Genomic DNA, 72089 nt, shown 5'->3' with positions numbered 1-72089 from the left:
AAAGTCTGGAATTACAAAAAGTATTGGTATCAAAATGTACTTTAAGCACCAAAAGTAGTACTCATTATGCAGAATGTCCCATTTCAAAGGTTTTCAAATGTATGAAATGTATAAAAAATATATTTTGAAAATAGCAGATCTACATGCAAGCTCACAATGCGTCGTCGCGTTTCAACGCATTGTGAGCTTGTAGATCTGCTATTTTCAAATGGCCGAAATTTATATAGGGCTGATTAAGTGGTTAATGTATGTTTTGTAATAATAATCAAAATCTACAAAGTAACTAGTAACTAAAGTTTTCAAATAATTGTAGTGGAGTAAAAGTACAATATTTGCCTCTGAGATGTAGTGGAGTAGAAGTAAAAGTATTGAAAATTGGAAATACTCCAGTAAAGTAAAGAATCCCCCAAAATTGTACTTAAGTACAGTACTTGAGTAAATGTACTTAGTTACTTTAGACCACTGGGGAGGAGGAGGAGGAAGGAGCTGAAAAACCCCAAATGGACACATGAATATAATATAGATGTTACATGTCAACCACAAGATGGCGCCAGTGGAAAGCGTATGGATGAGATGGCGCAACGGTAGCTGACATAAATACCGACAGCACACACTACCTTAAAACACATCTGAAATCTGAGGCTTTTTGTACACTATTTGAAATAGTTTTGGGGAGAATGCTGCTAATTGTCCATAAAGTGACTGAAAGATTGCTGCTATTTGTTTCAAAAAGGTTTATACCAAGCTCCCTTGCCAATAACTCAGGGGTCATCGCCATTCTAACTTGTGGTGGGCATTTTTGTTTGTACATATAGTGTTATTTTTTTCTGTATTATTGTGTTGATTTTGAACTGTTTGGTTGCTACTATATATGTCTTTGAATTGAATACCAAGGACCCCAATGGAAACAAGACCGCAAGGACCTTTTTGGAGTATGTATATAAATGTAATTGTGCTGTTTACATTTTATGCCTAATAAAATATTCAATCAATCAATCAATTTGTCTAATTCTTTTTTTTTGCCACAGATGTAAAAAAATGAGTGGACAACAATATTACCAGAAACACATAAAGAGATAGCCCTGAATGACCATTACAGGTCTGTAACTCTGAGAGTGTACAAATGGAACCAAATGGACTGTACATAGGCCTACATGATATAAGACCTGTACATACACACAGTTAGATTTGATCTTTTGACTGGAAGTCCCTTATTCTTCTTGGAAATAAGTAACGGGCAGGAGGCGGGGCTGGAGGTTTCAGAATTGAGGATGTACCTTTCTCATCAGGAGTGACATGGCAGGACAGAATCAGACATGACTTCATTAGAGGATCAGCCAAGGTTAGAACGTTTGGGGATAAAGAAAGAGAGGCCAGGTTGAGAATGAGATGGTTTGGACATGTGAAAAGGAGGGATGAGGGGTACATTGGGAGAAGGAAGACGTAGCTGCCAGGTAAGAGGAGAAGAGGCAGGCGGAAGAGGAGATTCATGGAAGTGAGAGGACATGCAGGTGGCAGGAGTCACAGAGGAAGAGGGCAGAAAACAGATCCAGATGGAAACAGATGATGGGTATTGGCCAAAAGAAGAAGAAAAAAGAAGACTGGGTTTCACAGAATAAAAGAAAAACCGAGACAGGATAAAGAAAAGCAATAAAGAAACGTGGCTAAAAAGTACAGGAGAGACTGTAATGACATCATGCCAAATAGAGACGCTAAGTTGAGTTTTAGTATCACATCCATTCAGCAGTGGTGGAAAAAGTAATCTTTTTTTACTTAAAGTATCAATACTGCAATAATGTAGAAATACTCTGTTACGTATACAAAAGTGAGTAAAAGTACAAAAGTATTGGTATCAAAATGTACTTAAAGAACCAAAAGTAGAAAGTACTCATTATGCAGAATGTCCCATTACACACGTTTTCAAATGTATAGAGTTTATAAAAATCTTTTGAAAATAGCAGATCTACAAGCTCACAATGTGTCGCATCGCGACACATTGTGAGCTTGTAGACCGGCTATATATGGGCGAAATGTATATAGGGCTGAAGTGGGTGGGTAATGTATATTTTGTAATTATAATCAAAATCTACAAAGTAACTAGTAACTGAAGTTTTGCTGTGGAGTAAAAGTACAATATTTGCCTCTGAGATGTAATGGAGTAGACGTAAAAGTACTGAAAACTGGAAATACTCCAGTCAAGTAAAAAAATCCAAAAAAATGTACTTTAGTACAGTACTTGAGTAAATGTACTTAGTTACTTTACACCACTGCCATTCAGAAAAACTAATAACGCACATCCTCCGTTCCTTGGTGCTGAGCCAAGCTGTAAGAACAGAAATATAAGATCAAAGCGTGGCTCGCAACTCACTTGTTGAATGCTCCAAAGGTTTTTTATTTATTTGTGACAATTATACGACGATTCGACACTTCCGGTCTTTTTCAAGCATAAACGAGATCCAGGAAATGATCTTTTTATACAAAAAAGTTAATCCAATGTATTCACTTTTTTTGTATAAAAAGATGTCATTTCAGACTGCTTCTTGTTTATAGGTACTTGAAAAAGACCAGAAGGGTCGAAACATCGTACATATCTGCTGTTTGTCACAAATAAATAAAAGACCTTTGGAGCATTCATTCAACAAGTGAGTTGAGACGAGAGCCTTGTTGTATCACATCCAGCCATGTTGAGCTGCCTCTTTCCACATGGCTTGGCTTGTGTGACTATATATATAGTAGATTTCAACATCTAATCAGTACTAGGTGATGATGGGGGTGGAAGTAACCTCGTGTCACCAGTCTTTCCACCTCGGAGGAAAGCCTGGTATGCGTTACTAAAGACCCATATGATCCGGTCTAGGCCACGCCTACTGAAAAAAAAGAAAAGAAAAGAATCCTCTCTCCGGATTCTGCCCATCCGGTTTTGCGGTGCCGCTTTGTTTTTGTTCCCCAATCCCTATTTAAATGGAATAGAATTTCCCCGTGGGATAATACAGACGCTAAAATAAGCTAAACTATGCCGCATCAAGGATTTATTTAGGACGGACCTATTTTGGGGTGAGTCAGGGTGAGGTCTTTCCGGCTCTGCCCATCCGGCTGATTGATGACGCGGATGACGCGCCTGGTGACGTAGAGTTAGACCGGATCATAGACCCGAAAAGATATGCTGCCCAGGCTAGGGTGGAGTGATAACTCATGTAATGTGCGTGCACACACACACGCACACACGCACGCACGCACGCACACGCGCACACACACACACACACACACACACACACACACACACACACACACACACGCACACACACACACACATCCTTTGTTCCATCTCAAAGGTTATAGAGCGATCAATCCAAGAACAAATCAACAGCTACCTCAGCGAGCGTAAACTGTTGTTTCCAATCAGGCTTCAGAACATCCCACTCCACTGACACATGCCTACTATATTTGACCGACTACATCAAACGTGAGGTAGACTCGGGCAAATACTGTGGCATGGTCATGCTGGACCTCCAAAAGGCGTTTGACACTGTAAACCACGCAATTCTACTTGATAAGCTGAGGGCGATTGGTTTTGATTGCACATCACTAAATTGGATGAGATCTTACTTGGAGGGTAGAGAACAAGTGGTTGACATCAACGGAACCATGTCCTCATCCTTCCCGGTGAGCTGCGGGGTTCCTCAAGGCAGCATTCTAGGGCCGTTACTGTTCCTTCTATACATTAACGACATGAATGCTGCCTGTAACTGCAAACTGTTCCTGTTCGCTGATGACTCGGCACTCCTGATCTCGGGTGAGGACAAGTTGCAAGTTGAGGAAGCTCTCAGCTCTGAACTCTCAAAAATCTGTACCTGGCTGACCGATAACAAACTGTCTCTACACCTTGGGAAAACTGAATCCATCCTATTTGGGACCAGACATTCCCTCAGTAAAATGAAGGTAAATGACTTCAAGGTCAAAGTCGATGACACAATCATCACTAGCAAAGAAGAGATTACCTATTTGGGATGTATTCTTGACAAATACCTGACAGGTGAAAGCATGGCAACAAAGGTGGTCAAAGGAGTAAACCAGAGAACCAGATTTTATGGGCAGAGTTTCCTCTTTTGTCAACCCTCAGGCCCTCAGGACCCTCTCAGGGGCCCTGATACAGCCCCTTTTTGACTATGCTAGCTCCTCTTGGTACTCCAACACCTCAGTGTCACTGCAGACTAAGCTTCAAACCTCCCAAAACAAACTGATCCGACTACTTCTCGGACTGGGGCCCATGACCCACCTCTCTCCCACTCACTTTGCCAGCCTAGGCTGGCTCAGGGTGGAAGACAGGGTTAAACAACTAAAAATGGGTCTGGTCTTCAAAATTGTAAATGCAGATTTGCCCGATATGCCCCCAATACCCGCATATCTGTATAAATACCTCGAAAAAGTTAGTGACACCCACAGCCACGAAACTAGAGGGAGCGTAAACAACAATCTGGTACCACCCACCCATAAAACAAACATGGGCAAATTCTCCTTCTATAGCACAGCCACTAAGGAATGGAATAGTCTAACCCATCCCTCAAAAAATGCAGTTCGCTGGGCTCATTCAAAACAGCCCTTAAAAACCCATCTTTCTGGAGGCCGAAAGAGGAGCTAGTACCAGTTTCCCTGTAGACAGACGACCCCCCCCCCCTCCTCTTTTTGTACATATTTTGTATTTCCTCATGCTTTTTTTTGTATATAATTTTTATTTTTCCATGCTTCCCCCCCCCCCTTTTTTTGTACATATATTTTTTAAATGCTTTTTTTGTACATAGTGGTATTTTTTATGTATTATCTGTATTTTCATGTTGATTTTTGAACTGTTTGGTTGCTACTATATATGTCTATGAAATTAACTCAAGGACCCCAACGGAAACAAGTCCGCAAGGACTTTTTTGGCCGGACCTTTTAGACAAAAGCATTATAAATGTAACTGTGTTGTTTTACATTCTTTTGCCTAATAAAAATTTCAATCAATCAAATCAATCAATACGGGGGAGAGTGATATGGACATGGCCGCACATTCCTGCCGCTGCCGGTAACTCTCACACACACACACACACACACACACACACGGGGGAGAGGGATATGGACATGGCCGCACATTCCTGCAGCTGCCAGTAACTCACTCTCTCGCTCTCTCCCTCTCTCTCTCTGTCTTTCTCTCAGAAAACAACGCACTTCCTTTTTTTTCCTGGAGCAGGAGGCTGTGAAGCCAGATTGGAATAGATCTGAGACTGAGACCATTTTTCTTTTCATTCTTATTTTCTGTGAGATCCGGTGTTATTGATAAAACATTCAGGGCTGTAGTGCCGGTCATCCAGGCCTGACAACAGCCATCCTGAACTTTTCCATCTGAAGAACAGAATGCAGACCGCCATGTTGAACCTAGTCATCAAGTTACACAGAATAGGTATGTACTGATTTAGCTACAGTTTACAGTAATCATTTAGTATAGTAGATAGGCCTATGTACTGTTTAACTATATTAACCCATTAAGACTAACTATATTAACCCATTAAGACCTGAGGCTGATCTCTAAAATGATGTTGTTAAATCAGTGGTGCTGAAACAGGCCCGGATCTAGCCTAATTTGCTCCCTAGGCAAGCTTTCTCTGATGCCTCCCGTGCCCTCAAAATATCAAGCCAGGTGTCCCTGAGATTGACAGGGTCGCGGAGTCAATGTGGCCCCGTCGACCACCTCCAAGCAAAAAACTCAGCATTATAGCCAACACAGAGGCATTCCATCCCTCTGTGTTCTTTTTTAGCTCTTTGAAAATATCACCCATTCTCTTGATCATGATATGATTATCCAATTGGACTTAAAATAGTCATGAAATGGTTTTATTGCTAACGTTTTTGCCAAGTTTAGCTCAGAAACAAGGGTGTGTTTTGATGTAACCAATCAATCACAGTGTCAGCCGACGGTACCGTTCCCTCTGAGCTATAGACCATATTCACACGGCGACCATGTTTCTATGAAGTCAATGAAAGTAGCCACCCCGGGTGGCGGCACTTTCAATGTTAAATTCCAATATGGCCGCCGTGTGAATATGGTCTATGGGATCGCTGCACTCACACTTCTGCACTGATCAGAGCGCAGCTGAGGGGGAGAGAGGGACAGAGAGGGGAGCAAAAAATGCTGCGGCACTTTTGTGTACGGCATTATTTATTTCTCACCTCCAAAGTTTTCAGATACATATTTTAATGTACTGTTTAAGTTTAAAACAAGTAATGCACCATCTGACCGTAATTTCTTGTTAAAGAACGTAGCAGACCAATTATTCCCCATTTCAAATATGATTATTTTGGGGGGGCCCAGTTCAAATATGATTATTTTGGGGGGTCGTGGCCTGAAAAGTTTGGAAACCCCTGATCTTTGTCATCATGCAGTAGGCTATGTTTGCGTATACAGGAAGTAATTAAAAATCTAATTTGATGGATAGAAAAATACATTAAAAAAAAAGTTTTGCGTCGCTTCCACCGACCGATGGAATAAAGTGTACACCAGTGACATTGCACTGACACAAAAATCACTCTCCAGTACAGGATGGAGTTGCAATTTTATGAAGGTCAGTCAAATGATTAAAACTCGATTTCTAATGAACGCCAGCCAGTGGATACATATGACTGTCTGTAACTTTAGTTGTAAGCCCCTTTACTGTGTTGCATTATTATATTTGCTTTGTTGTTTGCAGTCATATCATTGCTTGGGATGATTTAAGCCATTGTTTATATTGTGAGTGAAGAAATGTCTGTTCTATGAAACTGTATAGACTGTGTTGTATAGGCATATCTGCTCAGCTGGACTGCAGCCTTTGAGCAATAGGTGTATGATGGACTGGATTTGATACACCAGTTTGCGAGCTCAAAATGATTAAGATTGGGTTTAAATCATGGCTTGGATGTGTGGCGCGTGCGTGCGTGCTATGTGGCGCGTGCGTGTGTGCGCTCGCTCGCACCAAGGGACCAGCCTGACATATTTACATTGCAGCCGATACGGAACAGAGACGGTTCATATGAATGGCCTGTATGGCGCCATTTTACCCCTGCAGGTGTCAGAAAGAATATTCTCTCATTGTAAGCGGATGGGTTTTTGACGAACTTTAGACTAGATTTTCTTACCTTAATAAACATTGTCATAAATACTATATGCTTCCAGTCGCTAGTTTAAAGTCTCCTTTTAATCATCATGATATGCGTTTTGCTAAATTATGGTCCCATTTATTTTAGAATTGACGATAAAGTAGGCTATGCTCCAGGAGGGGCAGGATGATTTGATTGACAACCTACACAACCAATAGCATTCATTCCCCACCCCCGCTCTTGATTGACAAGCTACCCAACCAATAGCATTCTTTGGGGATTGTTTTCCGGTTCCCTGGTCACATGTCTGGTTGACCCGCCCCCGCTTTGGTCACATGTCTGGTCTCAAGCAATAGCGTTTGATTTTCGACGTGCCCTTTGGTATAAGATGGCGGATTGCACATTCCTGTCAATCCGGCCCAGTTCAATATAGAAAGAAATGACTGACAATAACCACATTTATAGGAACAGAGTCAATTTCATGTGCTTGTCAGGGTGGGGGGTCCCCAGTTCAAATATGATTACGTTGTTGTGGCTATAGGCCTGTCACAATTATTAAATAATTGTCGGATTACAATGATTTCAATTAATTATTTTCAAATGCTTCCACCATACAGCGATAAAACTAATGTGACGCCTCCTCCCCACTTCCGTTTCATCTTTACAGTCGCACAAAGTATCCAGATAAAAATCATCTATGCATATATATAGCATAAATGAAAAAAAAATGCAATGTAAACATATTATAAGATATATTTTCATGAGCGGAAATGACGAACAGATTTTGGGATGTGTAGTTCCAGACTATACTTTTTTCACTTATTTTTCTTTTTTGTATGACAATTAATCGACAAACAAGCATGTCATGATTGTAACAGCCCTAGTAGTGGCATGTTCTGCAACGCTGCAACAACACTAATACAGCAATCTGACAATTGTTTCATTCCAGACCAGTCTATGGAGTCCAGACTGCAGCTGAAGATGAACTCTCCAGACCCAGCCAGCCGTGGTGGAAAAAGTACTCATTAAAAAAATAATAATAATAAGTAAAAGTATCGGCCAGTCTCCATGGTGTCCCCCAAGGCTCAATCTTAGGCCCCGTCCTCTTTATGCTATATATTAATAATATTATCTCTGCTCTAAATGACGGCCATGCCCATCTTTATGCTGACGACATGGTTATATATTGTGTTGCCGACTCAGCCCAGCTTGCCAACAGGAAGCTGCAGCTCGCATTCAATGCTCTCCAGGATGCCCTTGTTGAGCTTAGGCTTGTTCTGAATGCAAGCAAGACTAAGCTCATGGTATTCTCTAGGGCTAAAACCACCAACCTTAACAATCTAACCATAATCTCTATAAGTGGCTCTATAATTGAGAGGGTCTCAGAGTATAAATACCTTGGGATCTGGCTTGATGAGCGTGCTTTCCTGCATCCTGTAAAAAAAACAATTATTGAAGCCACCTTTCTTTCTGTTTTAGATTATGGGGACATTGTTTATAGGATTGCGGCTCCATCAATTTTAAAGCACCTCGACACTGTGTACCACTCTGCCTTAAGATGGGTAACTGGTGACAGTGTACACTCTATGGGAACGCAGGCTTATCCTCTCTCTCTGAGAGGCATGATAAGCACTGGTATCTGTTTATTTTTAAAGCCATTTCAGGAATACTCCCTTATATTTGTGCTATGTTGGAACCGGACCTTAGTACCCACCAGACCTGCTCGATTGACTTCCTGGCGCTCAAGGTTCCATTTGCTCATACAGAGCTCGGCAAGGCAGCATTCTCTGTTATTGCACCATCTGCCTGGAATGAGCTCCAGAAGTCACTAAAAATCTGATCACTGCCTTCCTTGGGCAATAGTTTCCAGCACTTTTGTTCCAGACTGTAACTGTTTTATTTAATTTCCGGCCTATCTGTTTTTAGTTCTTTGAATATGTTGAGTATTTTCTGTCCTCTGATTCTTATTTAAGAATTTTAACCTGCAGACCACCAGGACCTCAGTAAGTTTCATGCTCTCTTTTAGCTAATTCCAGCCAAGTGACTTTTGTTGTAATGTTGGCACTAAACTAGAGATGGACGTTTGGGCATTGCATTGTCAATGTGTACGCATGCATGAGTGCTCTGCGGTTAAACGTAGTAACTTAATAAAAGCACATTTTGCAATAACTATATATACAATATCATTGTAAGGGACTGGCCCAATAAGCGGCTGATAACAGCACAGAGTCAGGAGGTAGATTGCAACCAAAGGTGCTTTTATTCATTCAAAGTGCGCAGACAGGTTAAGGGCATCAGCAGCAAAAGGTGGCATGGTGGTCGGCAGCTCCACCATGTCCTAATACTAAAACTAAAACTGAGTGTGTTTGTTTCTGGCCGCCTTTTATATTCTGCTGAGCCAATCAAGTGTGAGTTAATCAAGTGCGGGTTCAACCATGTTGCAGGTTACCTCAAACATGCAACTAATCTAACCCACACATTCCATTAAACATCTGAATCAATACCCCTGGTAAATACATATAACTTAAGCACCCTATTGCAAAACAATCCTTATCACATTATTAGCAGCTTCCAATATACAACACAAAACCCCCCTCTCTCTTCTACTGTGGTCCAGTCCAAACCCATATATGGTGCTCGGGCACCCTGGGGACTCTTTTGCCCGAACTCCCTGGAACAGACAGACATAAGCAGTATTAAAATCACAATCCAACATCCCATATATATTGCCAAATATTATATTGCACTACAAAATATTGCACATTCCTCTTATAGTATTGCACTGACTATATTGCACTTGCCCATCATGATCCAATATCCTTGTGTGCAAATATAAATAAATCAATAATTACTGTTACAATATATCTGTGCAAAATAAGTGGTGTGCAAAATAGTGCCAATTATAAGTAACGGAGGACCTCTTCGTTACATTTCCCTCCGCCTCTCCAAGCTCCTCAATCTTCATCGATGCGGGAGAGACAGTCAGCCACGACATTGGACTTCCCTGACCGGTAGCGGACAGTAAAGTCATATGGCTGTAGGGAGAGGTACCAACCCGCGATGCGTATGTTTGCATCCTTCATGCGATTCAGCCACTGCAGCGCACGATGGTCAGTCTCTAGGAAGAAGTGTCGTCCCAATAGATAGTATCTGAGGGTGTCAATGGCCCACTTCATCGCCAAACACTCCTTCTCCACTGTCGAATACCTGGTCTCTCTATCCTCCAGCTTACGACTCAGGAATGCCACTGGCTTCATCTCCCCATCCACCTCTGCAGCAGCACCACTCCCAGGCCCACTCCAGAAGCATCTGTCTGCAGGGTGAATGGCTTTTCGAAGTCTGGACTGTGAAGGACTGGATGGGTGCAGATTGCTTCCTTGAGGTCTTTGAATGCTCTGTCACACTCATCAGTCCAGTGCACTTTAGTGGGGAATGAGTCTCTCGTGAGGTCTGTGAGCACTGCTGATCTCTCTGCATAATGGGGAATGAATTTTCTGTACCACCCTACGAGGCCAACAAAACCTCTCACCTTCTTCTTGGTGGTTGGAACAGGGAAGGAACGGATGGCTTCAACTTTGCCAACCTGTGGCCTGATCTTGCCATACCCAATGACAAACCCCAGGTACTGCACTTCTCTCTGGGCAACAGCACACTTTCGAGGGTTGATGGTTAGCCCAGCTGCCCGCAGGACCTGTTGTACATGGCCCACATGCTCCTCCCAGGACTGGCTGAAGATCACTACATCATCCAGGTATGTTGCAGAGAACTCAGACACATCCCTCAGTACATGGTCCATTAGTCTTTGAAATGTGGCAGGTGCTCCATGGAGCCCAAATGGCATAACACGAAACTGGTACATACCAAATGGTGTCTTGAATGCTGTCAGTTCTTTACTGTCTGGTGCCAAGGCCAGCTGCCAGTAACCTTTGCTCAGGTCCAAAGTGGTGATGTACCTCGCTCTGCCGACCCGCTCCAACATGTCATCAATCCGCGGCATTGGATAGGGATCAAAGGCAGATACAGAGTTAAGGTACCTAAAGTCAATACAAAAACGTAATGTACCATCTTTTTTTGGCATCAGAACAATAGGACTGCACCACTCACTGACGGAGACCTCAATTATTCCCCACTCCAACATCGACTGGATCTCGTTCTTCAGTTCGGGGACCAGCCGTTCAGGAATCCTGTAACTCCTCTGACGGACTGGAGCCTCCCCCTTCAGACGAATCTTGTGCTGTACGAGAGAGGTAAAACCTGGTGTCTCCCGGAACAGCTCTGTGTCCAGGAGGGGCTTGATGTCCTCCTGTTGAGTAAGTGACAGATGGGACAAATCCACTGGAGTGGACTCAGCTGCACTGGTGGGCAAAAACTTCTCGTTCACCTCCTCATCTTGGACTGCCCGTGCAAACAGCTGCTGCACTGGCTCTGGTCGAACCTGGAATTCCTTCAACAAGTTCACATGGAAAGTCTGATATTTTTTAATTCGCTCTGGCATATGAAGTTCATAAGTGACATTACCCACTTGTGATTTCATATGGTCCATGCCATTTGGTAAGCAACTTGCTGTCACTGGTAGGAAGCAACAAAAGTACCTGCTGACCAGAGCTGAAGACCCGCTCTCTGGCCTTCTGGTCATACCATGTCTTTTGGTGGTGTTGCGCCACCCTCATGTTCTCCTGTGCCAGTGCCGACATCTGCTCCAGCCTCTCCCTCATTTTGACCACATAGGCCACCACGTTCTCCCCCTCTGGTTCGGACTTTTCCCAATAGTCTTTCAGTAGGTCCAGTGGCCCCCTCACTTGCCTACCATAGAGTAGTTTGAAAGGGGAAAAACCGGTTGACGCTTGTGGCACCTCTCTGTAGGCAAACAGCAGGTATGGCAGCCATTGGTCCCAGTCAGCACCTGTGCTGGAGACAAACCTGCGCAGCATGTTTTCCAGTGTCTGGTTGTATCGTTCCACAAGCCCGTCCGTTTGGGGGTGGTACGGGGTGGTCTTAATACCCTTCACACCTAACAACTGGTAAACTTGCTGCAGCAGTTTAGACAAAGAAAATTGTTCCACAATCTGTCAAAATCTCCTTGGCTATGCCTACTCTGGAGAATAGTTGTAAAAGGCAATTTGACACCTGTCTGGCCTTGATTGACCTAAGGGGAAAAGCTTCAGGGTACCGTGTTGCATAGTCACATACAACCAATATGTAACGATTACCTGATGAGCTCTTCTCTAATGGCCCCACAATATCCATAGCTATTCTCTCAAAAGGTGTTCCAATGATTGGCAGTGGTTGTAATTGAGCACGTGCCACCCCCCTCCCTGAAGTCAGCTGGCATTTCCCACAGGAGCTACAGAACTGATTAATTTGAGTATACATGCCTGGCCAGACAAAGTGACTAACAATCCTACACAGTGTTTTGTGGAATGCCATGTGTCCTGCCCATGGAATTGATTGGCCCCATTCCATTACTTTTTGTCCAAACTGCTGCGGTAGTGCTAAGGCCTCTCCTTTTCTCTGGTAGAGTATTCCACCCTTTATTATATGACAGCCTACCCTGCCCTGCTTAACTCCCTCTATCTCGGTCACCTTCTCAAACCAAGGTTCTAAAGTGGAGTCCTCTCTTTGCAGTCTCCCTACATCTGGTGGGATCTCAACGTCTAAAGGACAGGCTGGTGTTGAAAGCTCTTCTACACCACTTTTCGCTGTGCCTAGCAACTTCTCTCTCCTTCTCTGAGCCTGAGATTTAGGAGGCTTCACTGGGCCTGACTCCAACTCTACCTCAGCGAATGGCAACTCTCTAAAAGCTGTTGCTGCAGACTGAGCTCTTGTGGTCACCACATTACAAGGCTGCACTAGTTCTGTGGCTGGTTTGTCTTCCTCACCTGAGCTCTGTACCTTGCTGGTCTGTACTGGCTGGTGCACCAGGTCTAGGAGAGTAGGAACATCATTACCTAGAATGACTGCATAGGGCAAAGTTGGACCTCCTACTGTCAAATAAACCTGTGCTGTAGGGTACTCGTGCTCATCCCCATGAACACAGCTAATTATGGCCTTCTCCTCACTCCATTTTTCTCTTGGGACAAGGCTGGACAGTACTATTGACTGAAAACTCCCAGTATCAAGTAGGGCTTCCTCCCGCTGACCATTAACCAAAACAGGTACAGTGCTGGCTTTCTCCTGACATGTGACTATGTTGGTTGATCTAGGAGCTGCACTGAACAAAGCTGGTTTATTGTGACTGTTTGCTGGGCAAAAATGCTGGGTGTGGCCTAGACCATTGCATTGATAGCACCTAATGTCTTGCTTTGAGGCTCTAGGTGGAAAACTCCTAGCATTAGCTGAAGGGACATGCCTACCACTAGAACCCCTCCCCAGTGTGTTTGTTTCTGGGCGCCTTTTATACTCAGCTGAGCCAATCAAGTGTGAGTCAATCAAGTGTGGGTTCAACCATGTTGCAGGTTACCTCAAACATGCAACAAATCTAACCCACACATTCCATTAAACATCTGAATCAATACCCCTGGAAAATACATATAACGTAAGCACCCTATTGCATAGCCATGGTTCACATGACGCTTGTATACAAGCGTCATGGTGCCGAGTCCCCCTGGTCTAAAGTTGTGTTCGATTTTTTCACATTGCCATCTCTCACATAAACATAAACGTTCAGATTTCAAATATAAAGTGCTTACCACCGAGCCACGGATGTTACAAGGCGATGCGGACCGCGATGAGTACCCGTATCTCCCGTATTGTTCAATAAAAAGCATTTTAATCCCATCGCCGGCCATTTTCTCCAAATTGTCTCCTATACTTTCAACCATGCGACACTAATGGTTGGGAGGTGTATTGCACTCTGATACATTACAAAACTAAAAAAAACTAAAAAAGAAAATGGCCGGCGATGGGATTAAAATGCTTTTTATTGAACAATACGGGAGATACGGGTACTCATCGCGGTCCACATCGCCTTGTAACATCCGTGGCTCGGTGGTAAGCAATTTATATTTGAAATCTGAACGTTTATGTTTATGTGAGAGATGGCAATGTGAAAAAATCGAACACAACTTTAGACTAGGGGGACTCGGCACCATGACAGTCATGTTTCAGGGCTACCTATTGCAAAACAATCCTTATCACATTATTAGCAGCTTCCAATATACAACACAAAACCCCCCTCTCTCTTCTACTGTGGTCCAGTCCAAACCCATATATGGTGCTCGGGCACCCTGGGGACTCTTTTGCCCGAACACCCTGGAACAGACAGACATAAGAAGTATTAAAATCACAATCCAACATCCCATATACATTGCCAAATATTATATTGCACTAAATAATATTGCACATTCCTCTTATAGTATTGCACTGACTATATTGCACTTGCCCATCATGATCCAATATCCTTGTGTGCAAGTATAAATAAATCAATAAATACTGTTACAATATATCTGTGCAAAATAAGTGGTGTGCAAAATAGTGCCAATTATAAGTAACGGAGGACCTCTTCGTTACAATCATGATCATAAATAATATAATTTACTATAGCATAGTGACACATGTTGAATATATATAACAACAATAACATTGTGTGACTATGAGTAGAAATAATGGGGCAGCTGTCACTACTAGCAGCTCCTGTCATGTCGGCACTTCAAAGCACTGTGGGTCTGGGAACGCATCTGTGTCATTTTAGATTTTAATCACTTTAACCATTATCTTACACTTTGGCTATTCAAAAATAGCAGATATACAAGATCATAGTGCGTCACGCTATGAACTTGTAGAGCTGCTTTTTTTTTTTTTTTTTAGAAAATGATTGCAAATCTCTATATATATATATAAATAATCGGCCTCAAGCCTAAATGGGTTATTGCAATTCTTATAGAACTAATTGTGTTGAATCCAGTCTGAAAACTGCTGATGGTCACTTTGAATAACAACAAGCATGTACTGTGACACTTATATTCTGGTATGAGTAAAAATATAAACAATTCTATTATCCTCCTATAATTTGACAAACCTCTGTAGTGGTGCGTGCATGGTGTAGTGGTGCGTGGTGTAGTGGTGCGTGGTGTAGTGGTGAGGCCAAATTTGGTTCTGCCCGTTTCTCCTCAGTGGCTGGAGCAATTGATCTGAATTTGCACACAGCCATTGACCATTACCATGTGCACCTAACAGCGAAGCCTGTTTTCCGATTACACGAAATCTCAGCTGTTTATTATCATTTTTGTGTTCGCTAGCTCCCGGGTTACCAGATCATGTGTGCATAATCCCCCACGGGTATGGTCTAGTCCTCCTATAATTTGACAAACCTCTGTAGTGCGTGGTGTAGTGGTGAGGCCAAATTTGGTTCTGCACCTTTCTCCTCAGTGGCTGGAGCAATTGATCTGAATTTGCACACAGCCATTGACCATTACCATGTGCACCTAACAGCGAAGCCCGTTGTCCGATTACACGAAATCTCAGCTGTTTATTAGCGCTTTTGTGTTAGCTGGCTCCCGGGTTGCCAGATCATGTGCGCATGTCCCCCCACGGGTATGGTCTACACGTGGGGGGATATGTGCGATATGGTTTGCTTAATTAGTCCTAAACAGATAGTGACACTGACACAACATTTTGTTTAGACAACCCACCCCTGGTCTTGTAATGTAAAGGATGACTGATTTGGTGCTTTCTATCTCAGATACCTGTCCTGCCCTGTCCTCAGTTAAACCAAGATGTTGCTGCTGTGACCAGTGTGGAAAGAAATTCACTTCAGTTTCTACACTCAAGAGACACCAAAGAATGCACACTGGAGAGAAGCCTTACTGCTGTGACCAGTGTGGCAGAAGCTTCACTAGAATGTCACACCTGGTGACGCACAAGACAATTCACACTGGAGAGAAACCTTACAGCTGTGACCAATGTGGGACAAAGTTCAGTTTAATGTCTACTCTAAAAAAAACACAGGAGAATTCACAATGGAGAGAAGCCTTACTGTTGTGACCAGTGTGGAAGAGGCTTCACTCAAATGTCTCACCTTAAGGATCACAAGAGAATTCACACTGGAGAGAAGCCTTACTGCTGTGACCAGTGTGGGAGAGGCTTCACTCAAATGTCTCACCTTAAGAGTCACAAGAGAATGCACACTGGAGAGAAGCCTTACTGCTGTGACCAGTGTGGCAGAGGCTTCACTCAAATGTCTCACCTTAAGAATCACAAGAGAATTCACACTGGAGAGAAGCCTTACTGCTGTGACCAGTGTGGGAGAGGCTTCACTCAAATGTCTCACCTTAAGAATCACAAGAGAATTCACACTGGAGAGAAGCCTTACTGCTGTGACCAGTGTGGCAGAGGCTTCACTCAAATGTCTGACCTTGAGAAACACAAGAGAATTCACACGGGAGAGAAGCCTTATTGCTGTGACCAGTGTGGGAGAGGCTTCACTCAAATGTCTCACCTTAAGAATCACAAGAGAATTCACACTGGAAAGAAGCCTTACTGCTGTGACCAGTGTGGCAGAGGCTTCACTGTAATGTCTAGCCTTGAGACACACAAGAGAATTCACACTGGAGAAAAGCCTTGTTGTTGTGACCAGTGTGGAAAAAGCTTCACTGTAATGTCAAGCCTGGTGACGCACAAGAGAATTCACACTGGAGAGAAGCCTTACTGTTGTGATCAGTGTAAGAGAATTCACACTGGAGTGAAACCATTTGGGTGTGAAATATGTGGGAAGTGTTTCACTCAGTATCAAACATTAAAAACACATAAGCGCAGCCATGCTGGAGAGAGAAGCCTTTCTGCTGTGACCCATCCAGGACCATCTGGAGAGAGAAGCCTTTCTGCTGTGATCCATCCAGGACCATCTCTTTCTAACAAAGGGAACCTGAAGACCACCAGGACCTCAGTAAGTTTAATTCTCGTTGTCTTTCTCTCAGGTCCAGGCTGCAAATAGTTTCACTATTAGACCAGGGATGGGTATCAGTAATGTGAAAATACAATCCAAGGGAGTGTGTATTTCACACACCACAATACACCTTCTAAGTGCGAAGTCTATCGTATTAGTGGTCTCCAGTATATACTAGTTTTAAGTGTGCATGTGCATGTGCACACACACACACACACACACACACACACACACACACACACACACACACACACACACACACACACACACACACACACACACACACACACACACACACACACACGCACAGGGGAGCAGAACAGAAGGCAAATAAATCAACTTGTGGGTCCTTGGCACGAAAAGGCTTTAGAACTACTGATTTAGAAGCATTTCTAGAATTGGCCTCAGGTCAGTTCACCCAAAAATGGCTTAATTTCTATCAATTACACACGCCATGAAGCCTTGAATTCATGGAGATGTTTTTGTCGCATTTCTATTAGCCAATAATTTGATGACCGGGTGGCAGCTCAGAGTCTCCTACCGAATAGACTCCTCTGGTCATCAAATTTTTGGCTTGGGAATGCAACAAAAACTAAAATAAATCCATGAATTCAAGGCTTCATGGGGTATGTAATTGATGGCGAATAAGCCATTATTTTGGGCGAATTACTCCTTTAATGGTTTACTCAACCCGATGGACGTCAACATGTTCCTCTCTCTCACAGGCTCCACTGAGCAGCTCTGAGTCATCTGATGAGTGATGTCCAACTGGCAGGAGGATGAAGCTGTGTGTCTGATGTGTCAACCGTCCCTTATTTGGGAACCATAAAAGACTTGTCCCATATTAATAATAAAATCACACCCAGTGTGAAGTGGGTGGTGTGGTCATCACAGTGGTCATCACAGTGATGGAAGCTCACTTAAAAAAAGTTTTTTTTTTAAGTGCATAGTCCTATTTATAGGTTATCAATTTCATAATGTGTCTCGCTAGCCAATCACAGTGCTGAATAGAGTCAGCCAATAGAGTCAGCCAATCACAGTACAGCTAGGGGTGTACTAATGCTAGGGGTGTACTAATTATGAGCCAATCACAGTACAGCGAAGGGTGTTCTAATGAGGTGTCCCAACCCCACTTATAGAATAGTATTCATTTAGCACTTTTCTAAGCCCCCAAAGTCGCTTTACATAAAGAAAAGTGCTAGATTAAAATGATAAAAGTTTAAGCATGGGTTAGGGAGACATCTTTAACTAGACCTCAAGTGGGAAAAGCTATCCTGAAGGGGTGGGTTTTGAAGGAGAGGAGGGACGGGGCATTTGTTAGATTGTTGGGGAGTGCATTCCAGAGGGAGGGGGCAGCCACAGAGAAAGCCCTATCCCCCCAGGTACTGTACGGTCCTGGGCTTAAGGGACACTGATCTGATCCTTATTTTTTGGAATCAATCAATGACACTCAGTGGTGTAAAGTAACCAAGTACATGTACTCAAGTACTGTACTTAAGTACAATTTTGAGTTATTTTTTTACTTTACTGGAGTATTTCCAATTTTCGGTACTTTTACTTCTACTCCACTACATCTTAGAGGCAAATATTGTGCTTTTACTCCATTACAATTATTTGAAAACTTTAGTTACTTTGCAATTATCAATGATTATATTATAAAACATACATTAACCACTTTAGCCCTATTTTATACCTACGCTATTTGAAAATAGCCGATCTACAAGTTCACAACACATCGCATCGCGACACGTTGTAAGCTTGTACTAGTTACTTTGTAGATTTAGATTATTATTACAAAACATACATTAACCACTTCAGCCCTATATACATTTCGGCCATTTGAAAATAGCCGATCTACAAGCTCACAATGCGTCGCATCGGCTTGTAGATCAAATGATTTTTTAAACATATTTTATACATTTGAAAACTTGTGAAATGGGACATTCTGCACAATGAGTACTTTTTACTTTTGGTCCTTTAAGTACATTTGACTTTTACCCAAGTAAATTTAGAATTCTGGACTATTACTTGTAAACAGAGTATTTTTACATTGCAGTGCTGATACACATTGATACTTTTACTCAAGTAAAAAAAATTGAGTACTTTGCACCAGTGTGATCTGTGTACTTATATTTACCATAGTTACCATAGTTACCATAGTTTGAGCTTTTATTTAGAGCTGCTGAGTTTGGAGTTGGATAATTACCCTGTTTGAGTGAAAGTGGCACTCTGTAACTCTTTTTTTGTATTAATGCATAAAATGTAATCTGTATGGTTGACTCAGAGTATGTGAATACAATTAATAGTTGTGTTTTGTCTCCCTGCTCTACTAGTGAGACATTTAGATCGTGTCAAAGGTCATGTCTCACCTAGACACAGGATCTGACACAAATTTTGACCTGAAGGTCAAGATTAAATTTATCCCCTGAGCAAGCAGGCCGGCTCTATTAGCTTAATGGTTAAAATGTCAGCACTTGCGCAGGAAATTGTTTCTTTTTTTACCATTTTGGACTACTTCCATAGTAGGCTTGGTGTGATAAATTAGTATATAAGGTATCAATCAACTTAATAGCTTTTTTTTCTCCTTGTGTTACTTTTATTATCAACTCCTTTTGTGAAAGATGTTTTAACAGTGTTTTAAATGCACATTCAGCACATCAAACTTAATTATCGTCGCTGTCGGGCAGAAACCTCATCTAATCTCCAAAAAGTTTCAGTTTTCAATTTCGTCCTTTAAAGCAGCACAATGTAGTGTGGGGTATCAGTGGCCACTTTGGACACAAATAACATGGCAGCCAACGTCTTTGACTTCATTACCCAAGAGTCTCTGCAAGCATGCCCGGCGAGGACGCGCTCTTCTTTGACTGGCAGTTCAGCCTTGGTGCCTTGGCAAATGCCAGGATTAAACTCACTGTCTCCCCTATAGTACAGTCAAGCCCCTAGCAGGGACCCCCCTGAGTCTATACAGTACATAGTAATACAGTCAAGCCCCTAGCAGGGACCCCCCTGAGTCTATACAGTACATAGTAATACAGTCAAGCCCCTAGCAGGGACCCCCTGAGTCTATACATAGTAATACAGTAAAGCCCCTAGTAGGGACCCCCTGAGTCTATACATAGTAAAACAGTAAAGCCCCTAGCAGGGACCCCCTGAGTCTATACATAGTATTACAGTAAAGCCCCTAGCAGGGACCCCCCTGAGTCTATACATAGTAATACAGTCAAGCCCCTATAGCAGGGACCCCCCTATACATTTATGGAAGGATGATTGGTATAGCTTAAACATAATGTTATAATTTTGTGGGACATAATATGCTATATAGTTGTTAAAAAATTACATAGTGCTGCTTTAATGCCCTACCTTTTCATACAAGAGCCTTTTAATTGTACACACTTAATACTATATGGCCCCTAACGGGCTCAACGAGGAATTTTATGTCAAGCCATTTGTGTGAGTGTTCTCTTTTATTACTGCATTTATTGGGTGTGTATAGCCTATCTGTCATTTGCATTTATGCGATTTTATTATTCTTCTTTTGTCCCTTATTATTTTGTATGGCATTTGCTGTACCTTATTGTATTTTTTCACTGTAATTGTGGTCGTTACATCTAGGCGTTTTGAGGAGTGATTTTTATTTCTATTTTCCATATTGTCCTTTGACATTTACTATGGCTTTTTAAGCCCAGAATCAAGCCATCCAGGCTCCTGGTGAATCATGACCATAAAACAATCGATTCTGTGAATTTTCAAAAATAATTCTCTCACATAATCAAATGTTTTATTGTCATGATTCAGGTAATCAATCATCTTAACACTCGCATGACTGAGGTTTCATTATCCTCCACCATGCCTGAAAAACGATCATTTTGATCCCCAAATCAGGCTATCCTATTGGCCACTGTCTCCCCTCTGTGTTCCAGACTAGTTCACACTTTCTCCCCCAAACAGTGGGGGGTTCCATTGTCTTCTAAAAAGCTGAGAGTTGAAAATGGGTTGCCAAATTTTGAGAGAGAAATAAGCAGGCAGGTCTATGAAAGTGTTACTGCATGCGTTGTGCCCTGAGAAAACAGTGAGACATGAAGCAGTAGGCTAGTGTGTATTTCTATCTGTCTCCTATATGTCATCATGATTTGTGATTTGTGTATGTGGGGATCTCATTTTTACTTCCATGCAGTGTTGATTTCGTTAACGAAAACGAAACGAAATATGTTCGTCAACGCACATTTTTCAAAGGACGAAGACGAGACGAGACCACCACCCATATGAATAAACAATAACTGGGACTAAATCATTATGCAATTTCGTTGACTAATAAAGACGAGACGAAAATGTAGTTCACTAAATAAAGACTGTACTAAAATCTATGGTCATTTTAGTTCACGAACAAAGACGAGACGAAATATTATATCATATATTTATTATATGATTTTGTCACTCCCTGTCTCCTTTGATGCGCAGCGCAGGGCATGCTGTTCCTCACTCACACACACCCCCTTTTAAAGTTGCAGCCGCGCACGCACACACACACAGAGTCACACCACCGTCAAATGAATGGCAGGAGGATTCAGATTTCAGAGCGAAACTTTACGAAATAAAACGGTAAAATGCTTTGCACGGGGCTCGGGAGAAAGAGAAGAGGTGATATGGACACATTTTCGCTACATCGATGTGGAGAACAAAACACAATGCTTGATTTTATCCGAAGGCAAGCAATGTGGGAAAAACACAACAATTTGAAGAGACACAAGCGTTCACCACAAAGAGATCGAGTTATAAGTTAACAAAAGGTTTGGTGGTGGTTGTTTACAACGTAACATTAAACGTGGTGTTGTGTAATGTTACAACAAAAACACTAATCCGACCCCAAAGTGCCCAAACTAATGCTGACGAACTTACGTTAGCTTCTTAGCATGTAGCGATAAACTTACACCTGCTGTTTGCACTTTCTCCATTTACAGCCCTACACAAACGTTCAGATTTCAAATATAAAGTGCTTACCTCATGGCCAGGGATGTTACAATTATATTCGGGTAACCCATAAGTACCCATATTTTCCGTATTGTCCAATAAAAAACATTTTAATCCGATCGGTGGCCATTTTCTCCGTATTTTCTCCATGCTTTCAACTACGTGACCCTATCGGTTGGGAGGTGTAATTGCACTCTGATACACTATAACTCTATGAGAAAATGATCGCCAATCGGATTAAAATGGATGGCTTGATTCTAGGCTTAAAATAATTGATAGGCTATAAATATTTGAGTGGAACCACAAAATGGCCACCACTGCTTTGCCCTATACTGATAGTCCTCTAACCACCCCACCCTTGACTCCCCAATTGGAGAATTGTTTCTCCATCTGAATGACTGTTGGCGTCATTGCCGTCAACAAATGTTTTTGTCCCAGAGCTACAAGTCCTCAGTGTGGCACTATCCAGTGCAACCTGAGCTTGTAAATCGGGTGGGTGTGTCAGTAGTTACTCATTCACAACAGCTGCTAGTAATTGTGATGCCGTTTGTACTGTATATAATATGCCTATTGCCTGTATTGTATTGAATGTTGTACCTAACAGCTGATATACAGTGTACAGACTCTCCTTCCTCTCCTCAATGTAAATTTCCCCCAAATTAATTAATTGTAATTACTTTAAGGGGCTGTAAACAGGAAATACCTTGTTTGGGCATTTCCTACTTAAAATATGAAGTAGGAAATTAAATGCCTACTTAAAATAGCAATGCAGTGCATACAATCAATTCATAAAAAACACAGTCACGGTATACTAATTAATAATGCACTGAATGTTGCAACCCCAAATATTGGTACATAAAGAAATAGCTCAATAAATAGAAAACAACAATAAAACTTAACAAAACAGCAGTGGTGAGAACTAAGGAAGTGGAAAAAAAACATTAGTACAGTAAAAACAAAAATCAAATAAATCAATCACCACAACAAATCGTTTTAAATACCTTGGATTGTCTGTGTTCTTTCATATCATCCCCCTCTCGGCACATGGGCTCATCACTTCAGGACTCGAGACACATGACCTCAACCGGGGTAGTAACAAAATAATGATTAAAGAGGTGGTGCCATGGTTTTGCACTTTTTCTGTCTTTATGAGGTTGATAGAACTTCATTAAGCCCCCTGGTGGTGTTTTCATGGTATTTTATGTCTTATCTGACTATTTTGAGTTTCTTCCTGGAGGCTGAAACCTTGAGGGTCAAACGTGCCAATAGAAAAACAGCGCTTTAATGACACAGTAGAAATATACCCTCCCCCTCATTATCATAACACAACAGGTGTGGGCATGAGGAGGAGGAGGGACTAGGACAGGAGGCGGAGGGACTGGTTCAGGTGGGAGGTGCTAAGGTGAGAACCAGGTATACTTAATGAACTGGAGGCGTGTCCACATAAAACATAATTTTCATACATAATAAAACAACACTTTCTGTACACTTTTTTGAAAATAATCTTCCTCCTAGCATAACCATAATACCTGATGATCATGTTTAAGGGGGGGGGGGGCTGCTTTAGTATTTTTTTGTACAACGATCAAAACAACATCCATGCGTCATGTTACTCACCCAGGCAGGGGAAACATAAAAACATAAACATGAGACCCAGGTCGCAAAACCTACAGCCATCAACCACCAATAGCCTATGTTTGGTAGACTGCAGGGCCTTTAAATAATCACACTGATTGCCAATGAGGAAGTGACAGTGAAGCTCAACTCTGACTGGCTACACATCTAGCTCTCTTAAATGTACAATTAAATACACAAATTATTATATCGTTGCTGTCGGGCAGAAACCTCTTATCAACTTTGTGTTTTTTTTCGTAAATTAACGCCCAACTTGATCATCCTACAGCATCACACAAATAAAGCATCAAAAGTAGCAGATATGCAAGCTCGAAACTTGGCGCGAAGTGTTAAGCTTGTAGATCTGCTACTTTTGAATTTGAATCCTGAAAAGTAACAGTTTTGGATATAATGAGGTTTCCACCCGACAGAGACGATATTTTACAAAAGCCACCGATTATGTGCCTTTATTTTGAGCCTTAAAAAGGTCAATATTAACTTCACCAAAGTAGTCCAAAGGATGATACATTTGATCTCATGTAAGTCAATTTGACTCTATAGATGGGTTTCCTGTTTGTAAACATGAGAGGATGATGCGCGCGCAGTGGAGGGTTGAGCAGTAGAGGGCGCTATTACCCGCAGCAGCTCTAGTCAAATGTACATCCATAAAAGAAATGGTCTTCACCGGGTTTAATGAAAGTAGATTAAATGATGCAGTTTGTAATATCTTCTTTACTCAATAAAAATGATTTGTCGGAAGTTGGATCTGTTTGTATATAATAGCAGCATTATGCCTATTATGCCTAAAATAGCAGCATTATGCCTATCTAAATCCCGAAAATAACAACAGAGTGAATGGCGCTTCCGGTTCGTTCTACCACCCGCATGCGCAGATTGCGCACTCTGCTCTGTGATGACGTCGCACGGAAACCCATCTATAATGCATGTAAGTTATTTACTACATCTACCACCAGGGGGCACTACTGGATAGCTTATTTTTATGGTCTGTGAACATCAAGTGGCCTGTGGTGAATTGGTGCAAGTCAAGAATGCTAATGACCAAGATTATTATTCAAATGTTTTTATTGAGTTTTCAATCATACATATTATGCAGTACAACAACATCTGCAACAATTATGTAAATAAAATCCCACCCACCCTCACCCGCTGTGACCTGAGCGACTACATACAGACAACATTAGAAAGACTAGCAAACCCATGATAACATGATTTTTGTCTCCGTTTTGTTTTTGTCCCGATGTTGTATTTTGTGTTTTTCACTGTGTCCACATGAAAAAATAGTAGTATAAAAGTATAGTATAAAAAAACATGATAACATAATTTATAACATTAGAAACAATACTTGGCTTCTGCATAATCTGAACTAGGCCTGTGTGGAGAGGGAGTGACATCAGACTTGGTGCTCTATACATCCTACAGTACAATAAAAGTTAAATTGTAAAAAAAATAACTAATAATAACTAATATCTAAAATAGAAAGTGTCATAAAGCACATTTTTAAAAGGTGAAGTGCTTCTACTCTGCTAGCAGCCAGAGCAGAGTGATGTCTCCATCACTGGTTGGTATGGAAACAGACATTCCAGAAATGTGAGAGTTGTATAGAAGGACGTGTGTTGGACAGATGCTTGGGGAGAGAAAAAAGAATGACCAAAGGCGAGCAACACCCCAGAAACACACTGTTTGTGACCATGTGGAGTGGCAAGCGCTGGAGGTGTCTCAAAGCTCAAGAAGAGCTTCTTCCTGACAGCTGTTAGAGCCATAAGGACATGGACAACAGGAAAAGAGAGGAACAAACTAAAAAGAAATAAAAACAAATGATAATGTGATGTGAGAGTGTGGACTGGCCTAAACAAACTCGGGACTCCTGGATCGCTGCTCTCCACTCTCTCCAGCATCAGGGTCTGGAGCTCTGCGGGTTACTAGCTCTGCTGAAAAATAAAAATAAAAGTAAAAAATACAAATAAAAATGTAATGGTTTGTTGGAACTCTGTACTGTATTTATTCCTGTACAGATTACTCAAACCGATATTGCATGTACTGTATACATGGTTTATGCCTTATATAAGGCGTAAATATATATATAATCCAGACGCTAAGCTGCCCCAGGTGCCATGCCATTAGTCCGATAGCCCATATTGGTCAGAAGTACCATTGTTCTGACGGTGCGAAGTATAGTTAAGTCTAACGCTAACTTTAACCTGACCTCACTAACCTCACACTAAGCTAACATTTTCCAGACTATTGGGAAATTGGACTAAAGGGCAGCCCCCTTTTATTTTAAGGCTATCTTACTGCCTTACCATTTGTGTTATTATTTTGTTGATGTTTTCATAACTGCTATGGGGCTTTTTTGTATCTTATGTTGGCATTATTATTGATATTGTTATGTTGGCCTCTCATAAAACAAATACAAATAAAAACTACATTAAAGATTTATATTCAGATATAAATGCATAGGCATGGGGGAAACAGTGATACGTGAAGGTGAACTACAGTTGCACATGCAAGTTGCACACACCTCTGTAACTTACTGAAACAGAGTGCCCTGCTAGACGCTGCCCATTCCAACAAGAAATACAAGTTCCAGCGTTGAATTGTGCAGCGCAGGTTTCTGTTATGGTGTCGTCTCGTGAAAAAAAGAAAGAAAAAGGTTCTGGGTTCGATCCCAGGCACCGCCAACATAGCATATGAGTAGCACGGCTTGGATAACTAAGTTGTGCGGTAAGTAGTGGGGGCTGACGGCAATCCATCTCCCAGAGGTCTAGTCTTCAACAGGGGGTCCAGGAGGTATGAGCGGCCGTCTTGGAAGTTCGATTCCCGGCTCCTCCTGGCTACATGTTGAGCAAGACACTGAACCCCTAACTTCTCCCGATGAGCAGGTTGGTGCCTTTTTCCTCCGCCATCGGTGTGTGTGAATGGATGAATGTGAAGTACATTGTCAAGCGCTTTGGAGAAAATCGCTATATAAGTCTGCAGTCCATAAATGCAGTCCTAAATACACAGTAACATGAATCCAACATGTTAGCATAGATAATGTGTAAACAGGCAAAAAAGCATTTAATTTGCACAAGACTGATGATGTCAAACTGATCTATATGAAGCCATCAAAGCTGTAGCAACACTTGGAGGCAACTCAATAATTATAAAAAAAAAAAAAAAAAAAAAATTGTTATACTTCCAAACTAGTCTCAAATCTCTCAACGATCAAGAAATTGGTGAGACAATCAGCAAAATTAATATGGTAAACTAGCTTTGAAATCTGCTTAACAAGTTGCATGAGGAAAAAAAATCTAATATGCAACAACTATAAAAATGCATATGTAGTGGGGGTCCTGCTTCGGCTCTAGCTCAGCTAAGGGGTCCTTGGCCTGAAAAACGTTGAAGACCCCTGATGATAGACACCTTTTCTCTCGGCCAATACCTGGAATAAGCAACTCCGACCCACAGTACCTACTTAGAAATGCATATTAGAGGAAACACAGTGCCTTGCTAGACACTGCCCATTCCAACAAGAAATACAAGTTCAATCAAGTAAAAACTGTTCATTTACGAGCTTGTATTAAAATCAACAGCTGGTGGAGATCTGTGCTCTGTGGAGCAACCCTCTTAAAAAGACCCTAGAAAATTATAATATGTACTGCTCCTGATTGAAAAGTCTTTGAACAAAAATGCATCTTTGACTTTCTAAAGCTACATCAACAAGTCTCTTAACAGTGTGCATTTCACAACATAGATATCAATATAATGCATCAGAGAGATTTTCTATTTGGACATGAATACATTTCCTGAGCATATAGCTCCCTAAATTGGTGTAAAAGTATAAGGTACTCATACAAAAGAGGCACGAGAATGTATGCATCCATACGATAAAAAAAAGTACAAACATAAAAACGTGTTCTGATATCTAAAATAGAATCTATATACCACATATAAAAGATCCTGAAGTCATACGACTATATGCCTCTGACGGGTCCATCACTTTTTAATAATAATGAACAGGAGAAGACAAGCAAAACCCCAGACTGTTTGTGACCATGTGGACTGGCAAGTGCTGGAGGTGTCTCAAAGCCCGAGACTCAAAGCAGACAGACGGTGAGACCAGGGTTTCCAGATCTGCTTATTATAATTTCCCCGCAAGATTGTATTTGAAAATAGCCGATCTACAAGCTCACAACTGTGAGACGCGTTGTGAGCTTGTAGATCTGCTATTTTCAAATGGCTGATGTATTATGTTAAAGTGCTCATGTGGCCCATAGTCGCTTCTTTTGGGCTGGTTTTCCTAGACCTGGTTGCTTGTTTCTCTCAAAGAATCTGGCAACACTGGGAGAGACCTTTATTGATCCCACGGGAGGAAATTCAGTCACCAGAGGCAGCTCAACAGTTAGAGTTCAGATACAGAGGAAAGTCGAGTATTGTAGGGTACAGCTAGGAGTAGCGACCCGATAACTAAAGATCAACGACGAAGAATCAGAAAAGCACTATCAGCAGTAGACGACAGCATACCCCAAAAGCAGCATCCTGGACTATATGCACAAACGAGCACAGTCACAGTACAATCACCATCACAGTGTCATTACAGAGTAACTGACATCAATGACGTGTCACCACAGTGTACATCAGTACAATAACCACAGCATGCAGTGTCCGTGAAGAATGGAATAAACTGATAACAATAGAACAATACAATATCTATGAAGAATAGAATAAACTGATGACAATAAAACAATACAATATCTATGAAGAATAGAATAAACTGATGACAATAAAACAATACAATATCTATGAAGAATAGAATAAACTGATGACAATAAAACAATACAATATCTATGAAGAATAGAATACACTGATGACAATAAAACAATACAATATAGAATACACTGATAACAATAAAACAATAGAATATCTATGAAGAATAGAATACACTGATGACAATAAAACAATACAATATCTATGAAGAATAGAATAAACGGATATCAATAAAACAATACAATATCTATGAAGAATAGAATAAACTGATAACAAAAAAACATACAATATCTATGAAGAATAGAATAAACTGATAACAATAAAACAATACAATATCTATGAAGAATAGAATAAACTCATAACAATAAAACAATACAATATCCATGAAGATTAGAATAACCGATAACAATAAAACCATACAATATCCATGTGCAAGAATGTCAGTATCAGTACGGTTTTGTCATCAAGAGCTTCTTTCCGGTGGCTGTTACAGCCACAAACAAGGACATGTACGATGGGAAAAGAGAGGAAAAAATGAATATGAATAGATAAAACTAAATAAAAACACTCTGATGAAAAATACAATAATAAAAACGAAAAGTTATATTCTAATAAAAATGCATAAAGGGGAAACAGTGATAAGTGAAGGTAAAAGTCTAGTTGCACATGCCAGGGGTTTTACACCTCTGTATCTTTCTGAAACAGAGTGCCCTAATAGACGCTGCCCATTCCAACAAGAAATACAAGTTCAAGCATGCCTCTAGGTCTAAAAACAATATAAAACTATAAAATCTACTGACCCTAAGAGAAAATTCTTACAAAAACAATTGGCCAATTGACCATTAAATGTCCAATGTCCCATCCATAGGTCTCTTAACAGTAAACTATATATTTCACAGAATATATCTTTATAGTGCATTGTGAATCTCTTAGAGAGTATTTGCCATTTGCACATAAATGCTTTGGAATTCTTGAGCATAGCTCCCTGAGTAAGTGTAACAGTGCAAGGTACATAAAAAGAGCCAAGAGAAAGAAATACACCCTACAATAAAGACTAAAAAACATGCTCTGAAGAACGTACATAGCCTACACATTGCACATTTTGTCACTGGACAAAAACATGCAGTTTGACACAAGTTTGTGAGTGTAGAGTATGTTGATAGAGGGAAGGTGAAAGCATCTGCAGTTGGTGGAATCAAAATAGCTGGAATCCTTTGGTCCGAGCACAAGTTCAGGTTTTATAACCATGTATCCATTTTCACCGGCCGAGGTATAGACAATACTTTGTATACGCTCAAAAGCTCATCCCCCATCACATATACTAGAGTTTGAGTCCATGAAGGTGGAAGACATCTTTAGGCCCGCTTGGTGTTGTTGGGGATCCACTGTAGCTAAAAAAAACACGAGGGAAATAAACAGGTCTTTACTTAACTGGTGGTCAGTCACCTCTCATAACATAATAGTAGTCATCTAGGATCTAGGTGATGTGTGTCTGTTTCTGTCGTCTCTCTTGTGGTTTGAGGCCTTCAGGTTCTGGTCCAAAGGTTGGAATCAGCAGCTTAATTGGTTTCAGGTTAATGGAGCATCTGGTTAGATCTTGGGTCAGCCTCCATCTTCTATCTGATCTTCATCTCCTCATCCTGCACCTCCTGCAGTCGCCTTTGTCTTCATCTTAATGTTTTCATTGTCTGTAAAGCCAGTGGTAAACTATTCCACAGGGTCATCGGGTCATACCTGGCCACTTTGGCAAGTGGCCACCTTCAACGAGACATGTCCCCAGATGATTTCTCTTTTAATATTCATGTTCTGTGTAAGTACTGTCAGTAGTTGTCTTTCATCTCTCTCTTTGCGTCACTCTGAAGATCACTTATATCCCAGCCTTTATTCACCTTTCCTTTCTTCATGATGATGATTAATATTATTATTGTATTATTATATTAGCATTGCATTAATTGTTATTATCATTATTCTTCTATTCATCTATTATTACCCTCTTTCAATTGCATTTCACCGACGGGATCAATAACGATATCTATAATTACAATTTTTATTGCATTTTTTAAAGATTAAGTTGTTTTATATTATGGTGGATGAATTCATAAAACAAGGTGCAGTAGGGTGCAGGTTTTTGGAACCATTGCATCAATTGCACCAAAGAACTGGAACATTGCAAGACATTTTGCTTTGCTGAATCGCTTTGTTACTCAAACTAAACGCAGGGTTTTCAGTCAAAATCCTCTTCCTCTTCTTCACCCTCTCCCTCTTCCTCAGCAGAAGCATCTTGGTATTGTTGGAACTCGGACACCAGGTCGTTCATGTTGCTCTCGGCCTCGGTGAACTCCATCTCATCCATGCCCTCGCCGGTATACCAGTGAAGGTAGGCCTTGCGGCGGAACATGGCCGTGAACTGGTCTGAGAGGCGTTTGAACACCTCCTGGATGGCTGTGCTGTTGCCGATGAAGGTTGAGGACATCTTGAGGCCACGGGGCGGGATGTCACAGACGGCCGTCTTGGCGTTGTTGGGGATCCACTCCACGAAGTAGCTGCTGTTCTTGTTCTGCACTTTGGTCATCTCCGACTCCACCTCCTTCATGGACAATCGTCCACGGAACATGGTAGCGACGGTCAGATAACGCCCGTGGCGCGGATCGCAGGCGGCCATCATGTTCTTGGCATCAAACATCTGCTGGATCAGCATTGGCACGGTAAGCTGCACGTACTGCTGGCTACCTCGGCTGGTGAGCGGAGCAAATCCAAGTAGGAAGAAATGCAGCCTGGGGAAAGGAATCATGTTTACAGCCAGCTTCCTTAGATCGGCGTTGAGCTGACCGGGGAAGCGCAGACAGGTGGTGACTCCGCTCATGGTGGCAGATACCAGGTGGTTGAGGTCTCCGTAGGTGGGTGTGGTGAGTTTAAGGGTGCGGAAGCAGATGTCATACAGGGCTTCGTTGTCAATGCAGAATGACTCGTCTGTGTTCTCTACCAGCTGGTGGACGGACAGTGTTGCATTGTAAGGCTCTACCACCACGTCTGACACCTTAGGCGAAGGCACAATGCTGAAAGTGTTCATGATCCTGTCTGGGTATTCCTCTCGGATCTTGCTGATTAGCAGAGTACCCATCCCTGACCCGGTTCCACCTCCTAGAGAGTGGGTCATCTGGAAACCCTGGAGGCAGTCACAGTTCTCTGCCTCCTTCCTCAACACATCCAGGACAGAATCCACCAGCTCTGCTCCCTCTGTGTAGTGGCCCTTAGCCCAGTTGTTACCAGCACCAGTCTGACCAAAGACAAAGTTGTCTGGTTTGAAAATCTGACCAAAAGGACTAGACCTCACTGTGTCCATGGTGCCTGGTTCCAAGTCCAACAGCACGGACCGAGGAACATACTTGCCACTTGTTGCATGGTTGTAATAGACGTTGATTCTTTCCAGCTGTAGATCGCTGTCCCCGTTGTATGTCCCTGTGGGGTCGACCCCATGTTCGTCACTTATGACCTCCCAAAACTTAGCTCCGATTTGATTGCCACATTGGCCGGCTTGCATACTCACAATTTCCCTCATTGTTCTTGTAGTCCAAAACCTCTGCCTCTATCTATAATGAATTTAACTATGCCCCTATCTATAATGAATTTAACTATATCGCTAAGATAAACAGTATAAAACAAGATACAACAATTTTGATGGCATTCTCACACTACAACCCCTTACATATAGAAGCTGGTCTGACGTCACACACAAAATAAACATAAATAAATGAGTGAATGAATATACAAATTATTGATACAATATTAATCATTACATGCACAGAATCTGTGTGTCCCGCATATCTTGAGAACCGGAGGACTGATCGACTTCAAACCAGACGTGTCTATCGTAGAGGACCCGAGGGAGTGCGCTGCGGAGTGGGAAGTTAGTCCTTCCAGCTGTTTTCGGCCCAACATCTAAAAGAAAACCATGAATGAATGAATGATTTTTTGGGTGATAAAAGGAAAGAGCACATGAGCACTTCCAAACATACAGTAGACACAATATCACTGAGGATAAAAACACAATAAAGGCTTATTTCCATTGTGTTTCTCTAAACAACACAGTCACAACATAAAAGAGACAAATACATATCACAAATGTCACAAGTAGAAGCATCAGGCAGCAGCAGCAGCAGCATTACAGTTTACGGTCAAACAGTCTACGCACCTTCACATAATTGTATTTACCATCTAAAGCAAGGAATGAAAAAGGAGGGCATTACAAACTATAAGAAGCTAAAAATTGTTACCAAGGGCAAAACAAAGAAAGTGTCTCTCCAAAAAAAGTCTCAAAGTCCAAAATGTTTTTTCAAATACTTTGGCACTGGATCTTTAACTATTTTAAAAGTGAGAAGCAGCTTGATGTATAGGGTGCGCTTTTCAACGGACAGCCAATTAAGTCTGTTGAAAAATGTTTGGTCCAAATGAGTATGTGGGTAGACCTCACAAATGACTCTGATCAATTTGCTTTGTGCCGTTTGAAGCTTTTGAGAGAGACCAGTACACCAGCAGGTAGCAGCATAGTCAAAGTGACTCTGTACTGATGCCCCAGCCAGCGTGGGTAGGACTGACTGTCAAGAAAAGAAGCTTTTCTGGCCAAGAACTTAATATGCTGATTTATCTTGGTGAGGTTTTTGTTTGTGCCATATACTCACCAGACAGCCCACTGTCTAAAATGCAACCGAGGTAGTTTATCTTGTCCTTAACTGAATTAGGACGTCACCAATTTTGATGAGCAAACCAGGGGATCTAGCCAATCTAATTGTGGAGACAAAAAGTATGGATTCTGTCTTGCCAGTATGAAGAGATAATTTGTTGTCTGACAGACAAAGGACCCCAATGGAAACAAGCCATAGGCTTTCTTGGGTTTTAAATCCTCTTAGCTGACCTTGTATTGAACTGTACTTTCATGTGCTTTTTCCTGCTAACTGCTAATAAAGTATTCAATCAATCAATCAATCAATCAATCAATCACAGCGAGTCAAAAACGAGTTTAAGCTCATCACTTAACGTCTTCTCTACCACTGATTCATCTTGATGCGATACCATTAGTAATCTGCGTATGAAAATGGTCTCAAGGTGGGTGTAGGCCTGTTATGCAGGAAGATGATATTCACCTGGTACACGAACCCAGGGGTCTAGGTAGTCCCTAACCCGAGGATTCAGGTGACACAGAACCAATCGCTCAAAGAGCGAGAGCAACTGACGTCACATATTTATGTTTATTTTGTGTGTGACGTCAAACCAAAACTTGGTCAGTTATATAAGGTGCTGTAGCACCAAAATGGCATTATATTTATTTTACCTAACCTTGGACTAGTGAAGATAAAGGGATCTAAACACAGTAAGAGACTGCAAGAGACATATAGACAAGATGAGAGAAATTGTGAGTATGCAGGCTGGCCAATGTGGCAATCAAATCGGAGCCAAGTTTTGGGAGGTCATAAGTGACGAACATGGGGTCGACCCCACTGGGACATACAACGGGGACAGCGATCTACAGCTGGAAAGAATCAACGTCTATTACAACCATGCAACAAGTGGCAAGTATGTTCCACGGGCCGTGCTGTTGGACTTGGAACCAGGCACCATGGACACGGTGAGGTCTAGTCCTTTCGGTCAGATTTTCAGACCAGACAACTTTGTCTTTGGTCAGACCGGTGCTGGTAACAACTGGGCTAAAGGCCACTACACGGAGGGAGCAGAGCTGGTGGATTCTGTCCTGGATGTGTTGAGGAAGGAGGCAGAGAACTGTGACTGCCTCCAGGGTTTCCAGATGACCCACTCTCTAGGAGGAGGAACCGGGTCAGGGATGGGTACTCTGCTAATCAGCAAGATCCGAGAGGAATACCCAGACAGGATCATGAACACTTTCAGCATTGTGCCTTCTCCTAAGGTGTCAGACGTGGTGGTAGAGCCTTACAACGCAACACTGTCTGTCCACCAGCTGGTAGAGAACACGGATGAGACGTATTGCATTGACAATGAAGCCCTGTACGACATCTGCTTCCGCACCCTTAAACTCACGACACCCACCTATGGAGACCTCAACCACCTTGTCTCTGCCACCATGAGCGGAGTCACCACCTGCCTGCGCTTCCCCGGTCAGCTCAACGCCGATCTAAGGAAGCTGGCTGTAAACATGATTCCTTTCCCCAGGCTGCATTTCTTCCTACTTGGATTTGCTCCGCTCACCAGCCGAGGCAGCCAGCAGTACGTGCAGCTCACCGTGCCACAGCTGATCCAGCAGATGTTTGATGCCAAGAACATGATGGCCGCCTGCGATCCGCGCCACGGGCGTTATCTGACCGTCGCTACCATGTTCCGTGGACGCATGTCCATGAAGGAGGTGGAGTCGGAAATTACCAAAGTGCAGAACAAGAACAGCAGCTACTTCGTGGAGTGGATCCCCAACAACGCCAAGACGGCCGTCTGTGACATCCCGCCCCGTGGCCTCAAGATGTCCTCCACCTTCATCGGCAACAGCACAGCCATCCAGGAGGTGTTCAAACGCCTCTCAGACCAGTTCACGGCCATGTTCCGCCGCAAGGCCTACCTTCACTGGTATACCGGCGAGGGCATGGATGAGATGGAGTTCACAGAGGCCGAGAGCAACATGAACGACCTGGTTTCCGAGTTCCAACAATACCAAGATGCTTCTGCTGAGGACGAGGGAGAGGGTGGCGAAGAGGAAGAGGATTTTGATTGAAAACCCTGCGTTTAGTTTGAGCAACAAAGCAATTCAGCAAAGCAAAATGTCTTGCAATGTTCCAGTTGATTGGTGCAATTGATGCAATGGTTCCAAAAACCTGCACCCTGTTGCTGCACCTTGTTTTATGAAATAGTGCACCATAAAATAAATACATAATACAATAAAATATACTAAATATAATAATAACGATAATGATAATGATAATGAAAATGATGATAATGATAATGAAAATATATATATAATAATATATATCATTAGAAAGTAAGGTGACAAATGGGTTGAGAGATCTTCAGACAGAGAATGACCTAAAGACAGAAAGATGAAAGACAGCTACATCTGGGAACATGTCTCGTTGAAGGACTTTTTGAAGTGGCCAAAGTATGATGACCCTGTGGAATATCTACCACTGGCTTCACAGACAAGGAAAATATTGCAAGAACAGGTCAACTCCAGAGACGTTGCACCAGCCAGAGTTGCAGGATGAGGAGATGCTCCACTAACCTGAAACCAATTAATTGCTGATTCCAATCTCTGGACTAGAACCTGAAGACCTCAAACCACACGAGAGACGACAGAAACACAGACACATCACCTAGATCAATGGTTTTAATTTGAAAGACCCCCATAACTCTGAGACTGTACAAATGGAAGCAAATGGAGGGTCCGTTTGGTTCCATTTGTACAGGCTCAGAGTTAAAGACCTGTAAGGCTCCATTTAGAACCCCCTCAGGGAACCGCAAGGGTCCCTGGCTGGACCCCACTGCGAGAACCACTGGCCTAGATCACTATTTTTATGTTATGAGTCTACTGACCACCAGTTAAGTGAAGAACAGTTAAATTATTTCCCTTTCATTCTTTTAGCTTCAGTGATGTCAAGCCCAAGTACAGTACGTGCAAATAGGGGAAGGGAATGTCTTCATGTTACTGCGCATGCCTAGCCTCGCCAAACATGTGTAGGCAGCTTCCTAACGTTTCACAGTACAGATGTGTGTTGAACTAATCCTGAGTCTGATTATTGAGAGTTGCACCATTGTATCACAAATGGCGACAAAGAATAGCGCTGTGTAAAAGAAGATAAGAAACGGTCCGTACATTGGTCACAGGTAAAACCAAACCAGTGTCTGGACCAGTAGATGTTGGCAAATGAGATCCAAGATGACAAGAAGGTATGGCCAATGTTATGGCCCAATAACATGTTTCTTTCCGTGATTGGGCCATACAAGGTGTGACCTATGAGTATGTGTATCTGAGTATGAGCCAATATAGTGTACTATATGCATTTTCATTTAAATATTTCATGTATTTTTAATTATTATTATTGTTATTATAATTATTATTATTGTATTTTTCACGAGAGGACAACATAACAATAATAAAGCTAAGATAATGTGATAAGAAGCCCCACATGAATAATTACGATAGCAGCGATAGGGAGGGGTAGCTTAGTCTGGATTATAGAAGGCTATACAGCTTAACCGTGTTTACAGATGTCGATATTGTGTTGATACAATATCGGTTTGAGCAATCTGTACAGGAATAACTACAGTACCAAGTACCAAAACACTAAGTTTTATTTAGTTTATTTTCCTCTCTTCTCCTATTGTCCATGTCCTTGTTTATGGCTCTTTAAGCCGCAGGAAAGAAGCTCTTGATGAAATTACCGTACTGATACTGACTGTGACATTCTTGGATATTGTTTTATTGTTATCATCGTATTCTATTCTCCATGGATACTGTAATGTTTTACTGTTATCAGCATATTCTATTCTCAATGGATACTATTCTTCGTAGATACTGTAATGTTTTACTGTTATCATTGTAGTCTATTCTTCATGGACACTGCATTGTTTTATTGTTATCAGCGTAGCTACAGTATGTTGATGAATTGAATACATATGACCACAATGGAAACAAGTCCCCAGGACTTTTTTGTGTTATCCTTTTAGCCTTAATCTCTGACTATACCACGTCCTGTTTACATTTCTGACTAATAAAGTATTCAATCAATCAATAAACCAGTCTATTCTTCAGAGATATTGTATTGTTATTATTGTATTCCATTCTTCAGAGATATTGTATTGTTATTATTGTATTCCATTCTTCAGAGATATTGTAATGTTATTATTGAATTCCATTCTTCAGAGATATTGTATTGTTATTATTGTATTCCATTCTTCAGAGATATTGTATTGTTATTATTGTATTCCATTCTTCAGAGATATTGTATTGTTATTATTGTATTCCATTCTTCATAGATATTGTATTGTTATTATTGTATTCCATTCTTCATAGATATTGTAATGTTATGATTGAATTCCATTCTTCAGAGATATTGTATTGTTATTATTGTATTCCATTCTTCAGAGATATTGTATTGTTATTATTGTATTCCATTCTTCAGAGATATTGTATTGTTATTATTGTATTCCATTCTTCATAGATATTGTATTGTTATTATTGTATTCCATTCTTCAGAGATATTGTATTGTTATTATTGTATTCCATTCTTCAGAGATATTGTAATGTTATTATTGAATTCCATTCTTCAGAGATATTGTATTGTTATTATTGTATTCCATTCTTCAGAGATATTGTATTGTTATTATTGTATTCCATTCTTCATAGATATTGTATTGTTATTATTGTATTCCATTCTTCATAGATATTGTAATGTTATTATTGTATTCCATTCTTCATAGATATTGTATTGTTATTATTGTATTCCATTCTTCAGAGATATTGTATTGTTATTATTGTATTCCATTCTTCAGAGATATTGTATTGTTATTATTGTATTCCATTCTTCAGAGATATTGTAATGTTATTATTGTATTCCATTCTTCATAGATATTGTATTGTTTTATTGTTATCAGTGTATTCCATTCTTCATAGATTTTGTACGGTTTTATTGCTATCATTGTATTCTATTCTTCATTGTATTGTATTGTTTTATTGTTATCGTTGTCTTCTATTCTTCATAGATATTGTGCGGTTTTATTGTTATCATTGTATTCTATTCTTCATGGACACTGTATGGTACAGTTATTGTACTGATGTATATCACACTGTATTGATTTCAGTTACTCTGTGGCGCTGTAATGACACTGTGATTGTCCTGTGATTGTACAGTGATTGTACAGTGATTGTACAGTGATTGTACTTGTGTGTGCATAGTGCAGGATGCTCCTTTTAGTGTATACTATAGCTTTTTGATAGTATGTACATTGTTGATATACTGTCGTCTACCGTTGATAGTGCTTTTCTGATATTGTTCTTCATTGTTGCCCTTTAGTTATCGGGTCACTACTTCTAGCTGTACCCTACCCATGTGCTGCCTGACTGGATTTCCTCCCGTGGGATCATTAAAGGTCTCTCCGTCTGTCTGCTTTCGCGGGCTTTGAGACACCTCTGGCGCTTGCCAGTCCACATGGTCACAAACAGTCTGGGGTTTTGCCTGACTTTTACAGTCATCATTTATTTACTAAATAGTGATGGCCTCCGTCAGCATGCTCTGGCTGGTAGCAGAGTAGTAGGACTTCAGGATTTTGAAATGTGCAATATGAAGTATGCACTTTTTTTTAGATATCAGAGCATTTGAATGTTTTGTACTTTTTATTGTGGGGTTAATGATAGAAGAATTCCAATCGATTTATGTGCAAATGGCGAATAATCACATAAGATCTGTACGATACACCATACATTATATTGAATTAATTAAGACATTTATTTGGTGATCGAGGGAAAGAGCACATCAGCACGTCCATGGCTGTGAAATGCTGTTAAGAGACTTATTGATGTGGCATTAAATATTTATTTTAGTTGAATTTCAGATTTCAGGTACGGTAAAACAGGGGGCAGTACATTTCGTTTTAGAATTTTCACTTTTATAGTTTTAAGTTGTTTAGACCTAGAGAAATTTTTTGGGTTTTTTTTGCAAATTACTGTTAACTAGAAATCTCCGCCAGCAGTTGCTTTTGAAACAAGCCTGTAAATGAACTGTGTTCTTACTTGATTCAACGCTTGAACTGTTGGAATGGGCAGCGTCTAGCAGGGCACTCTGTTTCAGTAAGATACAGAGGTGTAAAACCCCTGGCATGTGCAACTGTAGTTCACCTTCACTTATCATTGTTTCTCCTATAGGCCTATGCATTTTTATTTAATTTTAATTTTATATGAAAGTTTAATGCATATTTTTATTATTATTTTCACGAGAGGAAAACACAACAATAATAACAATGATAAAGCTAAGACAATAAGAAGAAAAAAAGCCCCAAGAACTGTTGCAATAGCAACATCAACATAACAATGATAATCATAACGCTAAGATTATAAGATAAGAAAAAAAGCCCTGTGAGTGATTACTATAGCAGCAATAGGGAGGGGTAGCTTAGTGTCTACATTATAGAATATGAAATAAGACGACCATGTTTACAGATACCTTGTATATACTGTATACATTGTGCAATATCGGTTTGAGAAATCTGTACAGGAATAAATACAGTACACAGTGCCAATACTTTTTTGTTTTTTGTTTTTATTTTGTTTTATTTTATTTATTTCTGATTTATTTCAGTTTTTTCCCTCTCTTTTCCTATTGTCCATGTCCTTTTTTATGACTCCAACAACTGCCGGAAAGAAGACTGATGACTGATGACAGACAGCTGATGACAATACCGCTCCCTGTCCCCTGTCCTACGCACCTTCATATAGCAACCAGTGATGGAGCCGTCACTCTGCACTGGCTGATAGCAGAGTAGAAGCACTTCACCTTTTTGAAATGTTTTATAAGTTTGTACCTTTTTTATTGTATTCTGTCTGTTGCCACTGTTTTATGCACCTCGTATTTTTAAGCTGACACAGGGAGCTAAGCTCAAGAATTTCCAATGTATTCATTCGTAAATGGCAAATGATCTGTAAGAGACTGTATCTGTATGACACCTTACATCAAGATGCAAGGCATCATGCCTTACATCAAGATCTATGCTGTGAAATGTATGCTGTTCAGAGACTTAACGATGTGGGATTAGAAAGTTAATGGTTTATTATTTTTTGTTCAAAGTTTCACGCAGGGGCGGTAGATTTTATAGTTGTTGTTTTGTCAATCAATTATTTTGAAATTAGTGCTCCACGGAGCACAGATCTCCACCAGTCGTTGCTTTTAAAACCAGCTTGGAAATTAACTGTGTTTTTACGCTTGAACTTGTATTTCTTGTTGGAATGGGCAGCGTCTAGCAGGACACTTTGTTTCAGTAAGATACAGAGGTGTAAAACTCCTGGCATGTGCAACTGTAGTTCACGTTCACTTTTCACCTATATACATTTTTATTAGAATGTTTAATGTATTTTTTTTTCACGAGAGGACAACATACCAATAATAACAATAATAAAGCTAAGATAATAAGATAATTAAAAGCCCCTTGAATAATGTATATATAGCTGCAATAGCAACATCAGCCTAACAACAATAATAATTAAGCTTAAATAATAAGATTACAAAAAGAAAAAGCCATCAGGGATCACTAGCAGCAAGCGTGGGGCGGGGGTAGAGGGCTGCCCGTTCGTCCGAAAGATGTTAGGTTAGTGTAAGGTTAGTGCTACGGTTAGACTAATAATTTGCACCATCGGGCCAATGGTACCAATGGTGCACTAAGGAATATATCCATGTATACAGATACCTTGTTGTATAAATTGTGCAATATCGGTTTGAGCAATCTGTACATGAATAAATACAGTACTGAGTGTCAGTACACCTTTTTATTTGTATTGTTTTATTTAATCTTTTTATTTTCAGCGGAGCTAGCAGCACCGCAGAGCTTCAGACCCTAATGCTGGAGAGGAGGGAGTGAAGAGCAACGATCCAGGAGTCCTGAGTTTGTTTGGACCAGTCCACACTCTCACATCACATTATCATTTGTTCATCATTCCTCTCTTTTCCTATTGTCCTATTGTACAGCTGCCAGGAAGAAGCTCTTCTTCAGCTTTGAGACACCTCCAGAGCTTGCCACTCCACATGGTCACAAACAGCGTGTTTCTGGGGTGTTGCCGTCACTATGCTCTGGCTGCAAGCAGAGTAGAAGCACGTCGCCATTTTGAAATGTGCTTTATGAAGTATGTACTTTCTATTTTAGATATGAGAAAATGTTTACTTTTTTTAAAAACTTTTTTATTTTAGGATGTATTGTTTCGGTTGCCTTCTTTATGCACCTTGTACATTTAAGCTCACTCGGAGCTATGCTCAAAAATTCCAATACGTTTATGTGTAAATGGCAGATGATCTCTAGAACCTTTTCAGTCCGTGACCCCCCAAAATAATCATATTAAAACTCGGGACCCCCCCACCCTGACAAGCACTTGGAATTGTAGATATAAGGCATTACAGTTGAGGCATTTTGTTTGACTCAGATGAATATTGTGAAAATAGCTGATCTTTGCCAGGCTATTTTAGCTATTTTAGCTTGTAGATCAGCTATTTTCTAAATGTTTGCCCAAATTGTCAAATAATAGAGGCAATGTTTGACCAGTTTTTATAGCATAGTTTGGTGATTACTTTTGATGCAGTAATAGTCTTTTTTCTTTCTTTTTTCTAAGTATTAAAAAGGTCACTTAACTGTCATCTGACCCACAGGTTGAGAGTCTAGTAGACTGTATCTGTACGATGCATTAAAGAAGAAGCAGGGATTCTCCAGGCATGTCCAACTGCAGTTTACCTTCGCTCATCACTGTTTTGCACCGTGCCAATATGGATAGCTGGCTTGAGCTTGAACGCTACCTGAGAATGCACAGCGCCACTGACAGTACATACCAAGAATTATGTATGTTGGTTGGAAAAAAACACTGGAATGATGTAATGAAGAGGTTAATTGCCATAGTATGTCACCTTGTCCAAAGAAACCTTGGTTTCCGTGGCTATAATTTCAACCTAGATGAGCCAAATAATGGGAACTTTCTAGGACACAGTGATGAGTGAACAGTGAACACATCAGATGAGCAGATACAACAGAGATTGCTGACCACTACATGGGAAAAACTATACAAAATGAGATAATCACACTCATTGGAGACAAGACAATGCAAGCAATAACAGAGAGAGTAAAACAGTCACATTACTATTCTGTGATAATGGACTGCAGCCCTGATACTTCACACACAGAGCAGCTCTCTGTGTCACTGCGCATTGTGAAATACCAAGTCGATGTCAGGGCTACTATTAGCGAGCATTTGGTAGGACTCCCACCAGTGCTTGACCCAACAGGTGCAGGCCTAACATATATGTCTCCCTAAAGCATATGGAGAAATTGGATTGGATATCTCACAATGCAGGGGACAAGCATATGATAACGGAAGCAATATGCCGGGGGAAATAACGGCGTGCAGAAGAGGCTGTCCGATATCAATAAAAAGGGCACTGTTCGTGCTGTGTGCCAGCCACTCTCTAAACCTAGTCATTGTAGATGCTGTCGTAGTCAACAGTAGAGTCTGTGAGCTTCTTTGGGGTGCTACAACGCCTATACACAATATTCAGCTCATCGGTACAGAGATGGGAGCTTTTCAAGGAAAACGTCCCACGTTTGACACTCAAGGCCATATCCAACACACGATGGGAATGCTGTGTGGATAGCGTAAAAGTACTACGCTACCAGCTTGGATGATGTTGGCAACACTCCTCTCACCGGTTGATCCTACCACAGAGAAAGGTGACAGAGAAACCGTGTCTGCAGCCAGAGGCTTAGACCAGGAGATCATGTCATGGAAATTCCTGGTGACCATTATAATCCGGTCCGACGTTTTGCATGAGGCGAATCGCGTGAGTAAGCTGCTCCAGAGCCCAAAAGTGGGAATCAAAGTGCTACAGCGCGAGATGGAATACAGAGAGACTGGCTTCTCATCCAACCAAACAGATGCCAGAGACATAGCTGAAGAGTAAGAGATGCCGATGGACTTTCCCACTGCACGAATCCGAAAACCAAATCGCCAGTTCCCATACGAGTCCCTAAATGCGGATCCTTCCCTGACAGTGACACCTCAAGAGATATGTTTTCCTTCCACTGGTGGATTGTGCCATCACGGGCCTTAGCGAGCGCTTCAAGCTGATGGAATCGTTTCATATTTATTCTGCTTCATTTATGGAAGAGAGGGAATGGAAAAGGCCATCCAAATGGGTGGACACTTGGCAATGTGGATGCTGAGGGACTACATTTACAACAACAATTTAGTTGAACTGTATTCCAACCTCAGCATTGCTTTGCGTCTCATGTTGACAGTGCCTGCATGTGACAGTAGTTTCTCATGCTTAAAAATCTAATCAAAACACATCTGAGATCAACCATGCTCCAGGAGCGTCTGTCAGCTCTCAATTGAGTAACGGCCTCGCTGGACAAAGACAAACTTATCAGCGCAGATGCAGCACAAGAATAGGAAGGTGAAATTCTAGAGACTGGGACCACATCAGATTGAATTAACGGTAAGATCACATTTTTAGTAGACCTCATCATAGCTCTTGAAACGCCCTGATTGTTAAGGCCGGCCCTGAATGTTTTATCATTATTATTTTCACAATAGGAGAGAGCTCTGTCTGTCCTAAAAAAAAATATTATATTATTTTGCACTGTAACAATTCAGATCCTGGTCAATTCGCACCAGGGGCAGATCTACGGGAGGGCAACACCAATGCGTGGTGGAGTATAACATTACTGCAAACACAATAAATTAATAGGAATATGCAGTTAAATATCGGAAATAAACAGCATTTGGAAGATCCACCTTAATACAAAGATAGCCTCTGTATTCAACATGCATCGATTGGTTACTTCCTGGACCTCACTAACCTGCTTATGTTTAGCCAATAAAAGCACTTCTGTATAAATGGTGTCATCACAGGCCTTTTGCCTCATAGAGAGACCTGTACCTCCCCTTCTCGCCAGGCTGTAGCTTGCCAAGATTTAGTTTTTACGGGGCCAGAGCTCAGCTCTGGACCTGTTTTATTATTGTACGTATTCTTCTGTTTCCGCCACTTTTCGCAGTTCTGGGTGAACCGTGCTGTCGCTTTTTACGAAACTCGGCCATATGGTAGATGGTCATGAAAAACTATCAAGAAATAAATCTCACAATCTTTCGTCAAAAGGTGGCGCTATAGCACTCAATTGAAAATGCCAACTTTGAACAGGTACAACTCATGCCCTGTTTGACCTACAGCCATAAAACTTCAATACACACATGCGTCTATTCATGATGAACAACTTTAACCCTCTGACTTTTGACCTCTGACCTTTAGATCTCCCACCATTTTGAATTATATGAAAAACAGTTAAAACCTATCTCCTCCTGGGATTTTTGAGTAATCTGCACGAAACGTTTTACACATGAACTTTGGACCTTTGCCGACAAACAAGCAGCGAGGATTTTCCATAAGTGAAAAAATGAAGCTTTAATGAGCCAATGAATATTGCAGTTTTATGACAATTATTCATCTGCCCCTAACACATACATGCAGACTCACATTTCTTTGAAACTTTGCGGTAATGTTGAGGGTCATTCCAAATATTACTGAAACCAATCTTACTCCAATTGGTCAAAGGGGGGGGCGCTATAGCGATTTTTTGAAATTGCAAACTTTAAACAGGCAAAAGTCATGCCTCGTTTGGCCGACAGCCATTAAACCTGCTTACACATGTGCCTTGACTCATGAGGAACACATGTATCACGTTGACCAGTAAGCTCCCCCCTTAGATTGTCCGCAATTTTGAGCAGTTTGAAAAACACTTAAACCCAGGATTTTTCAGCTATTTGCGTGAAACTGTATCATCTGTGTGATCTCCTTTTTCACAAGTTCTTGTCTGTTGGTCCAATGGCTTCTCCCTTAAACGTGTGCCTCACAACCTGAAAGTTGCCAGTTCAAGCCTCACTTGATGCGGACTTCATTAAAGTTGCATTGCACACAACATGATTGTGTCAATTAATACATGTGCAATTTTTAAACTTAACCTGAAATACTTATTTGAGAGGGTATGTTTTTGCAATGTATGACATACTTCATTCTGAAAATAGACGATCTACAATCTCAAAACTTTTCAGATAGCAACGTGTTTCTGAGTTTGTAGATCGGCTGCTTTCACTGGTTCACTTTTATCTTCAACAGACAACCTCAGCCTGGACAAAGCTATAGCACTATAGGTAATGTTGCAGCACCTCAATCCGAAGGTTGAGGGTTAGATTCCTGTTAATGGCAATAGGTTGACACGTCCAATCAATCCATTCTGCTTCCATCCTTCTCTCTCTTCAATCTATTGTTTCCATGTCTCTCTCTCTTCAATCTATTCCGTTTCCATGTCTCTCTCTCCGCCCTTAGATTGTTCGCAATTTTGAGCAGTTTGAAAAACACTTAAACCCAGGATTTTCCAGTTATTTGCGTGAAATGGTATCATCTGTCTGACCTCCGTTTTCACTGTATCAGGTCTGTTGGTCCAATGGCTTCCCGCTTAAGTGAATGTTTCACAACATCAAGGTTGACGGTTCAAGCCTCACTTGGTGGAGACTTCATTTAAAGTGCATTGCAAACTACAAGACTGTATTAATGAATACATATGCAATTGATAAAGATAACATTAAATGCTTATCTGAGAAGGTATGTTTTTGCAATGTATGACATACTTCATTCTGAAAATAGCCGATCTACAATCTCAAAACTTTTCAGATAGCAACGTGTTTCTGAGCTTGTAGATCAGCTGCTTTCACTGGTTCAGTTTTATCTTCAACAGACAACCTTAGCCTGGACAAAGCTATAGCACTATAGGTAGTGTTGCAGCCTGTCAATCCGAAGGTTGAGGGTTCAATTCCTGTTAATGGCAATAGGTTGAGATGTCCAATCAATCCATTCTGCTTCCATCTCTCTCTCTCTCTCTTCAATCTATTATGTTTCCATGTCTCTCTCTCTCTTCAATCTATTTTGTTTCCATGTCTCTCTCTCTCTCTCTCTCTCTCTCTCTCTCTCTTCAATCTATTCCGTTTCCATGTTTCCCTCTTCAATCTATTCCGTTTCCATGTCTGTCTCTCTCTCTCTCTCTCTCTCTCTCTCTCTTTTGAGGGGCGGCCATAGCTGAGTGGTTAGTGAGCCAGCCTAGGGAGCCAGAGGCCCTAGTTGCCCCAGGTACGATTCCAGGCCAGGTCAGCAAATGAAATTTGTCCCTGAGCAAGACTCTTAACCCCTAATTGCTCACAGGCCCTCATTGGAAACAAGACCGCAAGGACTTTCATGAACAGACCTGTTAAAGGAATTATCCTTATCTCTTCAATCTATTCCGTTTCCATGTCTCTCTCTCTCTCTCTCCGATCTACAATCTCACAACTTTTCAGATAGCAACGTATTTCTGAGCTTGTAGGTCGGCTGCTTTCACTGGTTCACTTTTATCTTCAACAGACAACCTCAATCTGTACAAAGCTATAGCACTATAGGTAGTGCTGCAGCCTGTCAATCCGAAGGTTGAGGGTTCGATTCCTGTTAATGGCAATAGGTTGAGATGTCCATTCAATCCGTTCTGCTTCCATCTCTCTCTCTCTTTAGTCTATTATGTTTCCATGTCTCTCTCTCTCTCTTCAATCTATTCTGTTTCCATGTCTCTCTCGCTCTCTCTCTCTTCAATCTATTCCGTTTCCATGTCTCTCTCTCTCTTCAATCTATTCCTTTTCCAAGTCTCTCTCTCTCTTTCTCTTCAATCTATTCAGTTTCTCTCTCTCTCTCTTTCTCTTCAATCTATTCCTTTTCTCTCTCTATTGGGAGGGACAGGGGACATTGGGAATGCATTGCAGTTCATCTTAAGTACGTTGTCGTTGCGGTTGCCCCATAATGTCAAGAACAAAGGAGTCCACCTTTCCACGTCGGCCCAATAGAATACTGACAACGCTACTCTCACGACGTGACGCTGGATAAATTAGTACATGTTCAGCGTCAGGTGATGCTTTGTAACAAATTGAGTAAAATGCTTGGTCTCATTTTTGTTTTTATTTTTTTAAACACAGTTCTTGTATTATGTGATGGGTATTCTATGGGATTTTGAATGGGAATACTTTTTCATGACCTAGGGGGCGTGGTTTTTGACATTTGGTACTCTATAGAGCATCGCAGTTCCCGCCCACTTCCTGGTTTTTCGTGGTGCCGGAAGGAACAACTCAATGCATTTTTCCCATTGACATTTCCAAAAATATTTTTATCTATTAATTAAGCCTCGAATCAAGCCATCATGACATGACATGAATCATGACCATGAAACGTTTGATTCTGTGATTTTATTTTTTTGAAAACGGCAAAACAAAGGGTATTTATTAAATATAGTATATCATATAATTAAATAAAATAAAATAAATCACAGGAAAAAAACGTTTTATGGTCATGATTCATGTCATGTCATGGTGGCTTGATTCGAGGCTTAAATTAATAGATATAAATATTTTTGGAAATGTCAATGGGAAAAATGCATTGAGTTGTTCCTTCCGGCACCACGAAAAATCAGGAAGTGGGCGGGAACTGCGACGCTCTATCGTGGGTCAACCGGGCGAACCATTAAAGTGATTATAGGGCACATGTTACCACATGGGTGCAATGCTCTGATCAGCGGGTCCCCGGTTCGATTCCCGGCCGGCCGGACCATTTGATGTCATTCCCCTGCTCTCTCCATGCTTCCCGTCTCTCTCCACTGTCTGTTAATAAAGGCTAGAAAATAAACCCAAAATGTGTATTTAACAATATAATACATTTTCCCAGGGAAGAGAATACCTAAATATCAAACGCTTTAAAAAAAAAAACAGCCACCGCCTTATTACATTAAACCCTATGAGAAATGACCAAAAGGCAACCGTATAGCATCAGGCGCGGCCCAGGCTGATGGTCTCTATGCCCTGCTGTCAGCCATGGAGGCATGCACACAACGTACTGTATGCATGCTGCATACAGTACGTTGTGTGCATGCCTCAGTGCAAGACAAAGGAAAGTATGGCGACATCACAAAGTTCACTGTCAGCTTTGGTTTGGTCTGAGTTTAACTAACTACACGCACTTTAATGTGTTTGTAGATGACAGTTGTAGCTCTGGATAAAGACCAGAATGTAAATGTAATTTTCTGACTTTCTATTTAAGGGAGATTCAAGCTTACTCTAATGAAAGTTAAAACTACATGAAACATTGGTTTTAAAAAAAGACACTTCATTTAGGGACAATCAACTGACAGTCAGTCGGGAGCCCCCTGAGAGCGGGCCCATTTCAATTGAAACGTTTGAAACATAGCTAAGGCCGCTACTGCCATTATTTTATTTATTTCAAAACTGTCCTGAAAAAAGGTCTAGCAGGAGACCACAAATGTAATTTCCCATATCCTTTGTCTTTTTTAAATGTATTTGTTGATGACATGGACTGTACTGTATTATTGTGTTTGTGTACATTGTTATGCTATGTTGTTGAATTGAATACATAGGACCACAATGGAAACAAGTCCCCAGGACTTTTTTGTGTTATCCTTTTAGCCTTAATGTCTTACTGTACCACGTGCTGTTTACATTTCTGACTAATTAAGTATTCAATCAATCAAAATGCAGGTTACAGTTAAAAATTTAATCAACATAATAGCCAACATCAGGGTCATTAAAAAAAATGCCACACACACACACTCTCTTATTGGGCGGCCACAGCTGGATACGGAATGAAAAAACAAAACGTGTGCTTCTATTGGCTAAAACAAACAGGTCCTCCTTCCAGTCGCACTTTAAATCCATCATAAACTCCTAGCCTTTTACCTCCTAAAAACATGCCTTGTCCAGACCCCTGGCCCTCACTCTCAGACTCCACTCAGCTGCCTGGCAGCACATTGAACCCACCCTCATCCACCTTCCCTGGTTTCCAGTTCAATTCTGCAAACTCCTCGTCCTTGCCTACTACGAATCATTCCATGCCCCATGATCACCATACTCCTATGGTCTTCTGACGAGGGTCTCCGATAGAGTTGTGCAATGCCCCAATGCTGGACACATCAAGTCAGGCCTCACCAAGGCCTTTGACTGCTACTGTAGCTTTGTTTTTTGGTTTGTCTACTGTTTTCTTGGTTTTGGTGTAAAGTAAAGTATCATTTGGTTTCATGAAAGGCACGGTATAAATGTAATGTTACTAGGGAGATGCCTACGGTAAGGAATGCATACCCCTCTGATTAGGCAATAACCAGAGGGGCATATTTATAGATAGGTTATTATCAAACAGGGAAAAATGGTTTAACTGATTGCAGCTAACGATACACAGGTTTGACATTACTTTGTCCACTGACATTGTTATTTTGAATATGGTTGTGATATACTGGACCGAGGATTAGTTCAATAACATTCCTCCCCCTTCAGATTTGTATCTTTCGTCTGTGTGTGTGTGTGTGTGTGTGTGTGTGTGTGTGTGTGTGTGTGTGTGTGTGTGTGTGTGCGTGCGTGCGTGCGTGCGTGCGTGCGTGCGTGCGTGCGCGCGCGCGCGCGCGCGCGCGTGTGTGTGTGTGTGTGTGGTTCATCTTGTAAACAAACTTTTGTGCATGCTTCTGGTAGTAGGCCAAGGACACTCCCTGAATACGTTCCCAAACCGCCAACACCTACAGTATGTGGTTTAATATTTTTGTGAATACATTACCACAGACCTAGCCTCCCTCCAGAGCATTGGTTCTTAAACTGGGGTTCAGGGACCCCCAGGGGTCCTTGAGGGAGTTCCAGGGGGTCCATGATAGTTAGGAACCAATTTGACCTTTATGGGTCTGTAACTCTGAGAGTGTACACATGGGTCCATTTGGTTCCATTTGTACTTATTTGTAATATAAAGCGGGGTCCCAGAGATAGAAATGCCAAACTGGGGGTCCTTGAAATTAAAATGGTTGAGAATCACTGCTAGAGCTGTAAAAAAAATCTTATGGGGGTCTCTGGCATATTTTTTTCAATTGGGGGTCCGCGACCTATCCATCCATCTTCAACCGCTTATCCGGAGTCGGGTCACGGGGGCAACAGTTCCAGCAGAGAGCTCCAGACTTTCCTCTCCTGAGCAACATTAGCAACTTCCTCCTGGGGGATCCCAAGGCGTTCCCAGGCCAGTGGGGAGATGTAATCCCCCCATCTGGTCCTTGGTCTTCCCCGGGGTCTCCTCCCAGTGGGACGCACAGCGAGGACCACCCTTGGGAGACGCTCGGGAGGCATCCGTACTAGATGCCCGAACCACCTCAGCTGGCTGGCTCCTTTCCAAGAGAAGGAGCAGCGGCTCTACTCCGAGTCTCTCTCGGGTGACCAAACTTCTCACCCTATCTCTAAGGGAGATGCCAGCCACCCGTCTGAGTAAACTAATTTTGTCCGCTTTTACCCGCAACCTTATTCTTTCGGTCATGACCCACACTTCATGACCATAGGTCCGCGACCTAATAAGTGTCAATTTGGGGGTCCTTGACAGGAAAAGGTTTGAGAACCATTGCTCCAGAGTGCAATAGGAAGGAGAAGCCTATGTCACAGTGCTTCTATTGGCTAAACATACAGGTCCGTGTATGCAGCTGGAGACATCATTGCATAGTAAGGTCCACCTCCGTGAAGAAGTAACCAATGGTGTGAATTGACCTGGATATGAAGAGTTTGTAGCACAAATATAATGCTTGTAAGACAAAACAAGACAATGATAACAATACAAAAAAAAATAATAATAACACATTTTAATTAAACAGAAATTAATTAGTGGCGGTCATATTTCAGTAGCGGTCGGGCGCCATTGCTGAAATATGAAATATGACAAATATGAAGTATTGACTAATACATTGTGTGTGTTATATGATGAATAAAAAAAATAACAAATGAATTAAACATTCTAGTTAAATGTATATGGGGGAAACAGTGGTAAGTGAAGGTGAACTACAGTTGCACATGCCAGGAGTTTTACACCTCTGTTTCTTACTGAAACAGAGTGCCATGCTAAACGGTGCCCATTCCAACAAGTTCAAGCATTGAAACATCCATCAAAACTAGTTAGTTAGTAATTTACAACAACCTTTGAACAAATGACACAACAATAACTTAAACGGCACACATTTCACGGCATAGATCTGAATATAATGCATCGTAGAGACAGAGTCTCCTAGAGATATACATTTTCCAATGTACATATTATGAGCATAGCTCCCTGAGCAGGCTTAGATGTACAAGGTGCATACAAAATAGGCAAAAGAAACGATACATCCTACAATAAAAAAGTGAAAAAACAAACAAACAAACAAACATAAATGCTCTGATATCTAAAATAGAAAGCACATATTTCATATTGCACATTTCAAAATGAAGTGCTTCTACTCTGGTAGCAGCCAGAGCAGAGTGACAGCTCCATCAGCTATGGAAACAGACAGACATTCCAAAGATGTGTGAGTTGTATAGAAGGTTGGGCTGAGGGGACCACAGTGAGCGAAAAAAGGGAGAGAAAAAATAATGACCAAATGACAAGCAACACCCCAGAAACACTGCTGTTTGTGACCATGTGGACTGGGAAGCGCTGGAGGTGTCTCAAAGCTTAAGAGCTTCTTCCTGGAAGCTGTTAGAGCATAAACAAGGACATGGACAATAGGAAAGAGGGGCGGGAGAACATTAAATAAAAACTAAATAAAACTAAATAAAAAATGGAAAGGTGTGTTGGATGTGGTTGGACATGGTTATGGCCTTATTGCATATTCTACATTCCACACTATCCCAAACATGTTGCTGCTATATTAATCACTTATGTTATTATCTTATAATCCTTATGATTATTTGCATCATGTTATTGTAGCTGTTGCTTCCATACTAATTATTCATGGGGCTTGTTGATATGTTGATGTTGCTATTGCTACTATAGTAATTCTTCAGGGGCTTGTTGATATGTTGGTGTTGCTATTGCTATAGTAAGTATAGTTCTCCATGGGGCTTTTTCTTATCTCATTATCTTAGCTTTATTATTGTTATTGTTGGTATGTTGTGCTCTTGTGAAAAAGATAAAACTAAAAAATACAAAGATTCAATTCAAATAGAATATTCAAATAGGTCATATTTCAGCAGCAGTAGGGTGCCATTGCTGAAATGACTAATTAATACATAAAAATAAATATGTGATGAGTAAATAAAAATTATGAGTAAATGAATAAAAATTAAAACATGCATTTAACATTCTAATACAAATACATAAAGGGGAAACAGTGGAAAGTGAAGGTGAACTACAGTTGCACATGCCAGGGGTTTTACACCTCTGTAGCTTACTGAAACAGAGTGCCCTGCTAGACGCTGCCCATTCCAACAAGAAATAAAAGTTCAAGCATCGAATCAAGTAAAAAACAGTTATTTTACAAGCTGGTTTTAAAAGCAGCGACTGGCAGAGATATGTGCTCCGTGGAGCACACCTTTGTAGTTAGCAGTAATAACAACCCCCCAAAAATGCCTTTAAGTCTTAGCAAAATAAAAGAACAAGATCTACTGACCTTGACTGACAATTCTAAAATAACACAATACAATCTATGTCCCCTGAGTGAAAATTCTAAAGTAAAACAATAACATCTACGGTCCCTTAGTGAAAATTCTAAAATAAAGCAATAACATCTACTACCCCTGAGTGAAAATTCTAAAATAAAGCAATAACATCTACGGTCCCTTGGTGAAAATTCTAAAATAAAGCAATAACATCTACTACCCCTGAGTGAAAATTCTAAAGTAAAACAATAACATCTACGGTCCCTTAGTGAAAATTCTAAAATAAAGCAATAACATCTACTACCCCTCGGTGAAAATTCTAAAATAAAGCAATAACATCTACGGTCCCTTAGTGAAAATTCTAAAATAAAGCAATAACATCTACGGTCCCTTGAGTGAAAATTCTAAAATAAAGCAATAGTATCTACGGTCCCTTGAGCGAAAATTCTAAAATAAAGCAATAGCATCTACGGTGCCTTGAGTGAAAGTTCTATTCCATCGGGTCATCGGGTCGTAATTTGGCCACTTTGTTAAGTCCTTCAACGAGACATGTCCCCAGATGATTCTTTAAATATTCATGTACGTTCGGTCTGTAGCTGTCTTTCGTCTTTCTGTCTTTGCGTCTCTCTCTCTCTCCCAAGGTCACTTATCTCTCAAGCTATTAAGTTTCTTTTTCATGACGATAATTATTATTATTAATTTATTATTACTATATTATATTATATTATATTATAGTTAGTATTAGTATTATTTTATATTTTATTATTATTTTATTTGGAGATTTACAGATTTTACCTTTAACTCAACTTCGACTTTATTGTCACATCACAGGTTTACGGGTTTACACCCGTTAAATTTGTTTAGGTACAAGCTCCCATCATTTATGTATATTCATTTATGGTGTATGAGCAACAGGGTGCATATTTTTGGAATCACTCCATCAAATGCACCGATCAACTGAAACATTGTGAGACTGAACATTGCAAGACATTTGCTTTGTTGAATTGCTTCGCAGTTCAACTAAACGGATGATTTGGTTCAGTCAAAATCCTCTTCTTCATCATCTTCCTCTCCATCTTCCTCAGCAGAAGCATCTTGGTATTGTTGGAACTCGGACACCAGGTCGTTCATGTTGCTCTCGGCCTCTGTGAACTCCATCTCATCCATGCCCTCGCCGGTATACCAGTGAAGATAGGCCTTGCGGCGGAACATGGACGTAAACTGCTCTGAGATGCGTTTAAAGACCTCCTGGATGGCTGTGCTGTTGCCGATGAAGGTGGAGGACATCTTGAGGCCACGGGGCGGGATGTCACAGACGGCCGTCTTGGCATTGTTGGGGATCCACTCCACGAAGTAGCTGCTGTTCTTGTTCTGCACTTTGGTCATTTCCGATTCCACCTCCTTCATGGACATGCGTCCACGGAACATGGTAGCGACGGTCAGATAACGCCCGTGACGCGGATCGCAGGCGGCCATCATGTTTTTGGCATCAAACATCTGCTGGATCAGCTGTGGCACAACGACTTGCACGTATTGCTGGCTGCCTCGGCTGGTGAGCGGAGCAAATCCAAGTAGGAAGAAATGCAGCCTGGGGAAAGGAATCATGTTTACAGCCAGCTTCCTTAGATCGGCGTTGAGCTGACCGGGGAAGCGCAGGCAGGTGGTGACTCCGCTCATGGTGGCAGAGACCAGGTGGTTGAGGTCTCCATAGGTGGGCGTGGTGAGTTTAAGGGTGCGGAAGCAGATGTCGTACAGGGCCTCGTTGTCAATGCAGAATGTCTCGTCTGTGTTCTCTACCAGCTGGTGGACAGACAGTGTTGCATTGTAAGGCTCAATCACCACATCTGACACCTTAGGAGAAGGCACAATGCTGAAAGTGTTCATGATCCTGTCAGGGTATTCCTCTCGGATCTTGCTAATTACCAGAGTTCCCATGCCTGACCCGGTTCCACCTCCTAGAGAGTGGGTGAGCTGGAAACCCTGGAGGCAGTCACAGTTCTCTGCCTCCTTCCTCAATACATCCAGGACAGAATCCACCAGCTCTGCTCCCTCAGTGTAGTGGCCCTTAGCCCAGTTGTTACCAGCACCGGTCTGACCAAAGATGAAGTTATCTGGTTTGAAGATTTGACCAAAAGGACTAGACCTCACAGAGTCCATGGTGCCTGGTTCCAAGTCCACCAGTACTGACCGAGGAACATACTTGCCACTTGTTGCATGGTTGTAATAGACGCTGATTCTTTCCAGCTGTAGATCGCTGTCCCCGTTGTATGTCCCAGTTGGGTCGACCCCATGTTCGTCACTTATGACCTCCCAAAACTTAGCTCCAATTTGATTGCCGCACTGGCCAGCTTGCATACTTACAATTTCCCTCATTTTCTCGAAGTCCGAAACCGTCTGATCAAATATTACTAGTAACTCTTTTAAATAATACTAGTAAATGTCTTATGTGTGAGTCTCTTGATCTTTGTCTCTCGTTCCGTATCTAAAATCGTCTAGCACAATGTTTTAAGGCAATTCCACGCTACTGCACATTATATAGCTGACCAAGCTCTGGTCTGACATCACACACAGAACAAACATACATCCTGTGTAAGGTTGTCTAAATAAGGAAAGGACAGATTCGTCACTCGAACCGGCAATTCCAGCTGGCAGATCCGTCCCACACAAATCTGCTGCTGAGCCAATCAAACAAAGCTATTGGAGAACCATCTGGATCCTGTGACTACAGTTATGCACAGATAATTTCACATGGGGTGTCGAGGAGTTTTATAATGTGGCCTTATAATGTGGTTACAGTGTCCACCCTGAGATTCCCCGGCTGGGTCATACCAAAGACTATAAAAATGGGAACGAATGCCTCTATGCTTGGCACTCAGCATCAAGGGTTGGATTGATGGTCCCTTCAACATACTAGCATCATGACCAGGGGTTGTACTTGTACATCATGGCTGGGTATGTACTTTTACATCAAGCCTTCTCACACAACAGAAACAGGAGATAGGCTCCTGCCCTATGAGCCTCATGGCTTGGCAAGGCTTACTATATAACTGGATGGGTAATCTAAGAGAGACTAAGACTAAGCCAAAGTACAACTCTAAAAAAGTAGCAGACTACTAGAGTCTTTTTTCTGATCCAGTTGTTGTACAATGACCTACCAAGCCAGGCAAATGTCCATGTCTGGGGCAAGTTCAAAACGCCATCTTGTGCTCTGCACTCTGGAAAAGGATCCCTTTATCAAATCCTCAGTAGCTGCCATGAACAAATGCTGAAAGCAGTTACGGAGATAGAATGGCCTAAGTCATAACCACCAGCAAACAACACCGCCCAAAAGTCATCACTTTTGTCAAGGCTGGAGAGAAACGCACCCCACAGCGAGAATCACCCACTGGCCTCCTCGCCTCATCAGCAGACTGGCTGCTGAAAGTTGATCTCGGAGAGCAGATGCGCTTTCCTTAGCGCATCGGCCTCAACAACACTGCATCCCGACATGGTCATCTTCTCCAACTCCACCAAACAGGTAATCGTGGTGGAATTCACTGTACCCCAGGATGAGCGCATTGATGAAGCTCAAGTGCAGAAACCTGACAAGCACCAGGAGTTGACAGACGAGTGCAGGAGGCAGGGCTGAATCAACCCATGTGAGCCTATTGGGTGGGATGTCGGGCTTTGCAGGTCGGTCACTCTGCCAAGTCTTCACCAAGCCAGGGAAATGGGCCAGGCTGTAAGAGGGCTGTCAAATGAAATCAACCATTGGTGACGCAGAGAACCGGTAGGTACCTGAAGAGGGAGGCCCAGTTGTGCCTTTGTGCTGCTCCCTTTTGCAACTTACAGTATGTCTAACCTCATGTACAAACCTGATGCTTATTGTGTTGTGATTTTATTTCTGATTATTTTAATGAGTGTGATTAGTTTTCTTTTGAGCCATCTGAAAGCCTTGTCAGATTTGGCATCAAAGTTTGGTTTGGTAATCTCTCAGTGCAACTGAGGTCCACATTGGCCCCCAACTGATGCAGACTGCTAGGGGGGATTATGGGATTAAAACAGCTCCCCTCTCTGTGCATGAGCAGGCTACGCTAAGAAAGGCTAACAAACAAAAAGAACAGTTAAAGATGTAACACATGTTATATATGATTAATATGAACTATTGCCCTCTGGTAGGAGGCAATTATCTGGTAGGATTTTGGGTCCATGGTCTCTCTGATGTTCATCGCCTCATCCTGCAGCTCCTCTGGCTTTGCCAGAGAGGAGGACTTTGTTTTCACCTCAATATTTTCATCATCAGTAAAGTAAGTGATAAGATATTCCATAGGTTCATCGGGTTGTACTTGGGCCACTTCGTTAAGTTCTTCAACGAGACATGTCCCCAGATGATTCTGTAGCCGTCTTTCATCTTTCTGTCTTCATCTCTCTCTCTCTGAAGGTCACTTATCTCTCAAGGTATTGTTTTCTGTTTTATATGATTAGTATTATTATTTATTTATTTATTATTACTATATTATATTATATTATATATTATTATATTAGTATTAGTATTATTTTATATTTTCTTATTATTTTATTTGGAAGATTTGAATATTTCAACATTAACTCAACTTCAACTTTTGTTGAGTACTATTGTCACATCACAAGTTTACGGGTTTACACCTGTTAAATTTGTTTATGTACAAGCTCCCATCATTTATGTATATTCATTTATGGTGGATGAGTTAACCTAAAACAAGGCGCAGCTTTTTGGAATTACTGCATCAAATGCACCGATCAACTGAAACATTATAAGAATGAACATCGCAAGACATTTGCTTTGTTGAATTGCTTCGCAGGATACAGGATTTGGCTTTCAGTCAGCATCCTCGTCGTCATCCTCGTCCTCTCCATCGTCCTCAGCAGAAGCATCTTGGTATTGTTGGAACTCAGACACCAGGTCGTTCATGTTGCTCTCTGCCTCTGTGAACTCCATCTCATCCATGCCCTCGCCGGTGTACCAGTGAAGATAAGCCTTGCGGCGGAACATGGACGTGAACTGCTCTGAGATGCGTTTAAAGACCTCCTGGATGGCTGTGCTGTTGCCAATGAAGGTGGAGGACATCTTGAGGCCACGGGGCGGGATGTCACAGACGGCCGTCTTGGCATTGTTGGGGATCCACTCCACAAAGTAGCTGCTGTTCTTGTTCTGCACTTTGGTCATCTCTGACTCCACCTCCTTCATGGACATGCGTCCACGGAACATGGTAGCGACGGTCAGATAACGCCCGTGACGCGGATCGCAGGCGGCCATCATGTTCTTGGCATCAAACATCTGCTGGATCAGCTGTGGCACAACGACTTGTACGTATTGCTGGCTGCCTCGGCTGGTGAGCGGAGCAAATCCAAGTAGGAAGAAATGTAGCCTGGGGAAAGGAATCATGTTTACAGCCAGCTTCCTTAGATCGGCGTTGAGCTGACCGGGGAAGCGTAGGCAGGTGGTGACTCCACTCATGGTGGCAGAGACCAGGTGGTTGAGGTCTCCATAGGTGGGTGTCGTGAGTTTCAGGGTGCGGAAGCAGATGTCGTACAGGGCTTCGTTGTCAATGCAGAATGTCTCATCTGTGTTCTCTACCAGCTGGTGGACAGACAGTGTTGCGTTGTAAGGCTCAATCACCACATCTGACACCTTAGGAGAAGGCACAATGCTGAAAGTGTTCATGATCCTGTCTGGGTATTCCTCTCGGATCTTGCTAATTACCAGAGTTCCCATGCCTGACCCGGTTCCACCTCCTAGAGAGTGGGTGAGCTGGAAACCCTGGAGGCAGTCACAGTTCTCTGACTCCTTCCTCAACACATCCAGGACAGAATCCACCAGCTCTGCTCCCTCAGTGTAGTGGCCCTTAGCCCAGTTGTTACCAGCACCTGTCTGACCAAAGACAAAGTTATCAGGTCTGAAGATTTGACCAAAAGGACTAGACCTCACAGAGTCCATGGTGCCTGGTTCCAAGTCCACCAGTACTGACCGAGGAACATACTTGCCACTTGTTGCATGTCTGTAATAAACGCAGATTCTTTCCAGCTGTAGATCGCTGTCCCCGTTGTATGTCCCAGTTGGGTCGACCCCATGTTCGTCACTTATGACCTCCCAAAACTTTGCCCCAATTTGATTGCCGCACTGGCCAGCTTGCATACTTACAATTTCCCTCATTTTCTCGAAGTCCAAAACCGTCTGATCAGATATTACCAGAAACTCTTTTGAGTCTCTCGATCTTTGTCTCTCGCTCCGTATCCAAAATCGTCTAGCACAAGGTTTGTAGGCGATTCCACGCTACTGCACATTATATAGCTGACCAAGCTCTGGTCTGACGTAACACACAGAACAAACATAAGTCCTGTGTAATGTTGTCTAAATAAGGAAAGGACAGATTTGTCACTCGGACCGGCAAATCTGTCACACACTGGAGAGACAAATCTGCTGCTGAGCCAATCAAACAAAGCTATATGGGAAAATGAATGGGAACATTCATTTTCCACCTTCTGGAAACCTGGGACTACAGCACAGATAATGTCAACTGGGGTGTCGAGGAGTTTTATAATGTGGCATATAACTGACAAGAGCGGCTCAGAGGCCTTGTGGTTACAGTGTCCACCCTGGGATTCCCCGGCTGGGTCATACCAAAGACTATAAAAATGGGAACCAATGCCTCTATGCTTTGCACTCAGCATCAAGGGTTGGATCGGAGGTAAGTCCCACTAACATACTAGTATCATGTCCAGGGGGTGTACTTGTACGTCAAGCCGTCTCACACCACAGAAACAGGAGATACTGTAGGCTCTGGAAAAGGATTCCTCAATCACATCCTCAGTAGCTGCCCAAGGGTCCTTGCAGATGGCCGCTACCGCCGGCAGCATGAACAAGTGCTGAAAGCAGTTACGGAGACCAGCAAACAACACCGCCCAAAAATCATCACCTTTGTCAAGGCTGGAGAGAAACGCACCCCACAGCAAGGATCAGCCCAAGGGGCTACCATCCGGCCTGTGAACTGAGGCTATGTAGGAAGTGTGGCAGTTCATATGAATGGCGTGTAGTCTCGCTGTTTCACCCCTGCTGGTTGCAGAAGCAATTAGGCTCTATTCAAGCGGATGGGTTTTTGGTCGAACTTTACACTTAATTTTATTACCTTAATAAACATTGTCATAAATACTATATGCTTCCAGTCGCTAGTTTAAAGTCTTCTTTCAATCACCATGATATGCGTTTTGGTAAATTATGGTCCCGTTTATTTTAAAATTAATGATAAATGGTGTGTTTCTAGGGTGTCTACTGGTTTCTACTGGTTCTACCGAGTGAAGACCCGCCCTTGCTGCGGTTTCAGCCAATAGCATTAATCTATTTGCATTTCGGACCGGATATCAACCAGATAGAAAGATGGCGGATTTGAAATCGCTGCAAAATAGGCTTAATTTACGGCCTGTATAAGCCAATGGCGTGACGCTGTCCATATTTTTTTTACAGTCTATGGATCAGCCACTGGCTGTCCCTCTTTTCCTACCTGTCCCCTTGATTGGCCAAGCTTCGCGTGACGTAGTGCTCTGATCTTCAGATTTCAACCACTAGGGGTCTGGCAGTGCTCCGAGGTCCGAGGTCTGAAGCCAGAGACAGACTCTCCATGTGCCCAGACACATTTCTGTACAGTAGGGTACCCTTTGATTGTTTGTTATTCTGAAGGAAATGTGTTCAAACGCAACAGATTATTGAGAAACCATTTATGCACGCTGCATGCGCTCAATGTGTAGATGGTAATGTAAGTAATTCACGTATTTGTGCAAGATGAACCAGCTCTAAAATGTGTATATTACTAATCATGTTCAAACAGTTCAATCCAAAATATAATGCTGTAAGTGTTAGGCTGCATTTACGCACCTGCTTGTCATTAATGCTTAAAAATATGTATGACCGTTATTTTTATCAGATGTCCGAGAAATTTTAGTCATGCCGGACATTGGGGCCGGCCACCAAAACTCCTAGCGCGACCGCTGATATATCTATATATATTCATATATATATATATATATATATATATATATATATATGAATATATACAAACTTCAATCAGATGCCAATAAACAGGCCTTTGCAGCGGCAATGTGGGAGCTAATAATAGTGAAATTAGCCAATCTGCAAGCTCTACAAGGGTCTTATCGCGACGTGCCGTTAGTTTGAAGATCGGCTATTTTCACTAGGCCTATTTAAACATTTTGTTTGGTTTCGGGGAAATGTTTAAAAAAATAAATATTTGAGCCTGGCATGAAATCCAAGAACAGCATTTGCACATTTGTGTTGTTCTCCTGTAGATGCTGCCAGGCTCAAATGAAGGACAGAGGTGATGGCATCCTCTGTAGAGCGGTAGGCAAACTGGAATGCGTCAAATATCTGTAATAATAATAATAATACTAATAATACTTCAGATTTATATAGCGCTTTTCTTGGTACCCAAAGTCTGTACAATATTGGCCTCTTGAGATGTAGTGAATCAAGAATCAACAAGGTTTTATGTGTCACTAACTTAAACAAGTACAAGCAGTGAAATGTAGTTGGGACTTGTTCCGCAAAGAAATTGTGCAACATCCTAAATGTGAGATGCGGCCATTTTTTATTAAAAGAGTTTTACTGTGAAAGCAACATCTAAATACTGCTGTAAAGACATTGACCTGAGAAAGGTAAGTTCCCTTTCTTTTTTTTCTCCAAAGATACATTTCTCTCATTTTCATATTCAGTATTTCTCTCATTTTCATATTCAGTATTTCTCTCATTTTCATATTCAGTATTTATTGCAGATAAGTTAATATATTGTTTTATTTAGTATATTGTTTTATTTAGCTCAAAACAAAGATAGGAAGTATGAGGGTAAAGGTGTATGCATAGTGAAATACATCTAACCATTATCCCCCCCACAGGGATTCAGACAGACAGACAGGCAAGTAAGTACAAGGATTCACTCATCTCTCTCTCTCTCTCTCGACAGGTTGGTACAATATAAAGGGAGTTGAATGTATCCAAAGCAGTTCCAACTTTTACAGTGCAACATCATATGATAAGTTAACACACCCTCAAACATCTAGAATCTAGAATCAAATGACATTATTACCATTATCATTTGAGGAGGCTTCATTCCAAAAGTAGTTCAACAGGCACCCCTGTAAATAACTTTTTCCATCCACGGCACCCCTTAATTATAGCACCTACATTTATGTCATATTACAGTGTGCAAATAGGTAAATCTTTCCCCTTAAGATACAGTGGCCCTCATTTATCAACGGAGCGTATAAACCGGCGTATATTTTTCCACATATTCGGCCGTACGCCAACGTCGAAGTCACATTTATCAACGAATCCTACACAGCCGATCCGAGCGTACATTTGGTCCCAGCCTTGATAAATCTCACGTCTGAAAACGTGCGTCATTTAAATAACACGCCCTTAAATATTCTGGAAACACCCCGATTTTACAACATGAAGAACCAAAAAGAAAGAGTTTCGCCGGCTCGCCTCGCCTCGCTGCCTGTCAAGTCACACACACGCACACGCACACGCCCCTCTCTCTCTCTCTCTCTCCCTCTCTCTCTCTCTCTCACACACACACACACACACACACACACACACACACACACACACGCGCGCCCAACTGTGTCTTTCATGTAAGCCGTAGCGGTACAATCTTTGTCACGTAGGTAGGGGTGTTCGATATTATGATAACTATCGTCGAGGCGATAGAATGTCCCCACGATATGCGTTTTCAGAGATATCATACATATCGTCAAAAAAAAAAAAATACTAATTTCAGTCATACAGGGAGTCACTTAGTCATAGAACGTGCACTCACTGTTTTTTTTATTTTTGTATATTTTATTAGGCAAAATACTTGTCTAAAAGGTAAAAAAAAAGTCCTTGCGGTCTTGTTTCCATTGAGATCCTGTGAGTGCACAGTCTATGATTTGCAGTTCTATTCCTTCATTTATACTTCTGTAGTACGACGGTTTCGTTCGCCAAAAATAGCAGATCTACAAGCTAACAACGCGTCTCGACCGCACGTCCGGACAGCATTGATTGCTTGAAGATCTGTTGTGTTCATCACACACGCTCCAAATCTACAAAGTAACTAAATTGTAGTGGAGTAAAAGAACAATATTTGCCTCTGAGATGTAGTGGAGTAGAAGTAAAAGTACTGAAAATTTAAGATAATCCAGTAAAGTGAAAATTCCTCAAATTTGTACTTAAGTACTGAAGCAGTCTGTTGCACTACTAACTCACCATCAAGCAGCCTACATTGAATGTCACATGATGCAACAGCTGGATAAAAAGGAATAGATATCTATATATCAGCAACATAAAAACTAATATTATCTATCTATCTATCAGCAGCATAAAAAACTAATATTATATCTACATCTATCTATCTATCAGCAGCATAAAAACTAATATTATATCTATATATCTATCTATCTATCAGCAGCATAAAAACAAATATTATATCTATATCTATCTATCAGCAGCATAAAAACGAATATTATATCTATATCTATCTATCTATCTATCAGCAGCATAAAAACGAATATTATATCCATCTATCTATCTATCTGTATGTAGCCTGTCTGTCTGTGAACACATTAATTAATAAGATATGATGATTCATTATATTATATAATATAATGATTATACGTGCCCCATGATCATATCTTACAAAATGTTATAATCATATAATATAATTAATCATCATATATGTTATTAATAATCATAAAATAATAATAATCCAACAGAAACAGGAGATACTGTAGGCTCTGGAAAAGGATTCCTCAATCACATCCTCAGTAGCTGCCCAAGGGTCCTTGCAGATGGCCGCTACCGCCGGCAGCATGAACAAGTGCTGAAAGCAGTTACGGAGACCAGCAAACAACACCGCCCAAAAATCATCACCTTTGTCAAGGCTGGAGAGAAACGCACCCCACAGCAAGGATCAGCCCAAGGGGCTACCATCCGGCCTGTGAACTGAGGCTATGTAGGAAGTGTGACAGTTCATATGAATGGCGTGTAGTCTCGCTGTTTCACCCCTGCTGGTTGCAGAAGCAATTAGGCTCTATTCAAGCGGATGGGTTTTTGGTCGAACTTTACACTTAATTTTATTACCTTAATAAACATTGTCATAAATACTATATGCTTCCAGTCGCTAGTTTAAAGTCTTCTTTCAATCACCATGATATGCGTTTTGGTAAATTATGGTCCCGTTTATTTTAAAATTAATGATAAATGGTGTGTTTCTAGGGTGTCTACTGGTTTCTACTGGTTCTACCGAGTGAAGACCCGCCCTTGCTGCGGTTTCAGCCAATAGCATTAATCTATTTGCATTTCGGACCGGATATCAACCAGATAGAAAGATGGCGGATTTGAAATCGCTGCAAAATAGGCTTAATTTACGGCCTGTATAAGCCAATGGCGTGACGCTGTCCATATCTTTTTTACAGTCTATGGATCAGCCACTGGCTGTCCCTCTTTTCCTACCTGTCCCCTTGATTGGCCAAGCTTCGCGTGACGTAGTGCTCTGATCTTCAGATTTCAACCACTAGGGGTCTGGCAGTGCTCCGAGGTCCGAGGTCTGAAGCCAGAGACAGACTCTCCATGTGCCCAGACACATTTCTGTACAGTAGGGTACCCTTTGATTGTTTGTTATTCTGAAGGAAATGTGTTCAAACGCAACAGATTATTGAGAAACCATTTATGCACGCTGCATGCGCTCAATGTGTAGATGGTAATGTAAGTAATTCACGTATTTGTGCAAGATGAACCAGCTCTAAAATGTGTATATTACTAATCATGTTCAAACAGTTCAATCCAAAATATAATGCTGTAAGTGTTAGGCTGCATTTACGCACCTGCTTGTCATTAATGCTTAAAAATATGTATGACCGTTATTAATAATAATCCAAAAAATTTACATAACAAATTATGGTGATATATATCGTCTATCGTGATATTTCTTGAAAAATATCGTGATAGTATATTTTTCAATATCGAACACCCCTACACGTAGGCTTGTAGCCTACATGAATGACATATTATGATAACAATCACATCACCATTAATGGAATACGTTTGCATATTAATTTATTTACCCCATACCGAGCAGTGCGCGTTCGAGTTACACTAAAATAAAGCAGTCAGACTCGGCCAGGCTGCAGTGATTCCGTGCCGCCACGTTAATGAGAGATTGGAGCGTCGGGTTTATATCCTTAACCCAGCCAGGTTGTAGTCTTCAAAACTCTCTATGACATAACTCTGTAACATAGGACAAGCTACTGTAAGTTTGTACACCTCACTGTCCATGAAAAGATCGTCGGGAGTCGAAAATGCGCTTGCAGAAGCGCTCGTATATTTTGAAAATAGCAGATCTACAAGCTCACAACGCATCGCGATGCGACCCGTTGTGAGCTTGTAGATCTGCTATTTTAAAATAGCCAATGCAACTGAATGACTGTTAAAGTAGTTTGTTTAAATTACTTTATAAAATGTTATATTTTCACAGGGATTATTTATTAGTGTAGATATACATTTAGAAGTGGATTATGTGTCCAGATGCCTGTCAGACAGTCAGACAATGTTGCTCCGCAGGTCTAGAATGGAATAAACGGGCGCAGCCAAAGTCAACAACTGGTCTCTACCAGACGTGAGATTTCAGCTTACGGTAGGATGAAGCCATCGTCAGGATATATTGATAAATGCCGAAAGGTGCGGTGATCTCGCCGTACGCCCATTATTTGGGCTGCACCGCGTTGATAAATGAGGGCCATTATGTCTTTGAGTATGCCTTGAGAGAATATCCATTTCCATTATAGGACCGATTGAAAATAACTTTATATTTGACGTTTAACCACTTGAGCCCCAGCATCCATATTCAGGGTAGAACATTCACCAAAAATAGCAGATCTACAAGCTCACAACGCGTCAGCTTGTAGATCTGCTATTTGTAGAGAGGAGATTTGGTGTAGATTGTTGTTAAACTGAAGTGATATTGATACATTCCAAATAGTATCAAAGTATTCTGCAGCACCCCTGGACTTGTGTCAGGGCACCCTAGGGTAGTCCGACCATTAGGTTTGCGTGCGGTTAGGGTTAGGGATAGGGTTAGTTATAATGAGGTGCCACGTCACCCACTTTGAGATACGCTGCTCTAACTGACCCTTGGTGTTGAGTTGGTTTTGTGCCTGTGTGTCAAATAAAAGTGTACCAATATATGCAAAAGATGTTCCCCTTTAAGCCATATTTTCCCTGATTGGACCTGTTCAGGGTCCAGGGGCCCAAAGGTCAGTGTATAGAGAGGCATGTTTCATGAACAGGCAAAGTAGGCAAATCTGAGAGCCTTAGGTGTTTGCTTCTCGTTGGACTTTTTAGACGAGTTGCACAGCTCTCAGACCGGTAAGAGTCCGCTCAGATTCTGAGCGGAAGTTACATCCCGCCCACAAATACCAGGGCTCTGGCCCAGAAGTTCCTCGCCGAGCTGGCGAAAACTTCTGGGAACTCAGATTACAGGCAGACAGACAGATACAGCAGTGGTTCTGAAACTTTTTTGTCTCAGGTCACCCCTGTAAATAACTTTTTCATCTAAGGCACCCCTGCATTACATTATTTTATATCATATTGGTACGTAAATATGTAAATCTTTCCCCTAAGATACTTTATGTGTCACAAGGAAAACTTGAGAGAATAGTAGTTTGACAAACACTCCAGCATCCCTATTCTGGGGGGAACATTCACCCAAAATAGCAGATTTACAAGCTCACAACGCGATGCATTGTGAGCTTGTAGATGGGCTATTTTTGGCAAGGAGGTTTGGTGGTCTGTCTTACTAATAGTCAGGGGATATAAAAAAAATCTTGGAATAAATTCCTTACCAAAAAAAATCTTCACCAATGTGTTTTTAAAGGTGTCTAGTAACACATCTCACAAAGACTGAAATGCAGTCCCCCTAGGAGAATTTTTGACAGCTCCTTAAAGTTGGGGTACCCACCATAACCTTGGTTAAAAAAAAATCCCCCCAAAAATCTAAATTTTAATTCTGTTTTAAGTAGCATGTGAGGTGTCAAACTAGGGTGTTTTTATGATTCTGAATCCATTGCAAGCATTTGTTTTGCACCAAAACCACTCCTTGGGCTAAAAACGGCCCAATCTCAATGGGCTTTTTACACAAAAAGTATACCTGGAAAAGGATGGCTATGGCCGTTTTTAGCCCAAGGAGTGGTTTTGGTGCAAAAGAAATGCTTGCAATGGATTCAGAATCATAAAAACACCCTAGTTTGACCCCTCAAATGCTACTTAGAACAGATTTTTTTTTATTTTTTTTTAACCAAGGTTATGGTGGGTACCCCAACTTTAAGGAGCTGTCAAAAATTATCCTAGGGGGACTGCATTTCAGTCTTTGTGAGATGTGTTACTAGACACCTTTACAAACACATTGGCGAAGATTTGTTTTGGTAAGGAATTTATTCCAAGATTGGAAATTATTCTGCTAATATCCCCTGACTATAAGTACAGAGGGTTTTAAGTGGTTAAAGTGAAGTGATATTGATACAGTCCAAATATTATTAAAGTATTCTGCGGCACCCCTAGACTTGTGTCTAAGCACCCACTTTGAGAGACCCTGAGTTACAGAGATCTTCATATATGGGCAAAAAAGGGACACAGACAGACGGTTACAATGGGTACCCTGACAAAGGGTATACCGGGTATTGCATAACAGGGTGGGCTATGTATTCCCTATTTGCATCGTACCCGAGTAGGCCGGTGCCAAACAGGCACCTGTCTAGTAGTGCCAATAAACGCATCTGCTAATGAAAGGCTACTAGTAGAGCAGTTTAAAGGGTCTACAGTGTAGACCAAGAAAAAAGTGATTTTCATGGTGTAGACTCTACACCATGAAAATCACTTTTTTCTTGTTTTTTTGTATTTTTTGGGGTCCCCAGTGTCTCTTGTACCCTAAAAAATTTTTTTTTTAAATTCAGTCATTCCTTCTCATTTCATGGATTTCCAGAATGGGCGTGTCTGAACAGGCGATCTCAGAATGGAAATGTTTCTGATGTCACAAACATTAATGATGGCAAACCCAATGTTAAATGAAAAGTGCCCGAATCGCTCCGAAACTTTTTCTACCCCCCCTAAGTGGGGGTCTACGAACAAATACTTCGGGCTCGGATTTTGGCTCCGCCCCCCGGAAGTGGGTGAAACAGGCACCTCAAACACTTGGTGGAATTGTTCAAAAATGTTCAAAGTGTTTTTTTTTTCGATTTTGTATTTTTCTTAGATGCTTCTTTTTATGCAGAATTTTTCCTTTTTTTTTTTTTTTTATATATTTTTTTTATTTTATTTTTTATTAACAGACAGAATTGCTCAGTAGCCCCCCCCTGCCCAAGAGGACGTTTTGGTATTGCAGCTGAAAGTGCTGTATAAGCCAGAGACAATTGACTTGGGATGAGTATATCTGAGTGATGATTTAGGCTCAGAGGGACATACACCATATGATATTAAATATCAAATATATTTTTTAAATTCATGGTGTAGATCCTTTAACTCCAGTTTTTGAGCAAATCATGCACTTTTTGTAAGAAGCGTGAAACTTTCAGCATAGTTAGTATATGCCATAATGTTTATTTTCAGACGGGGAGGGAAGTCAGATTTGACCTCTGAGGACCGAGAGAGGCCAAATCCAAAATGGCCGCTAGTCCAACTTAAGTTTGGAACCAAACACAGTAGAAAAACGTTTAAAGTATCATTTCCAACTAAACAGGGGATGCCTTTTCAAGTGGTAATACTTTCGAGATCACCAGATTTCAAGGAAATGCATTTAGGTCGAGGTCAAGGTAAAAATGTGCCCCAAAAAATGCAGTGATTTCCTCAGAATCAACAAATGGCAGTGCAACAATCAATGGTGTCTTATATAGGCAACACCAACAATGACTCACCTGATGTGGTTCAGACAATTAATTTATTAACATTCCTCTAGTATAGAGGGCAAGGAACTGTATGCAACTAATGGGAGTGGAGTCCTCTGTTCTCCTGCTGATTCAAACTTGGCCTGCTCTGCTCCATGTTCGCAAGAGGAGGCTGACACTCGTCTGCTTCTGCATGTGGCAGATGCTGAGCAAAAGGGGTGTAAGAAGGTGACCATACGCACTGTTGATACTGATGTGGTAATACTGGCTGTGGCTTCATTCAGCAAGATAGGTCCTGGTGAGCTGTGGGTTGCCTTTGGTGTAGCTGTTCATGAAATGGTTGCCACAATGACTCCAACACAGTGTCTGACTCTTCCAGTCTCTCACGCTTTCACCAGGTGCGACACTGTATTTTGCTGGCAGAGGAAAGAAGACTTTGGAAACTTGGAAGTCATTCCCAGAGGTGAATGAGGCTTTTAGTAAACTCCTACAGATGCCACGTGAGGTCAGTGAAGGATCAATGTTCCTGCTAGAGCGATTTGTGGTGCTCATATATGACCGAACCAGAGAGTGCATGGAAGTGATTGATGCCAGGAAACAGCTCTTCACAAAGAAGTCAAGAACGCTAGAGAGCATTCCTCCAACCCAGGCAGCACTCAAGCAACACATCATGCGCATGTGCTACCAGGCAAACTGTTGGAACCAGGCATTGGTACTGGAACCAGAGATGCCAAGCCATCTGAATGGGGCTGGACAAAGGAAACAACTGGGTGGCAACCATTTTGGATCACTCTCTCTGAAGCATCCAAATCGTGCCATGAATTAATCCACTGTCGCTGTACGAAAGAGTGTACTGGACGATGCAAGTGTGCCAAAGCTGCACTCAAATGTACTGCACTGTGCCTCTGTCGTGGAGACTGTTAAATTTTGATTATTACCATTATCACAACTTTCTTGTTGTGCTAGTTTTTCTCTTTCCTGTGCACAAAATGTGACAATAAAGAAGCCTTGAACCTTGATTATTGTCATTTACTATGAATTTAGTATTAAAATAGACTACCAGCATAGGTTTAATCTGTTAATTTGTTTTGAATTATTCCCATTGTCACAAAATGGAGGTACAGTTTCACTATATTGCAGTAAGTACCCAGTGTCAAAGCTTAAATATACTTATTACTATGTAATTGGACCTTGACCTTGATTTAATATATGTTCTTGGGTTCTGGCAATCTCCAACATATCATGAAATTAATGGGCAACCCCAACTTAGTTGGAAAGAATGCCTTAAATGTTTTTTTAAAAAAAGTATTTAGACATTTAGACCCAGTAGACTGGCGGCCATCTTGGATTTGACCTCTCAGAGGTCAAATCTGACTTCCCTCCCCGTCACCTGCCAATTATGTTATGATATTTACTAACTATGCTGAAAGTTTCAGCCTTCTTACAAAAAGTGCACAATGTTTAGTGCCAAACTGCTCTACTATACTGCTTGTTGATGGCACACACAGTAAGGCCTGACAGGCTTTAAACCCTAGCCCCCTGTCATTAACTACTGTATAACATCCAGAGATTCTATACTGGATGTTTTTTGTTGCCCAGTCCCTTTTACACTGTAGGTAAGAAGGGCATTTGTTGTCAATATGTGTTTTGTGTTGTTCCATAAGCCAGTTTAGAGTTTAGATTACCTTTTCCAAGACAATGTTATCTCCTCAGTCATATGGAAATTATGCATTGTAACAGTGTGGATTTCCTGTAAATAAAAACAGACAGTTGTGTAGTGTGTGCACATTCATTGGGTGGCTGGTTGTGGCACTTGCATTTATATACTGCATGTGTGGGGGGCCCAAGCCATCTCAAACACAGCGGCCCATAGACTGTTACACAGCGAAAATAGCAGATCTACAAGCTGATTGTTGTAAGCTTAGTGATCAGGTCTAAAATAGAGATGCCAAGTTGAAAGTGGTATCTGTTTATCATCCATCCATCCTGCATATTCTTCCTATCACCCCTCCATCCTTCCATCCATCCATTCCTTGCAGAAATGTTATGTTTTACTTACTAATGGACAATTAAAGTACTCATATGTTAAGTAAATGTATCTAAGCTGTTACAAGTAAAAGTCCAGTGATGAGTAAAAGTCGAAAGGTATTGTCCTCAAAATAAAGTACAAAAGTATATAAAAATACTCTATTATGCAGAGAGGCCCAGTCAAATACATATTTGCCTCTGAGATGTAGAGTATCATATTATGGAAATAATCAGGTCAATTCTTTGGTAAATCTGTTCCATAGGCCTATAGCTGTAATTTATTTGTTATTCTTATTGTTTGGCATTATATTAATTGTTAATCAATTGTAAATGAATTAGTTTTGCCATTACAGAATAATGTCATTTGATACATGTGCCTTGAGGCCATTTTACATTTAATGATTTCCGTTCAATTTACATTCCTGTAAAAATAACTTCCCTCCTCTGTTCAATTAAAAAAACTTCCTCCTCAAATCACAGAGCAGAGCAAACAGAAACACCTGGGAGGTTTAGCCAGAACAAACAGAAGGAAGTAACTGATTGCAGCCCATTCTGTGCTTAGCTTACAAGCAGTGAAGCACAGACAAGCCTAGACAACGCACCTGTTGATTTATTGTTCTTAAGAGTTTGTTTTGTCAAAACTTGAACTAACTAACTGTTAGTAATTATTCATTCCTTCATTCTCTTCATTTGCTGTAATATTAACGCCAAACAGGTGTTAATTCTGCTGACGTTTTCTCCTTCCATTCTGAATTTTTGGCAACGTGAGCAAGGTAAAACCTTATTTAGCTCAAAATGATTACATGCCGTTTTTGCAGCTCCAATATAGAGACTTTGCATGGCTATATTTTGCATTGTAAAATACATAGAAACGAGTCATGCTTATTCAAATGTGAAGGCCCTGGCTGCAAGAGGACATTTACTAGTTATGGATCGTTTAGATAAGATAAGATGTTTATTTGTCATTGCATGATCAACATACAGCGAAATGTTGTTTGGTACATCCATAACAACAGCATCAGCAACAAAGAGAAAAAAGGATAAATATAAAATATAAAACACTGCTCGAGCAATAGAGCGTCGCAGTTCCCGCCCACTTCCTGTTTTTTTTGGTGCCGGAAGAAAAAACTCAATGCATTTTTCCATTGACATTTCCAAAAATATTTATATCTATTAATTTAAGCCTCGAATCAAGCCATCATGACATGACATGAATCATGACCATAAACGTTTGATTCTGTGATTTTTTTTGTTGTTGAAAACGGCAAAACAAAGGGTATTTATTAAATATAGTATATCATATAATTAAATATAAAATTAAAAAAAATCACAGAAAAAAATGTTTTATGGTCATGATTCATGTCATCTCGTGATGGCTTGATTCGAGGCTTAAATTAATAGATATAAATATTTTTGGAAATGTCAATGGAAAAATGCATTGAGTTTTTTCTTCCGGCACCAAAAAAAACAGGAAGTGGGCGGGAACTGCGACGCTCTATAAAACCCTTAGTCTGTTCAATAGGTCAGTCAGTTCAGTCCATAGTCACCTGTCAAAAATTCATAAGTTCATAA

General features: G+C 41.3%; 4 protein-coding genes across 4 annotated transcripts; 1 reads left to right on the top strand and 3 right to left on the bottom strand.

The window, feature by feature from the left end:
* Window positions 1-30566: 30566 nt before the first annotated feature.
* Window positions 30567-31901, bottom strand: LOC308100702 (tubulin beta chain-like; the record flags this gene model as incomplete). The annotated part of the gene is made up of 1 exon (XM_080449770.1): window positions 30567-31901. One exon carries the CDS (start codon window positions 31899-31901, stop codon window positions 30567-30569), a length of 1335 nt encoding a protein of 444 aa, XP_080305896.1.
* Window positions 31902-33740: 1839 nt separating this feature from the next.
* Window positions 33741-35075, top strand: LOC308100701 (tubulin beta chain-like; the record flags this gene model as incomplete). Its single annotated transcript, XM_080449769.1, has 1 exon — window positions 33741-35075. The coding sequence occupies one exon, from the start codon at window positions 33741-33743 to the stop codon at window positions 35073-35075; it is 1335 nt and encodes a 444-aa protein (XP_080305895.1).
* An 18510-nt stretch (window positions 35076-53585) lies between these two features.
* Window positions 53586-54920, bottom strand: LOC308100165 (tubulin beta chain-like; the record flags this gene model as incomplete). Its single annotated transcript, XM_080449090.1, has 1 exon — window positions 53586-54920. The coding sequence occupies one exon, from the start codon at window positions 54918-54920 to the stop codon at window positions 53586-53588; it is 1335 nt and encodes a 444-aa protein (XP_080305216.1).
* A 2464-nt stretch (window positions 54921-57384) lies between these two features.
* LOC308100700 (tubulin beta chain-like) lies at window positions 57385-58719 on the bottom strand (the record flags this gene model as incomplete). Its single annotated transcript, XM_080449768.1, has 1 exon — window positions 57385-58719. The coding sequence occupies one exon, from the start codon at window positions 58717-58719 to the stop codon at window positions 57385-57387; it is 1335 nt and encodes a 444-aa protein (XP_080305894.1).
* Between the last annotated feature and the right edge of the window lie 13370 nt (window positions 58720-72089).

Source organism: Gymnoscopelus braueri, assembly GCF_963280865.1.
Source record: "Gymnoscopelus braueri genome assembly, chromosome: 14".
Lineage (NCBI taxonomy): Eukaryota > Metazoa > Chordata > Actinopteri > Myctophiformes > Myctophidae > Gymnoscopelus > Gymnoscopelus braueri.
Note: the sequence above shows the minus strand (reverse complement) of the source record. Positions and strands in the feature narration are given on the sequence as shown.